At 45.2% G+C, this 72,089-nt stretch overlaps 1 protein-coding gene across 1 annotated transcript; it reads left to right on the top strand.

The window, feature by feature from the left end:
• Nucleotides 1-18,944: 18,944 nt before the first annotated feature.
• opn4a (opsin 4a (melanopsin)) lies at nucleotides 18,945-57,805 on the top strand. Its single transcript, XM_069888075.1, has 9 exons — nucleotides 18,945-19,084; nucleotides 21,129-21,262; nucleotides 29,258-29,461; nucleotides 38,970-39,141; nucleotides 42,749-42,910; nucleotides 44,920-45,027; nucleotides 46,722-46,899; nucleotides 55,158-55,310; nucleotides 57,704-57,805. The coding sequence occupies exons 1-9, from the start codon at nucleotides 19,047-19,049 to the stop codon at nucleotides 57,803-57,805; spliced, it is 1,251 nt and encodes a 416-aa protein (XP_069744176.1). The 5' UTR covers nucleotides 18,945-19,046.
• The last annotated feature ends 14,284 nt before the right edge of the window (nucleotides 57,806-72,089 follow it).

Below are 72,089 nucleotides of genomic sequence, written 5' to 3'. Positions count from 1 at the left end.
ATCCTGTATTATTTTCTTTGCTGCATTCAATACATCTTAGTCAACACATAATCAAATAACAACAATTACCGGTAGAAAGTTTTCGGATATGGTAGGCATACAAAATAAATGAAGTAAACATTTACTGTAATAAGTTTTTCAAACACTAAAGTTCATTCAAGATCTTCAGCATCAAGTATCATAATCATTTGAGCTGTTCATACATGGTCTGAGGTTGAACTTCACCGATTTCTTCTTCATCCCATAGATAACCGCTTCTGTATCATCCAATGCATTTGGAATTCCACATTTCTTGAATCACAATGTTGGTTTTAATTTCCTTCCACGAATCGACGATCCATCGGCAGATCTGATGCAGTGATGGAGCCCACGTACTGCCTCCTTTGGTGTATATTCTTTTTTCCCCCTTCACACGCCAAGTTACTCCACTTCATACCCATGTTCTTAAATGGCTTATTGAAACTAATATCCTTTCATTGTAAAACATTTGCAAGTCCACCGGGAATTACAGCTATGCAACTGTTTTGTAGTTGGTCTGTTACAAGCCCAGAGGACCCATAAACCCAGCAGCAATAGATATTCACCAAGACAAATGGTTACTTAAACATGAGTTGCTTTTAATGATCTTTAAACATGAAAACAGAATCGCAACTTAACTAACCTAACAACTCCCCTCTAATTCTAAGTGCATGTATGTTATGTATGTGTGTGTAAGTTCAGAAAAGTTCTTTGGTTCACAGTCCATTCTCACTTCTCATTCCTCCAAGTTCACTGGTTGCAGGCAATTCTTATGCTGTGCACAGACTTTAACATTTATAAAGTTAACCAGGCTTTGATGCTTGAAAAGTCGATGGTTACCACTCAGGAAGGTTCTTGTCGGTTTTCAGAGAGCGATTTGTTGTTCCAGGACATCCACAACTGACGTACTTCCATCACCCGCTTTAGTGTCTTGCTGATGAAACTTGCCCCATCAGGGTTTTCCAGATGATCATATCTTTCTTTCAGGTCATGTAAGGTAAAAACATCATGAGATGGGACCGGAGAAGGAGTCACCCAGTACTAAGGAGTAACAGAATGCAGATGTGACCTTGTACACTCAAGATAAGCTTTGCACTAACAAGAATGATGAGCAGCAGACTAACAGAGAAGGGTAGCAACAGTTTATTCATTGGACAATGTCATTGTATGATAATTTACTAAGTACGTATCCTGAGGTATAAAAAAACACCACTTGCTGATAACGGCAGAATGCGCCTTCTCCAACTAACACTGTTAGTTGCAAGTGTTACAATCCGGCAATAAAGAACAAAGAACCTTGATTTCGACTCAGTCTGGTGTTTGACTCACTCATTCATGAACAAAGCAGACCTAACAATTACCACAAAGTTCCTTTTTGTTTCACTTATTCCAAGTGAAACATTAGACAGCCAGTCCTCTCCTCTTGCTTGAACCACAAGGGCTTTGACCAGGCTGTCTTCCAAATGGGACTTTCCACAAGCTTGCCAACTTGTCCTGTTCTAGCCCCAACTGCTTCTGCTGGCTGCTACACTGTAGAAGACTCTGAGAGAAGGCCTGTTTGACTCTCCCTGCTTGCAAAACCACGTGACCCTCTTAGAATAGCAAGCTCTCTTCCAGACAATCTGCGGATCCAACAAGATCTTTCATCTGTTGCCTTTGGTAAACAACAATCCATTAGTGAAGTCTCTTAGGCACTCGCCAAAGCTCTTGCAAAAGCCGTAGGGCCAATATGTCTAGCATTAGCAGAGCTCCAGTATTTCAAATAAGATCTATTTTGTATGTAACTTACTCTAACAAACCTTTCCCAATTTGTATCCCAAAAACATATCTATTTTCTCTATCACAGACGTCTTCAACAACATTCTTCACTAGATGTGCCCTAAACTGATCCCAGACAAGCAATCTCGTTTCCTTGCATAAGCCACCTGGTTGCAAATTCCAAACCTCCTTTATCCTTTTTCTACATCTGCCTTCATCTATCCAACCTTGTCTATGGGCGTGGACGACAATTACTTTTGGCAATTTGTATGACCAAGTTTTTCCTCTTTGAAAACCAGCATAATTTTTAATTTAGTTCCAGCGGCCATACAAGCCCTGTTCCCGCTAAGCTGTGCATGTGTGCGCACGCACACGTTTTGAAACCAGCGCCTGAAGGAAATTAATGTGAGCACAAAAGTTTAGTTCCCTAAAATAATGTAGTAATGAATAATTATACTTATTGAAAATAATCTCTTTGCTAACTGTTTCTGTTAGTTGGTTTTTCAAATATCACATTTGCACATCATTAATTTACGTCACCTTACCTTTCCTGTTCCACTTTGTGCAGATGTGTGATGGACAGTGTTCACATCGTAATGTCTACAAAGATGTTTCAAATTCTGTAGATAGCTGAGTTTTTATTGAAAAAAAATTAATTCACAACATCAAATTCAAAAGAAGAGAAGGGTGTGAATCGCAAAAGAACTGCAAGTTCCATTAGTCTAGACCAGTGGTTCTCAACCCTTTTTCCACTTGCATCCCACTTTTCATAATCCCTATGCCATCAGTGCTCTGTGATTGGTCAGGGATTGCTTAAGGTGGGATGTGAGTGGGAAGAGAAAGGATGAGAACCACTGAGACTCTAGAGAGAATTTACAAAGAATGGGCAAGTATGAAAGACAAGAGAAAGAAAAATAACTGAGTGACTTAAATATGTATGTTATTCTGTTGCAGTTTTATGACAAATATTTTGTAAACTTGCATAAACTGTGAAATGTGCGAAAAATTTCACACGTAGCATCTGGATGGTTTATCAACGAGCTTTGTAATGGAATGAGTTTTGATCTAACCATTTCCAGCAACTTTAATAATAATAATCATTGAATTGATGGGTGTTGTTATTAATTTATTTTGACATTGGATCACATAAAACTGAGAAATATTGATATTTTATTTAATGGAACAACAAACTGAACAAAGTCGTTCAAAGTATACAATAAAATCTTGATTAGTAGAATACGATCATACTTGTATGACCTTAAAACATGCCAATACAGTTTTATTGGCCATGAGGGATTGACTGGGCCAAAATTATCTTGACAATTTCAACCAGTTTGCACAGACTTTTTTCACAGGGGAAAAAAAATTGCACAATGTAAGATTTTAGTTCAGTTTAGTTTACTTTATTTATATAGCAATTTAAAACTACTCGTGTTGTCCAAAATGCTGTACAGATCATAAATTGCATCTGAACTCAAACAGCTATTTAAAGCGCAGTATAAAATGTGTACCCGAGGTTCAGAATTGTACATACAATATGGTAACAATCGACAATCCCTTCACAACGCTTGCGACTAAAAATCCAACTTCAGCCTGGATTTAAAAGTTTTAAAGAACGAGGCTGATTTGATGGAAGGAGTAATGTTGTTCCATAGTTTAGGGACTGCAACAGCGAAGGCACGATCTCCTCTGAGTTGGCGATTTGAGCGCAGAACCACCAACCGCCCTGAACTGGCCAACCTGAGGGGCCTTGGAGATCGGATATGTGGGGGGGGGGAGCGTCCATTGAGGTCTTTGTAAACAAACTGGGGAACTTTAAAATCAATCCTGAGCCATACTGGCAACCAGTGAAGGGTTTTTTTTGTACACGCCAACTATTAAGAATTAGAGGGAACACTGCATACAAGAAAGAACTTTCCTCGCGACCACTAGTTTTCACCAGTACTGTTTTTTTTCTCCATTTTAGTTCACAGTTCGATTTTGTGCCACATCACGTTGCCAATGCACGATAACTTGAAGCCTTTCTTTTGTTGATTTGCAGTTATTTATCTTCTCTGCAATTTTAATAATTTTTTTAGCTTAAATGCTGCTGTGCACTTTGCTGCTTTCTTTTTTGGGAGGATATATTTGCACAAAATGGCAGCTGCAAGTGGTATATGTGAGCTGAGCGGCAAAGAGAGGTTGTTACCCTTCCTTGCGCTGATGCATTTTTACATTTACACTCCAAAATTTTGGGGTCCACTTTTACACATGGTATATGGAAAACTCCTGATTTTTTTTTGGCCAACAGGAGGAGGGTGGGGCTGACTTATAAGCAATATCAACTTTTACACTAGTATATAAAGTATTTCTATTGTCTCATCCTTCATCTCCCACCCATGACTGTGCAGCTGCACAATTCCATTTGTTCTGTCTCCAGCAACATTCTCCCTTTCTTTGATCTCTCTGTCTCCATCTCAGGAGACAAATTCTCGATGAACATCTTTTATAAACCTCGACTACACCTCTTCCCACCCTGTCCCCTGTAAGGATTCCATTCTCTTTTCTCAATTCTTCCATCTCTGATGCATCTGCGCCCAGGACAAAGACTTCCATGCCAGATCATCGGAGATGCCCTCCTTCTCCAAACAAAGTGGCTTTCCCTCTACCACCATCAACTCAGCACTCACCCGCATATTCTCCGTTACCTGCATATCTGCCCTGGCCCCCTCCGCCCCCCATGTGCAACAAAGACCAGATTCTTCTACCCACCGCCCCACCAGCCTCCGAATCCAACACATCCTCCTCTGTCATTTCTGCCATATGATCCCACCACTAGACACACATTCCCTTCTCCTCCCCTCCCTGCCTTTTGCTCCCTCTATAACTTCCCCATCCACTCTCCACCAATGATCCCCTTGGAACCTTCCCCTGTGACCACAGGAGATGCTCCACACCTCCTCCCTCAGCACTATTCAAAGCCCCAAACAGTCCTTCAAAGCAGGCAACATTTCACTTGCGAATCTGCAGGGGTCATCTTCTCTCTTCGGTGCTCCAGTTTTGGTCGTCTCTACATCGGAGAGACTGGATGCAGACTGGGAGATCACTTTGTTGAGCACCTCGGCTCTCTGCCACAACAGAGTGGATCTCCCAGTGGCCACCCATTTAATTTCTCCATCTCATTCCCTTGCTGACATGTTTGTCCATGGTCTCGTGTACTACCAGACTACCTGTAAGTTGGAGGAAGAACACAGCATCTTCCAACAGGGCACCCTCCAACCAGATGGCATTAATATCAACTTCTCTGGCTTTCATTAAAATTCCCTCTCCCACCACTTCTTTCCCCATTGTCTCTCCTTTTCCTGTCTCCCTTTGCTCAGACATGATAAATTCTCATGCAGTCCCTTATCAGATCCAATCAATACCTTTTGGTCTGGATTCCTCCCCATTGTTTGAATTCTGAGACCCTGCCTTTTCTGATTTTTCCTTGTTAGAAGGGCTCAGGCCCGAAACTTTGGCAGTATATCTTTAGCCCTTTTTACACTTGCGTCCCACTAAATCGGCCATTCAGTATCCCAGGATAGGAATGGCATTTTTGCTGTTCGCACTTGACCACACTTAACTGGGACACTGGACGTATTCACACTTGCAAGGAACCATCCCCGCGGTTAGGACTGTTCCACCTTCTACCGGTGACGTCATGATGCATCGAGTGATGGTGGACCTGCCCTAAATCCTGATCAATGTATTATGATCTTATATTTGAACAAAATTAATCATGCATAATTATAACATAAATAAGCTTCATGTACTGCACAGTATGAGCCCTTCAGCCCCTGTTGTTGTTGAGCCAACCTATATAAACCTTTAGAAGGGACGGTGGGGAAAATGCAAGCAATAAATAACAATAGTGGACATTTTTTTAAACTGTGGGAAATTGGTAGTGCTATAGCACACAATTTATGCAGTGTGGGAGAGTTGGTAGCACTATTGTGTACAATTTATAAAGAGCATGGGAAAAAGCGATGGTGGGCCTGCCCTCCCAGAATGTCGTGTGGCAGAGAAAGGGCTATATGAACAGCTGCATGAAGGAGTTTCTCTGCCGCATGGCATTCTGGGAAGTCAGGTACGCCATCGCTTTTTTCCACTGTCTTTATAAATTGTGCACTATCGTGCTACCAACTTTCCAAAGCTGTTTAAAAATGATCCGCTATTGCTATTTATTTCCTCTCTCTTTCTCTCTCCCACTGTGACTTTCTCATGGCAAAGTTTACACCTTCATTTTAATCTTCCTTCACGTTCCTGCACTCATGCAAAAACTTGGGTAATTTCTATCCCAGAATGCAATTGCCCATTCTACACTTGCCTGATTGTAATGCTGGCAGTGGTTCTCAACCTTCCCTTCCCATTCACATCTCACCTTAAGCAATCTCTTACTGATTGTGGAGCACCGATGGCATCAGGTGGCACGTGAGTGGAAAGAAAATGTTTTGAAAACCACTGGTCTGGATGGTTCTGCGTTGAAGAGGTTTCGGGGGAGATTGGACATGTGAGACAGGAACCCAAGCAGAACCTTTTCACAAATCTTAAAAGGTGATAATGCATTCTCAGGAGTTGGTTAGGAAAGTCCTGCAGTGACATCATTCTGTGGAATGCAGGATGCATTTTCTGTGAGCATGAAAGACTAGCTAAATCTTTTCAACAAAAATAAATGAAAACAAAAACCACAGTTGCTGGAAATTTGAAATGAAACAAAAATAACTCAATTTTTTTTAGGCAGCAATGTTAGAAAATATTTAACATAATTTAACATAATTACTCATCATGTGGTTGTTTAAATTGCCCACCTTAAGTTCCTCTGTGTGTTAGTCCCAGTGTTTTTGCGTGGCCTGTGCCATCAGCTGGACGTCAAATTCATGAGGTGAGTTTTGCAGTGCTATATTTAGACTGCAGGCTTCCCCCGAAATGCAGTCAGGTGTCCTGCAGGATAAATCGCGGTGCAGGAATTGACCTTCCTTTTTAAATTGCCCAAGTAATGACGAATTTCGTTGATTGTGCCTGCAGTCTAAAAACCATGAGTATGCCGGGCAGCACCTGTGGAGAGAAAAAAAAAGTTTAGCTTTTTATCAGTGCTCTTTCTTTCACACAATTCAGACAAACCAGCCGGGTTGTGGCTCTTTTTGTCGTGGTGAAGCAAGAGTTAAATCTAATCAAGGTCACTAAGAATCAGGATCAGAATTTGTCAGCATTATTTCAAAAATAAATAATTCGTGCAAGAAAATAGGAAAAAGTAAAGCAGTGTCTGCGGTTCGTTGTCCATTCAGTAATCTTCCAGTGGAGGGGAAGAAGCTGACCTTGTGCCACTGGGTGCTCGTCTTCAGGCTCCTGGACCTTTTCCCCAATGGTAGCAGTGTGAAGAGGGGTGGTGGGGGGGGGGGGGGGGGGCAGATAATAGAAGCTGTTTTCTTGAGACACCGCCTCCTTTTGATGTCCTCGATGGAGTGAAGACGTGCCTGTGATATCGCAGGCTGAGTTTACAACTAACTCTCTGAGGTATTTTTCCTGTCCTGTCCATACCAGACAGTGATGCAACCAGACAGGATGCTCTCCATGGTATATCTGTAGAAATTTTCAAGTCTTTGATGATGTCCCGAGCCTGCATCATGATTGCACTGACATGGAGGCCCCAGGTCAGATTCTCCAAGGTGTCCACACCCAGGAATTTGAATTTCTTGACCCCCTCCAGACTGAGCCCTTGACGAGGACTGGGCCGTGTTCCCCTGCCTTCCTCCTGAAGTTCACAATTATCACTTTGGTTTTGCTGACTTTGAGAGTAAGGTTGTTGTCATGACGCCATTCAAAGAGCTGAGCCATCTCCCTCCCATCCACTTTCTCATTGCTGTCTGTGATTCTGCCAATGAATGTAGTTGTCACCTGCACATTTGTAGATGGCAATAAATTGTGCCTGGCCACACAGTCATGGGTGTGGAGTGAGTAGAGCAGTGGGGTCAGCACTGGTCCTTGAGGTGAGCCCGTGTTGCTAATCAATGAGGAGGAGACATTGTTTCCAATTCGTACTGACTGAGGTCTGCCGGTGGAAGACAAGGATCCAGTTGCAGATAACCAGGGTTTGGAACTTGTTGATCAGCGCTGAGGACATAATGGTTGAAAGCTGAGCTGTAATTGATGAAGAGTAGCCCATGTATATATTGCTGTTGTCTTAGTGAACCAGAGCTGAGTTGAGAGTCAGTGATATTGCATCTGCTGTGGAGCGATTGTGACAGGAGGTGATTTTCAGTGGGTAAACTTCAGTTTACTGAAGCCAAGAGAATGTGAGCCAGCATCATCTGGAGGACGTCAGGCCTAGACAAGGGAGGGAATCCATGATGATAAAGTCTACAGCTGTGTGGAAAGAATGCAGAAACTCACTCTGGAAGGCAAGGAAATATTATTGCATGGTAACAGGCCCTTCTGGCCCATGAGCCCATGTTGCCCAATCACACCCATGTGACCAATTAACCTACTACAAGGCCATTAGATCTCCATGGATGCCTCTCGATCTGCTGAGAAGATTTGAAGTAATATGGTTCTGGTAGAATAAGAGAGGAGAAACTTCCCGCTGAGTGAATGGCGCTTGCAGGAATGTTTCGAGAGCTGTAATCGACTCAAGATTTTCAATGTCAGGAGGAGTCACGTGATGGAGTAGTGGCCGGACGGTGAACTCCAGCCCTCTCCAGAAAAGTCGGAAAACACAAAGGCACAAAAATAAAAATTAAAGAAAAGTGAATATAAAGGTGGAAAGAAGATGGCGACGAAAAAAGAAAAATCGAAATCAATGGTAAGAAGAGAGGAAGAGAAGACAACGGAGAAAGAAGGAGAAGGCCTTACCTGTTCGAAGAGGCCTGCGGTGGAAAGAGAAACCCGCTCCCTCAGGTCGGTAGAAAGTGGACTACAAAAATGGCTCGCTGAGCCGAGTAAAAGCGCGCAACCGCGCATGCAAAAAAACACACCGACGGGAGGGGTGACCAGCTGGGGAGTCGATCTCCACAGCCGGCAATGACAGCTGCAGAACACCTGCAGCAAGAGGAGAACATAGAAGACAACGAAAACAAGAAAGAAGAGAAGAAAAGGGCAACAAAGAAACAACAGATGGCTATCCCAGAGGAAGAAGAAGAGGAAGAGTACAGTGAAATAGAAGAAGGGAAAGGCAAGATAAAGGATATACTTTCTCTTATTAAAGTATACATGGAGTCATTTAAAGAATGGCAAGCGCAAGAATTTAATGATTTAAGAAGAAGAATAAACAATACAGAAGAGAAAATGAATAAAATAGATATGACCTTAACAGAAATGGGAAAGAGAATGGACAAGATGGAAGAGCGGGAAGCAGCAGTAGAAATGGAGGTAGAGGACTTAAAAAAGAAATTAGAGGAATCTAATAAAAAAGTTATAGAGACACAAGAACTGTTAGCTCAGAAAATAGATATAATGGAAAATTATAACAGAAGAAATAACATAAAGATAGTAGGCCTTAAGGAAGATGAAGAAGGCAAGAATATGAGAGAGTTTATAAAAGATTGGATCCCCAGGATCCTAGGATGTCCAGAACTACAGCAAGATATGGAAATAGAAAGGGCACATAGAGCATTGGCCTTTAAACCACAACCACAACAAAGGCCAAGATCTATTTTAGTAAAATTCCTAAGATATACTACAAGAGAAAAGGTACTGGAAAAGACAATGGAAAAAGTAAGAGAGGGCAACAAGCCACTGGAGTACAAAGGGCAAAAAATCTTCATTTATCCAGATATAAGTTTTGAACTCCTGAAGAAGAGAAAGGAGTTCAATACATCGAAAACGATCTTATGGAAAAAAAAAACTTCTCAGATCCAGAGGAAGCAAGGAAATTTGCAGAACAACTACAAAACAACCAGAGAGATGAAGATATGTAATAAGAGTAAAAATGACCACGATTTATATGTATGTGGGTAAAGAGGTATGTGGGTAAAGAGGTATATGTGTGTATATGTATAATGTGCATACATGAATGTATCTGTATTTAGAGGAAAATATAGTTAGTATAGACAAGAATTAATAACAGGAAGGAAATGGAATAGAGGGAATAAGGAGGGATCTAAAAGGGTGACCTTTGTTACATATGAAAAGTGAAATCTTTTCTGTGGGGGGCTGGGTGGGGAGGAGTTGCGGTCACTGCAAAATCAGCTGACGCTTGCGAGTGAATTCGCAAATCCAAATGGAGAGGGGAGATGTGGTTGTCCGACAAGGGATAAAGGACAACTCAGGAGGGGAAGGGGAGATTGGGGCTAAAGAAGTTTTAAATAGGAGAATAAGGAAAATGTTTGATGTTTTAGGAATGTCGTCTTATAAAGGGTTCAAAACAAGAAAACAGAAATGGATAAGAAGGAAAGGTAATGATGGAGAAACGGAAAGGGAAGATAAACAAAGTATAAAATGGCTACGTTGAACTATATGACTTTAAATATTAATGGAATGCATAACCAAATTAAAAGGAAGAAACTGCTAAATTAACTGAAAAGAGAAAAAATTGATATAGCATTTGTGCAAGAAACACATTTAACTGAATTGGAGCACAAGAAATTAAAGAGAGATTGGGTAGGACACGTAACAGCAGCATCGTATAATTCAAAAGCAAGAGGAGTAGCTATATTAATTAGTAAAAATGTGCCATTTAAAATAGAAGAGGAAATAATAGATCCAGCAGGGAGATATGTAATGATAAAATGTCCGATATATTTGGAGTTTTGGAATCTACTCAATGTATATTCACCTAACGAAGAAGATCAAAAGATTATGCAAGATATCTTTTTGAAGGTAGCAGATACGCAAGGGAACATATTAATAGGAGGGGACTTCAACCTGAATTTGGATTCAAATATGGACAAAACTAGGGAAAAAATTAACAGAAAGAACAAAGTAACCAAATTTATAATTAAATCGATGGAAGAAATGCAACTTTTGGATATATGGAGGAAACAACACCCAAAGGAAAAGGAATATTCATATTACTCGGCTAGACATAAAACATACTCAAGAATAGACCTATTTTTGTTATCAGCTCGTATGCAAGATAGAGTAAGAAAAACAGAATATAAAGCTAGAATACTATCGGACCATTCACCCTTAATATTGACAGTAAAGTTAGAAGACATCCCTCCAAGAATATATAGATGGGGATTAAACCCCATGTTACTTAAAAGGAAGGATTTTAGAGAATTTATTGAAAAACAAATTAAAATGTATTTTGAAATAAATACGGAATCAGTGGAAGATAAGTTTATACTATGGGATGCAATGAAAGCATTCATTAGAGGGCAAATAATAAGTTATGTAACCAAGATGAAGAAGGACTATAATCAGGAAACAGAGCAGTTGGAAAGGGAAATAGTAAATATAGAAAAAGAATTAGCAATGAAGGAAGATACAACTAAAAGAAAAGAATTGGCGGATAAAAAAATAAAATATGAAACACTACAAACATATAAGGTGGAGAAGAATATAATGAAGACAAAACAGAAATATTATGAACTAGGTGAAAAAACGCACAAAATCCTAAAATGGCAGCTTAAGACAGAACAAGCTAAGAAAATGGTATTGGCATCAAGGAAAAAAGACAAACAAATTACATATAATCCAAAAGAAATTAAGGAAAACTTTAGAGAATTCTATGAACAATTATACCGAACTGAAAACGAAGGGAAAGAAGGGAAAATAGATGAATTTCTGACTAAAATTGAACTACCAAAACTACAAATAGAGGAACAAAATAAATTAACAGAGCCATTTGGAATAGTAGAAATACAAGAGATAATAAAAAAAATTACCAAATAATAAGACACCAGGAGAGGATGGATTCCCAATAGAATTCTACAAAACATTTCTTTCTCTTTGGCTTGGCTTCGCGGACGAAGATTTATGGAGGGGGTAAAAAGTCCACGTCAGCTGCAGGCTCGTTTGTGGCTGACAAGTCCGATGCGGGACAGGCAGACACGATTGCAGCGGTTGCAAGGGAAAATTGGTTGGTTGGGGTTGGGTGTTGGGTTTTTCCTCCTTTGCCTTTTGTCAGTGAGGTGGGCTCTGCGGTCTTCTTCAAAGGAGGTTGCTGCCCGCCAAACTGTGAGGCGCCAAGATGCACGGTTTGAGGCGTTATCAGCCCACTGGCGGTGGTCAATGTGGCAGGCACCAAGAGATTTCTTTAGGCAGTCCTTGTACCTTTTCTTTGGTGCACCTCTGTCACGGTGGCCAGTGGAGAGCTCGCCATATAATACGATCTTGGGAAGGCGATGGTCCTCCATTCTGGAGACGTGACCCATCCAGCGCAGCTGGATCTTCAGCAGCGTGGACTCGATGCTGTCGACCTCTGCCATCTCGAGTATTTCGACGTTAGGGGTGTAAGCGCTCCAATGGATGTTGAGGATGGAGCGGAGACAACGCTGGTGGAAGCGCTCTAGGAGCCATAGGTGGTGCCGGTAGAGGACCCATGATTCGGAGCCGAACAGGAGTGTGGGTATGACAACGGCTCTGTATACGCTTATCTTTGTGAGGTTTTTCAGTTGGTTGTTTTTCCAGACTCTTTTGTGTAGTCTTCCAAAGGCGCTATTTGCCTTGGCGAGTCTGTTGTCTATCTCATTGTCGATCCTTGCATCTGATGAAATGGTGCAGCCGAGATAGGTAAACTGGTTGACCGTTTTGAGTTTTGTGTGCCCGATGGAGATGTGGGGGGGCTGGTAGTCATGGTGGGGAGCTGGCTGATGGAGGACCTCATTTTTCTTCAGGCTGACTTCCAGGCCAAGGCCAGGCCAGGCTACAAAACATTTAAAGACTTATTAATTCCGCCCCTCCAGATTGATAAAACACAAAGCTTACCAGATTCATGTAAAACAGCAATAATTACAGTAATACTAAAGCAAGGGAAAGATCCACTCTCACCAACTTCATATAGCCAATATCTTTACTTAACACAGATTATAAGATAATAGCTAAACTATTAGCAAACAGATTAGCAGAGTATGTACCGAAAATGGTAAATTTAGACCAAACTGGATTTATCAAAAAAAGACGCACAACAGACAATATTTGTAAATTTATTAACTTAATTCATGCAGTAGAAGGGAATAAAGCATCTACAGTAGCAGTTGCTTTAGATGCAGAGAAGGCCTTTGACAGAGTAGAATGGAATTTTGTTCAAAGTGTTGCAAAAATTCAGTTTACCGGAGAAGTATATTAATTGGATTAAAGCATTATATAAGGGACCATTAGCGAAAGTGACAGTAAATGGACATGTATCAAAGCAATTTAACTTAAGCAGGTCAACACGGCAGGGATGCCCACTATCACCTTTATTGTTTGCGTTAGCTATAGAACCACTAGCAGAATTGATAAGAACAGATAATAATATAAAAGGAATAAAAATAAAAGACAAGGAATATAAAATCAGTTTATTTGCGGATGATGTTATAGTGTACTTAACAGAACCAGAACTATCAATAAAAGAATTATATAAGAAATTGAAGGAATATGGAGAAGTGTCGCATTACAAGATAAACATAAATAAAAGTGAAGCAATGCCTATGAATAATGCGGATTTCTCAAAATTTAAGAAGGAATCACCTTTTAGATGGCAAATGCAAGCAATAAGATACCTAGGTGTACAAATAAACAAAAATCTTGGCCAACTATATAAACTCAATTATTATCCACTAATGAAAAAATTACAGGACGATTTAGAGCATTGGAAAGATTTACCACTAACACTAATAGGAAGGATAAACTGTATTAAAATGAACATTTTTCCAAGGATATTATACTTATTTCAGGCATTGCCAATACATCTGACAGAGAAATTCTTCAAGAAGTTAAAGAAAATAATAAGGAAATTTTTATGGAGAGGGGGGAAAACCGAGGATAGCACTAGATAAATTAACAGAATGGTATAAACAAGGAGGCTTACAACTGCCAAACTTCTGGCTGCCTTCGGAATGTTCATCCTTTTTGAAATGCCCAACATTCTAAACTGTCTTCCAGACCATGACTCATGCTCTGGGCCACCTTCCACTCCACAGCACCCCCAGTGGTGGTTTATTGTCCAAGTCCAGAAATTTTTAGATCATCTTCTGCACATGCTCAGACCGTCTCCCACTCTCACCTTCACCTTGGCTCTCTAAGGCAAACTGTCACTTTTTAAACATAAAACCACACAACACATAGGCCAATACACAACACAGAACTCTGTAACAAGAGGAAACCGGTTATTATAGCTGATTCTTAAATGGTTTCCAAATAATTAATGACAGAAGTGTAATTTAATGGGCATGGGAACACATCTTTCTGCAATTAATATGAATCAGAATCAGACTTCATTGTCATGAACAAGTCATGAAATTCGGTGTGTTCCAGCAGCTTCATAGGGCAAATGTTCATATTATGAAATGTTCATATAATAACAGTGCATGAAAAGTGAGGCAGTGTCTTTAGTTCATTGATCATTCAGGAATCTGGTGGCAGTGAGGAAGAAGCTGTCCTTGTGCTGCTGAGTGCTCGTCTTTAGGCTCCTGTACCTCCTTCCCGATGGGAGCAGTGTGAATTATGGCCTGGGTGGTGAGGGGGGGGGGCTTTGAGGATGGCCTCAATGGAGTGAAGTCTGGTGCCTGTGATGTCGCAGGCTGAGTGAACAACCCTCTGGGGTTTATTCTTGTCTTGAGAGTTGGTGCCTCCGTACCAGGCAGAATGCTCTCCTGTAGAAGCTTACAAGAGTCTTCAGTGATGGACCGAATCTCCTCAAGCACCTGACAGATCCTCGCCGATGTTGCCACCCAGAAATTTGAAATTCTTGACCCTCTCCACTACTGAGCTCTCGATGAGGACTGGGTCATATTCCCCTGACTTCCTCCTGAAGTCCACAATCATCTCCTTGGTTTTGCTAACATTGAGCACGAGGTTGTTGTTTGATGGAAACGATGCACACAAATTTCTATTCATTGAGCAACCCTTCCACCAGAATTCAATTCAATCTTGTTATTTCTTTGTGGCCTATTTTCTCTCACATGCCCATCAACTTCCCCACTCTGTAAGGAGTTTGTATATTCTCCTAGTGTCTGCATGGCTTTCCTTGGGGTGTTTCCGGTTTCCTCCTGCACTCCAGAAACCTACAAGGATAGCAGGTTAATTGGTCACATGGGTGTGTTGGGCGGTGCAAGCTCATGGACCAGAAGGGGACAGGGTTGGTGCAGTGGTTGGTGCAGTGGCAGCGATCAGGACTGGACCGGGGTCTGAATCCCCCGCTGTCTGTACGTTCTTCCCTTGACGGCGTGGGGGTTCTCCAGCGGCTCTGGTTTCCTCCAACCGTACCAGATACTGTAGGTTAATGGGGCATAAATTTGGCGGCATGGACATGTAGGCCAAAATGGCCTGTTACCATGCTGCGTGTTGAAATTAAAATTTAAAAATGTATATCCTTGAAGGTGATTGATCAGCAGGGAATAAGCTGGATTCAGGACCAAACTGGACAAGTCTATCTGAGAGGCAGCACTGAAGGTCAAAAGGCCTTCCATATTTAGCACAACAGGTTCAAGTTTATGTCCATCATCTGATGATTAAAATGGTCAAGCACAATACCCAGGACACAATAGTCACTTAAATAATCAAAGCAAACATTTTGGCCCTATCCAGAGTAGTGTCCTGGAGCCACGCTTCTGTAACTACCAGAGTGCAGCAGAGAATGTACGTCTGCAAGTAAAATCGTCGGGAGAGCGGGCCTGGATGGTTTTGCTTCGAGTCTCTCATGCCCTTCTGCTTTCTTGCACACCATTTCCGATGACCTCTTTCTCAGAGTTCGTGATGGGCGGCAGCTTGGAGTGGGGCACAGAATTGGGAAGGATTTAACGTCCCTTCCATTTAGCAGTGTTGTCCAAGGTGTGGAAACTCTGTATGTGACCAGTGATCACAGAGCAATCCAGGATGGAATCAGGCTCTTCAGCCCACATAGTTAATACTGGCCAGCATTTACATGAGCCCTACTCTTATCCCATTTAATTCTCCCCTCTGGTTCCACCACTTACCTACACACTGAGAGGAATCATTTAACTAACAGCCAGCACATCTTTGGGATGTCGGTGTGGGCGGGGGGAAGGCGGGGGAAGGGGGAAAAGGAGGGGAACTGGATCACCCTTCCTGGGCACTGCGTGCAAACTCTACGCAGGAGGTCAGGACTGAGCTGGGAGGCAGCAGCCTCTTGCATGCTCTACTGTGCGAGCTCCTTCTCAGACCTTGGACACTGAAATTGTGTTCATTGGATATCTTCTGGAATGATTACGATATCATCAGCCATGGACATTCTGAAAATGACCATCACCCGCTTACCCCCACCCCCCTAAACTGGGTCCCCACTGCTTTGTAGAATTCTAACATGACCTCTCTACCCCTGAACTCAATCCCCCTATTAATGAATCCCAGCATCCCATAGGCCTCCTTAACTATCCCATCAACCTGTGCGGTGACCTTGAGGGATGGACGAATTTGCACCCTCTGTCACCCTCACGGAGTGTCCGTGTTCTGAGACATCAGGAAATACCTAGCAAATGCTTCTCTTACTGTTTCTATGTCGATACCTCTGAAATCCCCCAAAGATTCTGAGCATCACGTGTTAGAAAGAATAAACTTAAAAAAAAAAATTATAAAGGTGGATTTTCCACAGGATATGGAATTGTACCTTCTGGGAAACATTATGGACGTGTGCTTTAAATTGTGCCAGTATAGGTTTGTGAAGGTCACCTTGTCGGTAGCCAGGAAGTGTTTAGCAGTCCCATGGAAGTCCAGCTCCCAACTAATCATTATACGATGGAATATGGAGATACAGAGTTGCATTCCCCTTGAGAAAATCATGTCCAGGTGCCTAATCTTTACCAGGAACTCCAAAAACTGACACTTTTTTTGGAAGATTATGTCTACTCATCAAAGATAGAGTTTGGCACCAAACATGACCCAATCCGACCCTCGCTCAACTCCTGTCGCATTCGCCGATACTGATGCCCATCCAGTGTTGCGGGACTTTCAGTTGGCCCAGCAGCGGTGGCTCAATGGCTGTCATTGCTACCCACAATCCTTCATGCAGCTGAAACTGCTGTACCAGTGCCAGCACAGGGGAACTGAGAAGGTGGCCATTCTCCTGGCTCTGGTACAGCTGTGGGGGGGGGGGGGGAAGAGATGGCAGCACAACTTGGGTGGGGGGGTTGGATGCAGTAGTGCGACTTGGGCAGGCTTAAAGGGATGGAAATCAAAATTATTCCAAATTCCGGAAGATTCCAAGCAATGGCAGGTGTCTGGTCCTGATGATCCCAGTTAGAAGATTGGGTACCTTTACAATTTAAGGAGAAAATACGACACATTAGTTGGGTGCACAAATATAGTTACACCCCTTTCTAAATATATGACAGGTTATATTATATTTTATATTTATATAAATGTTTTTTAAAAGAGAGAGATTGTAGGGGTTTAGTGTAGGTTACCACAGAATAACACTTCAACTTATTTACAATGCAAGAGCTTTGCTGAAAGCCAGACAGCAGTGGCTTTGCAAAGATGATGGGACTGTTTTGGAAGGAACTTTACAAGAGGAAATGGCTGGCTAGAGTGTTATACCTGAAACGAGAGGAACTCTGTGGTGACCTTGAAGAAGAGGTCATCCTTTGGAAAACCCTGATGGGGCAAGTTTCTTCGGCAAGACACTGAAGTGATTGATGGAAATAAATCAGTTTGTGTTTGTCCCACGAGTAACTAATCTCTCTCTGAAACCAACAAGAACCTTCCAGGGCGGTAACCTGTAAACACCAGATCCTGGGGAAAATTCATAAATGTTAAATTCTGTGCACAATATAAGAATTGCCTGATACCAGTGAACTTGGAGGAGTGAGAAGTGAGATTGTTCTGCGAATCAAAGAATTTTCCTGAATTTGCACACATATTGCGTGCGCTTAAAATTAGAAGGGGGTTAAGTTAGTTTGATCCTGTTTTAATGTTTAAAGAAAATTAAAAGTAAATTTTGTTTAAGAAATAATTTGTCTTGATTATTTTGTATTGCTGTTGAGTTTTGGGATCCTCTGGGCCCTTAACAATGAAAGAAAGGTAAAAAATCCACACTAATAGTGGGGCAACTGAAATAAATGAAGTGGGTCGGGGAGCAGATGACATGCTCTTGTTTCGTATCTTTTCCATTTGACTTTCCATTACTCTGGGTTTATATTTGGTTCTTTTCAGTGTCAGTGACTCGATAGATTTTTGTTTCTATACGTTTGTTTAATTCACATAATCTTTTCCTTGTGGTATTGGGGTATGGAAGGGAAGGGAGAGGGGTGGGCATGGGGAATGTTGAGAAAGATTACTTTGTTTTGGATTTGCGTGAGTCTTGGGCAATTCAAAAATAAAATATTCAAATAAAAGGAGGATAAACTGGAGGTTGAAACAATGGGAATGGTTCTGTTTCATCGGATGACAAGACTGAGGAAGAGCCCGGAACTAACTGTCACTAACAGGGCAGAAATGGTCCTAACATTAAAATAGATATGAACCCCTGGTTCCAATGCTGGAAAAAACTAGAACTTGGGGTCACAGTTTAAAGATGAGGGGGAAGTTTTTTTTAGGACTGAGATGAGGAAACATTTCTTCTCTGGTGGATCTGTGGAATTCTTTGCCCACAGGAAGTAGTTGAGGCCCGTTCCTTGTCAATATTTAAGAGTAGGTTAGATTTGGCCCTTGTGGCGAAGGGGATCATGGAATATGGGGAGAAGGCAGGAACCGGGTACTGATCAGCCATGATCACATTGAATGGCAGTGTAGGCTTGAAGGGCCAAATGGCCTACTCCTGTACCTATTTTTCTGAAGTAGGAGCATCAAGTATAAAAAAAAAGCCTTCTGCAACATGCGTTCATGTTGAAACTGCATCTTTGATAACTTTCACAGGAGAAAATGCAATTTTATTTTGAAAATGAAGAGCTGGAAAAAAAACCCAAGGAAGTTGAATTGAAAATCCATGCTCTGTACTTTTTACTATGTCCATGAGGGGCCTATGTTCATTCAGGCCCTTCTCTCATTGAAGTTTCAGCCTTTCTGGGAATTAATTCTGACGTCTTCTCTCTTTCTCCGTGCAGGAGGTGCCAGGGACCGATACCTACCATCATCGTGCTTTTCCGACTGTGAATATTCCCGATCATGTTCACTACACCATTGGGGCAGTCATTCTGGCTGTGGGCATCACTGGCATGGTGGGCAATTTCCTGGTCATCTATGCCTTTTGCAGGTATGAGTGTGCCCATTTCAGTCCCAGAGTCTCCAAAGTTCAAGTTCACAGTTCAGATTTCTTGGCCAAGTATACGCATATGATTCTTTTACGTCATGGGCCAGGCAGAATATCGGTGGTGGGGGAAAAAAAACGTACTCAAGGGAAGGTTCCTATGCACAGTTAGCACCACATTGTTACGGAGCCAGTGACCCAGTTTCAAATCCCGCACTGTCTGTAAGGAGTTTGTATGCTCTTCCCTGGTGTATGCCTGGGTTTCCGCCAGGGGCTCCGGTTTCCTCCCACCCTCCAAATTGTACTGGTGTCTGTGAGTTAATTGGGAGTATTTGGGCAGCATGGGCATGTGGGCCTGAAGGGCCTGTTACCAAATTGTACATCTAAATTTAAAATTTAAATTTAAAAGCGAGAAGTATAAACAAAGAAACAAGCGCAAGCAAACTGACTGAAATACAGAAAATAAATATTCAATAATAAATAGTGCAAAAGTAAGAGTCCTTAAATGAGTTCCTGATTGAGTTTGTCTGATGGTGGAAGGGTAACAGCTCTTCCTGAACCTGCTGGTACAAGTCTTGTGGCACCTAGACCTCTTTCCTGATGGCAGCAGCGAGAACAGAGCATGTCCTGGATGGTGCGGATCCTTGTCAAGTTTACTTCCATCTGACAAAACCGCCTTCTCCAGTCCTCTGCTTCAGACACCTATGAAACAGGTCATTCAGCCCAACTCACCCAGCCTGACCAAAATGTCCCACCCACACTACTTCCACCAGCCTGGATCAGATCACTCTAAAGCCCATCCTGCCAATGTATCTGTCCAATTTTATTCTTAAACATTGCAATAGTACCTGCCTTCCACTCAGGAATGATTTCCATTGATAACCCATATCATATTTGCATCAAGCCAGCATTAGGAATGAGTGAAATAGGCCACGGTGATCCTGGACAACTGGAGAAATCAAGAGAAAATGGGAATAGGGGTTGGAATTTGTGGGGGGTGGGGGGGGGGGGCGGAAATTGCATCTGTGAACAGACTTGGTGATGAATCCCTGAGTTGGAAATGAAGGGTTCAAGGCGGAGTTGTCCTTGATGTTAGCTAGCCTTGGCCGAGTAGAGGCAAGGGCGCCTGAACACAACAGCCCTAAGGGTTTGATAGTGAGGTTGGAGGGCAGGCAATTGGAGGGTGATCTTGGAAAAGATGAATGGAGTGGGGTTGTGTGGGAAGGGAAAGTTCGATGGGTTCAAAGAGCAATGAGTCTGAACACAGGCTGAACACAGGAAGGATCTTTATTCAAACACACGTAAGGGGATCGTAACAGGGATAACACACAAGTACTCTCAATCACACAACACAGTATGATCAGTTGCATTGGATTTAACACTACTGAGACAGACTTGTAAAAACCAAGGATTACAATATTCTACGGCTCCATTTGCTATCTATCAGCCCCGATCCCTATGCAGTGAACACCTTACCAACAACTCCTCTAGCATCGTCCACAGTTTGCGACCTGGAGTGGAGCAGGGTTCATCTCAGGACCGAAGAGCTACTGCACATGGTGCACTATGTAATACAGTAAGCTGGAGGGCCTGGCCCATTAATCACTAGGTGATTAAGGGGGCCAGTGGTCAGATGTGCACCAATGGGTGGACAGAGTCCAACCTTGATTGGCAGGTGATGCGACTTTCAACCAGGTTCCAGACGGGGCCCTCCGCAATCCACACTCCCTCCAAGTTTCAGACTGAGAAATCACATGACCCTCCACAATCTACACTCCCACCAGGTTCCAGATGGAGAGGTTAAATGACCTTCTACAATCCATGCCCACCAGGTTCCAGACAGAGGTCACATGACCATCCACAATCCGCACTGAAAGATGGTAAAAGTCTCAGCAGCTATGGGAAATGAAGTGATCCAGAGTGGGTAGAAGGCTGAAATGAGGTATCCAAGAAGAGTAAGAAGGCTTAAGGTGGGAGAATGGCTGGAGGAGTTGTCTCATGGTTCGAGAGATGATGTTGTGGCTTTCATCTTTCCGTCCCTCTGTTACAGAAGCAAGGACTTGCGCAGTCCTTCCAACACCTTCATTATTAACCTGGCCATAAGTGATTTCTTCATGTCGATCACACAGACCCCAATCTTCTTCACCACCAGTGTGCACAAGCGTTGGATTTTTGGCGAAAAAGGTGCATTTTATTTACCTCTGTCTTTTGCGGTTCATGTTCTCCGGTCGGTCACAGAGCCAAGGAGATCTCTGCTGAACTCAAAATCAACGTGTGCATGATATTCAATTATTAAGTTTAATTTCATTGAGATGACAGAATCCTTCAACAGGTAGGGTGGCATGGTTAGCGCTATGCTGTTACAGCGCCAGCGATCGGGACAAGGGTAAGAAATTTTTATAATTCTCCCTGTGTCTGCATGGGGGTTCCCCAGGGGCTCCAGTTTCCTCCCGCCCTCCAAAACAAGACATACCAGGGGCTGTAGGTCAATGGAGTCTAATTGGGTGGCATGTGCTCGTGGGCCAGAAGGGCCTGTTACCATTCTGTGTGTTGTTCTTCTTTGGCTTGGCTTCGCGGACGAAGATTTATGGAGGGGGTAAAAAGTCCACGTCAGCTGCAGGCTCGTTTGTGGCTGACCAGTCCGATGCGGGACAGGCAGACAGGATTGCAGCGGTTGCAAGGGAAAATTGGTTGGTTGGGGTTGGGTGTTGGGTTTTTCCTCCTTTGCCTTTTGTCAGTGAGGTGGGCTCTGCGGTCTTCTTCAAAGGAGGCTGCTGCCCGCCAAACTGTGAGGCGCCAAGATGCACGGTTTGAGGCGTTATCAGCCCACTGGCGGTGGTCAATGTGGCAGGCACCAAGAGATTTCTTTAGGCAGTCCTTGTACCTTTTCTTTGGTGCACCTCTGTCACGGTGGCCAGTGGAGAGCTCGCCATATAATACGATCTTGGGAAGGCGATGGTCCTCCATTCTGGAGACGTGACCCATCCAGCGCAGCTGGATCTTCAGCAGCGTCTACTCGATGCTGTCGACCTCTGCCTGTTGTAATTTTTAAATAAATAGGCAAATTTAAAGTTTGCCGTCACATGAAATTACAGAATAGATCGTTGCCACAAAAAGAAGCCATCCTCACCACACATGAAGCAACACATACAAAGAACATTATGGCCCTTTGGCCCATAATGTAATGCCGACCCATTTATACCTACCAAAACAAACTAAACCCTTCCCTGCCTCCTAACCTCTATTTTTCTTTTATTCATGTCCCTGTCTTTTAAATGCCTCAGTTGTTCCAGGCACCACCACCACCTCTAAAAATACATTCCAGTCACCTACAACTCTGTGTGGGGGGAAAACACTTAACCCTTATGTCTCCCTTAAACTTCCCTCCCTTCACTTTGTATAGACATCCTCTGGGGTTTGCTATTCCTGCCCTGGGAAAAAGGTGCTGACTGTCTACCTTATCCATGCCTCTTAGAATCTTGCAGACCAATATTGTCACTTCTCATCCTTCCTCGCTCCAAAGGGAGAAGCCCCAACTCTACTATCCTTGCCCCGTGAGTGATATTTTCCAATCCAAGCAACGTCCTGGTAAATTTGCTAATCTGCTGGTGTTGTCCAAATCCCCCATTGTGGCTTTCTCTGCATCGAGCATCTTCAATCTGTCCGCTGCCCTGGTGGTGACTGGGAAGTGGCCACCCATTTCAATTCCATGAACCATTCCGATGCTGACATGTCTGTCCACTGCTAAACTGAGGGCCACTGGTAAATTGGAGGAACAACAGCTTGAATTCAATCTGGGCACTCTCCACCCGGATAGCAATGACATCACTACTGTTTCCGTGGGACTCCTTCCCTGTCTTTCTCTCCCTTTTCCATATCTCGCTGCCAGTCCTTTCTTCCAGATTCCACACCATCCTCTCCCCCCTCCTCTCCCCCTCCTCCTCTCCCCCCTCCTCCTCTCCCCCTCCTCCTCTCTATCCTCATAAGTAAGAATTGAAAAATACTCTTTACTCATCCTCCTCCTCTCCCCCCTCCTCTCCTCCTCTCCCCCCTCCTCCTCTCTCCCCATCCTCCTCTCCCCCTCCTCCTCTCCCCCCTCCTCCTCTCCCCCCTCCTCCTCTCCCCCCTCTCCTCCCCCCCTCCTCCTCTCCTCCCCTCCTCCTCTCCCCCCTCCTCCTCTCCCCCCTCCTCCTCTCCCCCCTCCTCCTCGCCCCCCTCCTCCTCTCCCCCTCCTCCTCTCCCCCTCCTCCTCTCCCCCCCTCCTCTCCCCCCTCCTTCCTCTCCCCCCTCCTCCTCTCCCCCCTCCTCCTCTCCCCCCTCCTCCTCTCCCCCCTCCTCCTCTCCCCCCTCCTCCTCTCCCCCCTCCTCCTCTCCCCCCTCCTCCTCTCCCCCCCTCCTCCTCTCCCCCCTCCTCCTCTCCCCCCTCCTCCTCTCCCCCCTCCTCCTCTCCCCCTCCTCCTCTCCCCCCCTCCTCCTCTCCCCCTCCTCCTCTCCCCCCTCCTCCTCTCCCCCCTCCTCCTCTCCCCCCCTCCTCCTCTCCCCCCCTCCTCCTCTCCCCCCCCTCCTCCTCTGCCCCCCCTCCTCCTCTCCCCCCCTCCTCCTCTCCCCCCCCTCCTCCTCTCCCCCCCTCCTCCTCTCCCCCTCCTCCTCTCCCCCCTCCTCCTCTCCCCCTCCTCCTCCTCCCCCTCCTCCTCTCCTCCACCTCCTCCTCTCCCCCCTCCTCCTCTCCCCCCTCCTCCCTCTCCCCCCTCCTCCTCTCCCCCCTCCTCCTCTCCCCCCTCCTCCTCTCCCCCCTCCTCCTCTCCCCCCTCCTCCTCTCCCCCCTCCTCCTCTCCCCCCTCCTCCTCTCCCCCCTCCTCCTCTCCCCCCTCCTCCTCTCCCCCCCTCCTCCTCTCCCCCTCCTCCTCTCCCCCCTCCTCCTCTCCCCCCTCCTCCTCTCCCCCCCTCCTCCTCTCCCCCCTCCTCCTCTCCCCCCTCCTCCTCTCCCCCCTCCTCCTCTCCCCCTCCTCCTCTCCCCCCTCCTCCTCTCCCCCCTCCTCCTCTCCCCCCTCCTCCTCTCCCCCCTCCTCCTCTCCCCCCTCCTCCTCTCCCCCCTCCTCCTCTCCCCCCTCCTCCTCTCCCCCCTCCTCCTCTCCCCCCCTCCTCCTCTCCCCCCTCCTCCTCTCCCCCTCCTCCTCTCCCCCTCCTCCTGCTCCCCCCTCCTCCTCTCCCCCCTCCTCCTCTCCCCCCTCCTCCTCTCCCCTCCTCCTCTCCCCCCTCCTCCTCTCCCCCCTCCTCCTCTCCCCCTCCTCCTCTCCCCCCTCCTCCTCTCCCCCCTCCTCCTCTCCCCCTCCTCCTCTCCCCCCTCCTCCTCTCCCCCTCTCCTCTCCCCCCTCCTCCTCTCCCCCCCTCCTCCTCTCCCCCCTCCTCCTCTCCCCCTCCTCCTCTCCCCCCTCCTCCTCTCCCCCCTCCTCCTCTCCCCTCCTCCTCTCCCCCTCCTCCTCTCCCCCCTCCTCCTCTCCCCCTCCTCCTCTCCCCCCGCCTCCTCTCCCCCCTCCTCCTCTCCCCCCTCCTCCTCTCCCCCCTCCTCCTCTCCCCCCTCCTCCTCTCCCCCCTCCTCCTCTCCCCCCCCTCCTCCTCTCCCCCCCTCCTCCTCTCCCCCCCCTCCTCCTCTCCCCCCTCCCTCCTCCTCTCCCCCCTCCTCCTCTCCCCCCCTCCTCCTCTCCCCCCCTCCTCCTCTCCCCCCCTCCTCCTCTCCCCCCCCTCCTCCTCTCCCCCCTCCTCCTCTCCCCCCCCTCCTCCTCTCCCCCCCCCTCCTCCTCTCCCCCCCTCCTCCTCTCCCCCCTCCTCCTCTCCCCCCCCTCCTCCTCTCCCCCCTCCTCCTCTCCCCCCCTCCTCCTCTCCCCCCCCTCCTCTCCCCCCCCCTCCTCTCCCCCCCCCCTCCTCTCCCCCCCCCCTCCTCTCCCCCCCCCTCCTCTCCCCCCCCCGTCCTCTCCCCCCCCCTCCTCTCCCCCCCTCCTCTCTCCCCCCCTCCTCCTCTCCCCCCCCTCCTCCTCTCCCCCCCCTCCTCCTCTCCCCCCCCTCCCTCCATCCTCTCCCCCCCCTCCTCTCCCCCCCCCTCCTCTCCCCCCCCTCCTCTCCCCCCCCCTCCTCTCCCCCCTCCTCCTCTCCCCCCTCCTCCTCTCCCCCCTCCTCCTCTCCCCCCTCCTCCTCTCCCCCCTCCTCCTCTCCCCCCTCCTCCTCTCCCCCCTCCTCCTCTCCCCCCTTCCTCCTCTCCCCCCTCCTCCTCTCCCCCCTCCTCCTCTCCCCCCTCCTCTCTCCCCCCTCCTCCTCTCCCCCTCCTCCTCTCCCCCCTCCTCCTCTCCCCCCTCCTCCTCTCCCCCCTCCTCCTCTCCCCCCTCCTCCTCTCCCCCCTCCTCCTCTCCCCCCTCCTCATCCCCCCTCCTCCTCTCCCCCCTCCTCCTCTCCCCCCTCCTCTCCCCCCTCCTCTCCCCCCTCCTCTCCCCCTCCTCTCCCCCCTCCTCCTCTCTCCCCCCTCCTCCTCTCCCCCCCTCCTCCTCTCCCCCCCCTCCTCCTCTCCCCCCTCCTCCTCTCCCCCCCCCTCCTCCTCTCCCCCCCCTCCTCCTCTCCCCCCCTCCTCCTCTCCCCCCCTCCTCCTCTCCCCCCCTCCTCCTCTCCCCCCCTCCTCCTCTTCCCCCCCCTCCTCCTCTCCCTCCCCCTCCCCCCCTCCTCCTCTCCCCCCCTCCCCCCCCTCCTCCTCTCCCACCCCCCTCCTCCTCTCCCCCCCTCCTCCTCTCCCCCCCCTCCTCCTCTCCCCCCTCCTCCTCTCCCCCCCCTCCTCTCCCCCCCCCTCCTCTCCCCCCCCCTCCTCCTCCCCCCCCCCTCCTCTCCCCCCTCCTCCTCTCCCCCCCCCTCCTCTCCCCCCCTCCTCCTCTCCCCCCCTCCTCCTCTCCCCCCCTCCTCCTCTCCCCCCCCTCCTCCTCTCCCCCCCCCTCCTCCTCTCCCCCCCCTCCTCCTCTCCCCCCCCTCCTCCTCTCCCCCCCCTCCTCCTCTCACCCCCCCTCCTCCTCTCCCCCCCTCCTCCTCTCACCCCCCTCCTCCTCTCCCCCCCCCTCCTCTCCCCCCCCTCCTCCTCTCCCCCCCCTCCTCCTCTCCCCCCCTCCTCCTCTCCCCCCCTCCTCCTCTCCCCCCCTCCTCCTCTCCCCCCCTCCTCCTCTCCCCCCCACCTCCTCTCCCCCCCCTCCTCCTCTCCCCCCCTCCTCCTCTCCCCCCCTCCTCCTCTCCCCCCCTCCTCCTCTCCCCCCCTCCTCCTCTCCCCCCCTCCTCCTCTCCCCCCCTCCTCCTCTCCCCCCCTCCTCCTCTCCCCCCCTCCTCCTCTCCCCCCCTCCTCCTCTCCCCCCCTCCTCCTCTCCCCCCCTCCTCCTCTCCCCCCCTCCTCCTCTCCCCCCCCTCCTCCTCTCCCCCCCTCCTCCTCTCCCCCCCCTCCTCCTCTCCCCCCCCTCCTCCTCTCCCCCCCCTCCTCCTCTCCCCCCCCTCCTCCTCTCCCCCCCCTCCTCCTCTCCCCCCCCTCCTCCTCTCCCCCCCCTCCTCCTCTCCCCCCCCTCCTCCTCTCCCCCCCCTCCTCCTCTCCCCCCCCTCCTCCTCTCCCCCCCCTCCTCCTCTCCCCCCCCTCCTCCTCTCCCCCCCCTCCTCCTCTCCCCCCCCTCCTCCTCTCCCCCCCCTCCTCCTCTCCCCCCCCTCCTCCTCTCCCCCCCCTCCTCCTCTCCCCCCCCTCCTCCTCTCCCCCCCCTCCTCCTCTCCCCCCCCTCCTCCTCTCCCCCCCCTCCTCCTCTCCCCCCCCTCCTCCTCTCCCCCCCCTCCTCCTCTCCCCCCCTCCTCCTCTCCCCCCCCTCCTCCTCTCCCCCCCCTCCTCCTCTCCCCCCCCTCCTCCTCTCCCCCCCCTCCTCCTCTCCCCCCCCTCCTCCTCTCCCCCCCCTCCTCCTCTCCCCCCCCTCCTCCTCTCCCCCCCCTCCTCCTCTCCCCCCCCTCCTCCTCTCCCCCCCCTCCTCCTCTCCCCCCCCTCCTCCTCTCCCCCCCCTCCTCCTCTCCCCCCCCTCCTCCTCTCCCCCCCCTCCTCCTCTCCCCCCCCTCCTCCTCTCCCCCTTAAAGGAAGTTGATTAGTGGTGGTATTGATCACAAGATGTCGGCCCAGCAATTCTGCTCCCCCATTTCTAATCATGAGCTGATCCATCAGCCTCACTCCTTGCCATTCTACCCGTAACCCTTGATGTCCCGTCTAATCAAATAACCATCAGTCTCTGCCTTAAATACACCCAACAATCTCCCTTCCACAGCCACCTGTGGAAACAGGTTCCACAGACTCACAAACCTCTGGCCAAAGATATTTTTCTACATCTCTGTTTTGTGAAGTTGTCCCCTCTTGTTCTAGACTCCTCAGCAGTGGGAAACATCCTCACCACATCTATTCCACCCAGGCCTTTAAGCATTCAAAATGTCTCTCTGAGGTTCCCCCCCCCCCCCACCCCCATCATCCTTCTGTACTCCAACAAGTGCAAGAACCAACAATGGTTCCTCATTTGCTAACCCTTTCATTCCTGATACCATTTTAGTAAATCTTCTCTGAATCCTCTCCAATGCCAGCACATCTTTTCTCCAATAAAGCACCCAAAACTGTACCCCATCTCCAACTGAGGTCTCATAGATTCTATGGGCTTGTATTCTATCCCTCTAGAAATGAATGTCCACATTGCATTCACCTCCTTCACCACTGACTCAACCTGGAAGTTGACCTTTAGGGTACCCTGCCCAAGGACTCCCAAGTCCCTTTGCTCCTTGGAATTTTGAATTTCACCCCATCTCATCTATTTCTTCTTCCAAAGGGTATCATCATACACTTTCCAACATTGTATTTCATCTGCCACCCCTTTGCCGTCTCCTAATCTATCCAAGTCTCGACGTAGTCTTGCTATATCCTCAGCATCACCTCTCCTACCACCTATTTTGTATCATGTGCAAATTTAGACACACAGCCACCTATTCCATAATCCAAATCATTCATGTACAATGAGAAAAGAAGCAGCCCCAACATTGGCCCCCTGTGGAACACCATGAGTAACAGGTAGCCAACCAGAATAGGATCCCTTTATTCCTACTGTCCAGCCAATGCTCTATCCTTCCTGTAATTCCATGGGCTCTCATCTTGTTTGGCAGCCTTATATGTGGTACCTTGTCAAAGGCTCTTTGAAAGTCTAAATAAACTTCCACTGCATCTCCCCTGTCTATCCTACATGTGATAGGTTTGTCAGGCATGATTTTCCTTTAAGGAAACCACACTGACTTGGGCCTATCTTTTCATCCACCTCCAAGTATTCTGACACCTCACCTTGACAATTGACTCCAACAGCTTCCCAACCACTGATGCCAGGCTCCTAGATGTACAATTTCCATCCTGCTGCCTCACTCCCTTCTTAACCAGCGGAGTGATGGTCGCGATCCTCCAGTCCACCAGAACCATGCCAGACTCCACTGATTCCTGGAAGATCATTACCAATGCCTCCACAATCTCTACAACTACTTCCTTCAGAACCTGAGGGTGCATTCCATCCAGTCCAGGAGACTTATCTACCCTTAGATCGTTCACCTTCTCTCTCATGATCTTGACTGCACTCACTTCTCTTCCCAGAGACCCATGAGTTTCCGATATGCTACTAATGTGTTTCACAGTGAAGGCAGATCCAGAATATTCATTTAGTTCCTCTGCCATCTCCTTGTCTCCCATTACAATTTCTCCAGCATCATTTTCTATTGGCCCAATACCTACTTTGGTTATTCTTATACTCTTTATAGATCTAAAAAAGCTTTCAGTATCTCTTTGATATTATTTGTTAATTTCCTTTCACTATTCATCTTTTCCTCCTGATCAACTTCTTAGTTGCCTTCTCCAAATTTTTAAGTTTCCCAGTCCTCTATCTTCCCACTGATTTTTTTTCTTCCTTGTTTGCCCTCTGTTGCTTTAATGTCTATTGTAGAAGGCTGACATGATGGTGGCCGGTAGCCTTGCCCGCCTCAGTCTTAGGAAGAGCTGCCGATGTTGCGCCTTCCTGACAAGTGAAGAGATGTTGAGTGTCCCTGATGGGTCTCTAGTTAAGTGGGCTCCAAGCAACCTTTTAACCAATTTTGTCTTTTCCTCACTCCCTGCAGGCTGCGAGCTGTATGCCTTCTGTGGTGCCCTCTTTGGGATCACCTCAATGATCACACTGGTTGTAATTGCGGTGGACAGGTACTTTGTCATCACCCGACCACTGGCCTCCATTGGAATTCTCTCCAAGAAGCGAGCCATTCTGATTCTGCTGGGCGTCTGGCTGTACTCGTTGGCCTGGAGTCTGCCTCCGTTCTTCGGGTGGAGTAAGTCTCAACAAAGCGGGCAAGGAACTACACATTTTATACAGAATAGCAAGCTCCATAAGGCAAACCCATTGGGAGGTCATTTCCACCTCACCTGCTGAAAATTAGTGATCAAGATTCCCATTACAGAAAGGTTGCCAACTTTCTGCAATGGAAACGCCAAAGTTTATTTGGCATTGGATTTTACCAGTACATTCCTCCATCCACAGTGCAGAACAATTTAAAATGCGCACACACACAGTCAGGCAATACATTTACACAGTACTTGTGTACATGCAGTGAAACCCCTGGTGTCTGCACCTATTGGTTGATGCCAGATAAGGGTATTTACCGGTTGCGTGATGGGTGAAATTGGCATGCCAAATTTAAACATCTCTTTTTTTTTTTTAATCTATTTATATTCTGCAATTTTTTTTGCCAATTGCTTGAATTCTAGATAAGAGGTTGTACTGTGTATTAATATAAATATTCTTCATAAATCGTAGTCTTTCAGCAGTCTTGCTGCCCAAGGGTATTATAAGGCAGTCTCTATGTCACGTTGGAGTATAGAAGTGTGAAAGGGGACTTGATTGACGCAGGCAAGAACTGGATCAGTGTGAGGAGGATTCCTCTTTGCGGACAATGTAGAACGAGGGGTTAAAGGAATAAAACACGAAAGTCCGCAGACACAGTGATTGAAGTGAAAACTCAATGCTGGAGAAACTCAGTATGTCATCATGAGTGAAACTTGGTTTCAGGAGGGGCAGGACTGGCAGCTCAATGTTCCGCGTTTCCGTTGCTTCAGATGTGATAGAATGGGGTGGATGAAAGGGGGAGGAGTGGCATTGGTCATCAGGAAAAATATCACAGCTGTGCTCAGGCAGGACAGACCAGAGCGCTTGTGTACTGAGGCTATATGGGTGGAGCTGAGGAATGGGAAAGGTATGACCACACTCATCGGGTTGTATTCTAGTCCATCTAATAGTCAGCAAGAATTGGAGGAGCAAGTCTGTAGAGAAGTAGCGGACAGTCGTAGGGAACATCAGCTTGTGATAGTAGGAGATATTAACTTTCCACTTATTGGCTGGGGACTCCCACACTGTAAAAAGGCTGAATGGCATGTGCTCAGGAAACTTTTCTAAATCAATAGTTTTTTTTTTATTTAGACTGACAGCATGGTATCGGGCCATTTCAGCCCACATGTCCATGCCGCCAATTTCCACCCAATTGCACCCCTGGTATGTTTTGAACGGTGCGAAGAAACTGGAGCCCACCCCCACCCCGGAAAAAAACCCACACTGACACAGGGAGAACATACAAACAGGTAGTGCAGGATTCGAACCCCAGACCCAATTACTGACTCTGTAAAGGTGTTTCCCTAACCGCTGCCACCATAGAAGTACCAACAAGAGAGAGTGCAATACTGGATCTCGTATTCGGGGATAGGACAGGTGGCAGAGGTATGGGTAAAGGAACATTTTGTACCCAGCAATCAAAATACCATTAGTCAAGTTAATTGTGGAGATGGATAGGTCTGGGCCTTGGGATGAGATTCTAAATTGGAGAAAAGCCAATTTTGAGGAAATGAGAAAGGATCTAGAATGTGTGGATTGGGATAGGTTGTTTTCCGCCAAGGATGTGCCAGGTAAGTGGAGGACCTTAAAAGGTGAAATTTTGAGAGCACAGAGTTTGTATGTTCCTGTCAGGATCAATGGCAGAGTTAGAAGGTAGAGGGAACCTTGGTTTTTGAGGGATATTGGGGATCTGGTTCGGAAGAAGCAAGAGGTGTATAACATGGAGCATATGAGGTACTTGAGGCACTTGTATAAAAAAAAACTGCAAGGAAAACCTCAAGAAAGAAATCGGGAAGGCTAAAAGAAGACATAAGGTTGCTTTGGCAGACAATGTGAAGGAAAACCCTAAGGGTTTCTACAAGTACATTAAGAGCAAAAAGATAGTAAGGCTTTGTTGGAGCCAAAAGTAATGGGGGAAATCTTAAATGGTTTTTTTCTCATCCGTATTCACTCAGGAAATGGGCACAAAGTCGGGGAAAGTAAGGAGCACCTATGGCACAGGGAATACTTAAAGTGGTATGTGAGTGGAAAGATAAAGGTTGAGAATTATTGGTTTAGGTGGAACATGAGGGGCAACTTCTTCACACAGAGTGGTGGGGGTGTGAAACGAGGTGTTGAATGCGGGCTAAATTTTAACATTTAAGAAGAATTTGGACAGGTACCTGGATAGAAGAGGTATAGAGGGTAATGGACTGGGAGCAGGTCAATGGGTCTAGGCAACAAAATAAAATGGTTTGGGTCCAATTAGTATAGCCAAAGGGCCCTGTTTCTGTTCTGTAATGCTATATGGTTCTAGGTCAAACAGGGTACTTTATATAGCAAAGATAAAAAAATCATAACCAACATTTTGGGCTTGGGTATGAAAAAATGTAGGCAGGTGTCTGAACAAAATGGTGGGGGAGGAGCACAGTCTCAAAGGCAGAAGTAATAGATGGATAAGGGAGGAGGGGCACACAGCAGCAAAGAGGGGGAGGAGGGAAGTTTCTGTGGAGAGGGAAGGGGATGGAGAGGGATTCCCCATTTAAGACAGAGACAAGGTGAAGGACAGATGCCGGAATCTCAAGCAAGTGACAAGAAGCTGGAGGAGCTCAACAGTTCGGGCAGTGTCCATGGGGAGAAATGTTCACTCAACATTTCGGGTCGAGAGTAAAGGTAAAGGAGGTGAAATTATGGATTGAAGGGGGAGGAGAAACAGTTTACAGGGTATAGGGCTGGTGGGAAAATAAGTGGGGGGAAGTTAGGGTGAACAAGAGATGGAAACAGTTGATCCAGCGGAGAAACTCAGCAGGTCACGCGGCATCCAATGGAAGAAAAGGGGAACCAACGATTTGGTCCTGGGTTTTTTGCCAGGAATCTGGAAAAACAAGTCAACACCTGATTGAAGATGGGCTCAGGCCAGAAACATGATGAATTTCAGTGCATCTGAACACTGTACTAATGTATATGACAATAAACACTCATGTCATATCATACTAGGGCAACATGGTTGGCGTAGCGGTGAGTGCTACACCTCTACAGTGCCAAAGATCGGGGCAGGGTTCGAATCCTGCGCTGTTTGTAAGGAGTTTGTACATTCTCCCTGTGTCTGCGTGGGGTTTTCCCCAGGGGTTTCGGTTTCCTCCCACCATTTGAAACATTCCGGGGGTTGTAGGTTAATGGGGAGTAAATTGGACAGCACGGACCCGTGGGCTGAAGTGGCCTGTAACTGTGCTGTATGTCTAAAATTTAAAACTTGCTGTAAAATCAAACCTCTCAGAGATGGATGGCAGCAGTTGGGTGGCTAGACCATACTGACTGCGTCGAGATTGCTCATCAACATAACATTGCCCGGGAGTCACGTGATGGAGTAGTGGCCGGACGGTGAACTCCAGCCCTCTCCAGAAAAGTCGGGAAAAACAAGAGAAAATACAAAGGCACAGAAATACAAGTTAAAGAAAAGTGAATATAAAGGTGGAAAGAAGATGGAGACAAAAGGAGAAAAATCAAAATCAACGGAAAGAAGAGAGGAAGAGAAGACAACGGAGGAAAAAGGTGAAGGCCTTACCTGTCCGAAGAGGCCCGCTGTGGAGAGAAGACCCCACTACCTCAGGTCGGTAGAAAGAGAACTACAACAATGGCTCACAGAGCCGAGTAAAAGTGCGCAACCGCGCATGAAAAAAAACACACCGACGGGAGGGGGGACCAGCTGGGGAGTCGATCTCCACAGCCGGCAACGACAGCTGCAGAACACCTGCAGCAAGAAGAGACCACAGAAGACAATGGAAACAAGAAAGAAGAGGAGGAAAGGGCAGCAAAGAAACAACAGATGGTCAACCTAGAGGAAGAAGAAGAGGAAGAGGAAGAGTACAGGGAAATAGAAGAAGAAAAGAAAGGCAAGGTAAAGGAGGTACTTGCTCTTGTTAGAGGATACATGGAGTCATTTAAAGAATGGCAAACACAGGAATTCAATGATTTAAGAAGAAGAATAAACAACACAGAAAAGAAAATAAATAAAATGGATATGACCTTAACAGAAATGGGGAAAAAAATGGACAAGATGGAAGAACGGGCAATAGCAGCAGAAATGGAGGTAGAAGACTTAAAAAAGAAATTGGAGGAATCTAATAAAAAAACTAAAGAGACACAAGAATTACTAGCCCAAAAAATAGATATAATGGAAAATTATAACAGAAGAAATAACATAAAGATAGTGGGCCTTAAGGAAGATGTAGAAGGCAAGAATATGAGGGAGTTTATAAAAGAATGGATCCCTAAGGCCCTAGGATGTCCAGAACTACAGCAAGAAATGGAAATAGAAAGGGCACATAGAGCATTGGCCCCTAAACCACAACCACAACAAAAACCAAGATCTATTGTAGTAAAATTCCTAAGATATACTACAAGAGAAAAGGTACTGGAGAAGACAATGGAAAAAGTAAGAGAGGACAACAAACCACTGGAGTATAAAGGGCAAAAAATCTTCATTTATCCAGATATAAGCTTTGAACTCCTAAAGAAGAGAAAAGAGTTCAATGCAGCAAAAGCGATTTTATGGAAGAAAGGATATAAATTTACACTGAAGCATCCTGCGGTATTGAAAATATTTATTCCAGGACAACAAAACAGACTATTCTCGGATCCAGAAGAAGCACGAAAATTTGCAGAACAATTACAAAAATAGACTGAGGGATGAAGACGGGTAATGAGAGCAAAAATTATCACGATTGATATGTATGTGGGTAAAGACAAAAATAGACTGAGGGATGAAGACGGGTAAGGAGGGTAAAAATGACCACGATTGATATGTATGCGGGTAAAGAGGTATAAGAGTGAATAGAGACAATGGGCATATGTGAAAGTATCTGTAATTAGAGGAAAACATAGAGAGTATAGACAAGAATTAATAAGGGAAGGTAATGGAATAGAGAGAATAAGGAGGGAACTAAAAGAGTGACCTTTGTGACATATAAAAAACGAAATCTTTTCTGGGGGGGGCTGGGTGGGGGGAAAAGAGCGGTCACTGCAAAATCAGTTGACGCTTGCGAGTGGATTCGCAAATCCAAATGGAGAGGGGAGATGTGGTTGTCCGACAAGGGATAAAGGGCAACTCAGGAGGGGAAGGGGAGATTGGGGATAAAGAAGATAGAAATAGGAGAATAAGGAAAATGTTGGATGTTGTAGGAATGTTGTCTGGTAAAGAGTTGAAAATAAGAAAACAGAAATGGAAAAGGAGGAAAGGTAATGATGGAAAAACGGAAAGAGAAGATAAACAAAATATAAAATGGCTACGCTGAACTATATGACTCTAAATATTAATGGAATACATAACCAAATTAAAAGGAAGAAACTACTAAATTTACTGAAAAAGGAAAAAATAGATATAGCATTTGTCCAAGAAACACATTTAACTGAATTGGAGCACAAGAAATTAAAGAGAGATTGGGTAGGACATGTAACAGCAGCATCGTATAATTCAAAAGCAAGAGGAGTGGCTATATTAATTAGCAAAAATGTGCCATTTAAAATAGAAGAGGAAATAATAGATCCAGCAGGGAGATATGTTATGATAAAATGTCAGATATATTCAGAGCTTTGGAATCTACTTAATATATATTCACCTAACGAAGAAGATCAAAAGTTTATGCAAGATATCTTTTTGAAGGTAGCTAATACGCAAGGGAACATACTAATAGGAGGGGATTTCAATCTGAATTTGGATCCAAATATGGATAAAACGGGGAAAAAAATTAACAGGAAGAACAAAGTAACCAAATTTATAATTAAATCAATGCAAGAAATGAAACTTGTGGACATATGGAGGAAACAAAACCCAAAAGAAAAGGAATACTCATACTACTCGACTAGACATAAAACATACTCAAGGATAGACCTATTCCTGTTATCAGCCCACATACAAGGGAGAGTTAGGAAAACGGAATATAAAGCTAGACTATTATCGGACCACTCACCCCTGTTATTGGCAATAGAGCTAGAAGACATCCCTCCAAGAATGTATAGATGGAGATTAAACCCCATGCTACTTAAAAGACAGGATTTTAGAGAATTTATTGAAAAACAATTAAAAATGTACTTTGAAGTAAATACGGAATCAGTGGAAGATAAGTTTATACTATGGGACGCAATGAAAGCATTCATTAGAGGGCAAATAATAAGTTATGCAACCAAGATGAAGAAGGACTATAACCAGGAAACAGAGCAGTTGGAAAGGGAAATAATAAACATAGAAAAAAAATTAGCAATAAAGGAAGATACAACCAAAAGAAGAGAATTGGCGGATAAAAAAATAAAATATGAAACATTACAAACATATAAGGTGGAGAAGAATATAATGAAGACAAAACAGAAATATTATGAACTAGGGGAAAAAACACACAAAATCCTAGCATGGCAGCTTAAGACAGAGCAAACTAAGAAAATGGTATTGGCAACAAGGAAAAAAGACAAACAAATTACATATAATCCAAAAGAAATTAAGGAAAACTTCAGAGAATTCTATGAACAATTATACCGAACCGAAAACAAAGGGAAAGAAGGGAAAATAGATGAATTTTTGACTAAAATTGAACTACCAAAACTACAAATAGAGGAACAAAATAAATTAACAGAACCATTTGGAACAGTAGAAATACAAGAGATAATAAAAAATTTACCAAATAATAAGACACCAGGAGAGGATGGACTCCCAATAGAATTCTACAAAACATTTAAAGACCTAATAATACCGCCCCTCCTGGGTGTAATCAACCAGATTGATGAGACACAAAACTTACCAGATTCATGTAAAACAGCAATAATTACAGTGATACTAAAACAAGGGAAAGATCCACTCTCACCAGCGTCATATAGACCAATATCTCTGCTAAACACAGATTATAAGATAATAGCTAAACTATTAGCGAACAGATTAGCAGAACAGGTACCGAAAATGGTAAATTTAGACCAAACTGGATTTATCAAAAAAAGACGCACAACAGAGAATATTTGTAAATTTATTAACTTAATTCATGCAGTAGAAGGAAATAAAGCACCGGCAGTAGCAGTTGCTTTAGACGCAGAGAAGGCCTTCGACAGAGTAGAATGGAATTACTTGTTCAAAGTATTGCAAAAATTCAGTTTACCGGAGAAGTATATTAATTGGATTAAAGCATTATATAAGGGACCGTTAGCGAAAGTAACAGTAAATGGACATGTATCAAAGCAATTTAACTTAAGCAGGTCAACGCGGCAGGGATGCCCACTATCACCATTATTGTTTGCGCTAGCTATAGAACCACTAGCAGAATCGATAAGAAGAGATAATAATATAAAAGGAATAAAAATAAAAGACAGGGAATATAAAATCAGTCTGTTTGCGGATGATGTGATAGTGTACTTAACAGAACCAGAACTATCAATAAAAGAACTATATAAGAAATTGAAGGAATATGGAGAAGTGTCGGGATACAAGATAAACGTAAATAAAAGTGAAGCAATGCCTATGAATAACGCGGATTTCTCAAAATTTAAGGAGGAATCCCCATTCAGATGGCAAACGCAGGCAATAAGATACCTAGGTGTGCAAATAAACAAAAATCTAGGCCAATTATATAAACTCAATTACAATCCACTAATGAAAAAATTACAGGACGATTTAGAGCATTGGAAAGAGCTACCACTAACACTGATAGGAAGGATAAACTGTATTAAAATGAACATTTTTCCAAGGATACTATACTTATTTCAGGCATTGCCAATACAACTGACAGAAAAATTCTTCAAAGAGTTAAAGAAAATAATAAGGAGATTTTTATGGAGAGGGGGGAAACCGAGGATAGCACTAGACAAATTAACAGAATGGTATAAACAAGGAGGCTTACAATTGCCAAACTTCAAAAATTATTATAGAGCCGCACAATTAAGGTACCTATCAGATTTTTATCAAACAAGGGAAAAACCAGACTGGACGAGACTAGAATTAGATAAAATAGGGGAAAAGATACCTGAACACATATTATATAAATGGGACGAAAAATTGGTACAACATAGAACTTCTCCAGTATTACACCATCTCCTCAATATATGGAAGAAGATTCATGTAGAAAGAAATAAAATAAATTACCAAATACCAAAACTAATATTGACGCAAAATAAGCTACTCCCTTTTACAATAGACAACCTTGCCTTTAGAAAATGGGAAAAAAAAGGGATTAAAAGAATAGAAAATTGTTTTTCAGGAAGTAGATTCTTATCCTTTGAACAAATGAGAGATAAGTACAATATAACGGGAGATACAGCGCTGGCATATTACCAACTGAGATCCTACTTGAAAGATAAATTAGGAAGCAACTTGAGTTTACCAGAGGGAAGTAACCTTGAATATGTGATTACAGATACAATGTTAATCAAAAGATTTATAAAAAATATGTATATTAAACTGCAAGAAAAGGAAAATGAGGAAACAAATGGTAAAACTAAACAAAAATGGGAACAAGATTTAAATATAAAGATAAAAAAGGAAACATGGGAGAAGTTATGCTCTGGAACGATGAGAAATACAATAAATACGAGGCTGCGTATGATACAATATAATTGGTTACACAGACTATACATTACACCTCAAAAGTTAAATAAATGGGACCCAACAGTATCTGATAGATGTTTTCGATGTAAAAAAGAAAGGGGAACAACAATTCATGCAATCTGGACATGTGAGAGAGTAGAAAAATTTTGGGATGATCTCAATCAGATATTAAATAAAATAACAGAAAACAATATACCAAAGAATCCAGAGATCTTTCTCCTAAGTAACATAAAAAATAAAGAATTTGGAATTGACTTGGAGGATGCACAAAAAAGATTTGTTAAGATAGCCCTAGCTGTAGCAAAAAAATGTATTATGTCAACCTGGAAATTGGAAGATAATTTGAAAATACAACAATGGTATATAGAAATGAATAAATGTATTCCATTAGAAAAAATAACATATAGTTTAAGAAATAATATTGAAATATTCGAACAAGTATGGGAGCCTTACATTAAATACAATAGCGAAAACCTACCGGGAACAAACATTACCTAAGTTGATGGAAGGAGAAGAAAAGAAAAGAATGGACTCAGTAGAATTTCTGGTGTATTTTTGTTGAATGACAACATTGTCTAACTGAATTAATGCAACCTTGATTGTATAACTAAAATGGATGAGAGGGGGGGGGATGGGGGGGTGGCTTGGGAGGAGGGAGGGGGGAGGGAGAAAAAGTCACTGTAAATGTGTGGAAAAGAAAAAGTGTATATCATGGCTATTGTGATTTATGGTGTGAAAAATAAAAAATTTAAAAAAAAAACATAACATTGCCCTAGAGTGACAATCATTGGACAAACACCACCCTACCTCTTCTTCTCTCCCCCACCCGCGCCCCAGTTTCCTTCAATGTTTTCCTGGAAGAAAGATTGTTAATGTATCTTTGTGTTGCGCCAAGGTGCCTACGTGCCTGAAGGATTGATGACTTCCTGCACTTGGGACTATATGACATTCACACCATCTGTTCGGGCTTACACCATGCTTCTGTTCTGCTTTGTTTTCTTCATTCCTTTGGGAATCATCATCTACTGCTACGTCTTCATCTTCCGCGCCATCCTATCCACCAACAGGTGAGCTTGTGGGGCCTCTCGAGATTTATTTATCATCATGTAATAGTACAGAACATGTAATATTACACAAAGTTGCCTTCTGCCTTCCATTAGTGTTGCCCGGCACCCCTTACAATATGAGAGAACGTGAAGCAAAAGAGTCCCTTCGGAGTCGCTGAGTGTCCATGGGTTCACTTCCAGTGCCCCCTCACAGTGTCTGCAGACTTCAGTTCAATTCATCAGCCATGCAAGCTCCAGATCCAATCCACCAATACGATCAGGAAGCCTGAGGCCCTTCAGGAGCCCCTTTTATCCCCCATCAGCGCCCTCTCAAATCCAAGCTCTGATCCCTGGTGAGCCAGTGTCCTGCAGGTCCCTCAACTGCAAGTCGCCCGCAGCCATGCGGGTCCCTCAGCCGCCGGGCCCTTCGCTGGTCCGTGCTCATCGTCTTGTAGGGTCATATCCTCTGCTTCACCTTCTTAGCCAGGGGGAGGGAGGGGGCGTTCTCCTTGTTTCTGGTGCCCTGTGCTGCTCCCCAGTGTCTGCAACCACTCAAGGCCACTGCCACGTACAGTTTCCGCCATTTTGGGCACAGACCTGTGGTTGCAGGATTTTGGTTTGAAAACCACTGTCAGCTTCTCTGACAGGTCTTTTAATGCCTGGACTGAGCTGCAAGCATTAGGACCGGGTGGTTGGACCCTACGAATTCCCAAGAAATTAAATATGCTCACCCTCTCCACCTCTGATTTCCCCCAATGATCACTGGATCATACACCTCTGGCTTTCCCTTCCTGAAGTCAACAGTTAACTCCTTGGTTTTGGCGACATTGAGTGCAAGGTTGTTGGTGCACCGTTCAGCTATGTTTTCAATCTTCCACTTGTTGGCTGGCTCATCACCTTTCTTCATACAGCCCACGACAGTGGTATCATTGGTAAGTTTGTAGCTGGTGTTGTAGCTTCCAAATATTTTAAAATTTTAAAACCATAATAAGATCGATTGCAATAAATTCATATAGAGAAAATGTATAGGTAAAACCCCACACCCCACCTCCCTCTTCCTCCCCACTCTCCTCCCCTATATCTACCAACTAAAGAAAGATGAAAGGAGACCATCATATACAAATATTTAACTATTCAGCTGTGAAAACCAAGACGCCACACCAGAATGTATTGAGAGATTAAATCTTCAAACCAAGAATTTTTAAGTATGGGCATACAAAAAAAATGCTATTTATCCCTCAAATTATACGTTATCTTTTCAAGAGGGATATAAGATTTCATTTCAGTATGCCATCTTTGGATTCCTAAAATGAAATCAGACTTCTAAAAGATGACCAAACATTTCTTGGATACAGCCAAAGGAAAACGTAAAAATTAAATTTGATTCATAGTCAATCTTAATTTTAAATCAATCGTCTTAATGTCTCCTAATAAAAACAACATTGGATCAAATGGAAGTTCAACTTTTAATACTTTTTTCCAAAAATAATTTAACGAGGCCAGAGGACCACAAAACCCAACAGCAATAGATATTCACCAAGACAAATGGTTACTTAAACAAAAGTTGCTTTTAATTATCTTTAAACGTGAAAACAAAATCACACTTTAACTTAACTAACCTAACCTAACCCCCTTCTAATTCTAAGCACACATGTGTGTAATGTGTGTGCAAGTTCAGAAAAGTTCTTTGGTTCACTGTCCAATCTCACTTCTCATTCCTCCAAGTTCACTGGTTGCAGGCAATACTTATACTGTGAACAGAATTTAACATGTATAAAATTCACCAAGTTTTGGTGCTCGAAAGGTAAATGGTTACCACTCAGAAAGGTTCTTGCCAGTTTTCAGAGAGAGAATTGTTGTTCCTGGACACAAGATGATCCCTTTTTAATCAGCCACATCAGTGTCCTGCCGAAGAAACTTGCCCCATCAGGATTTTCCAGATGATAACCCCTTTCTTTCAGGTCACCACAGAGTTCCTTTTTGTTTCACTTATTTCAAGTGAAACATTAGGTAGCCAGTCCTCTCTTGTATGATCCACAAGGGCTTTGACCAGGCTGAACTAAGCAATCACAGAATGGGATTTTCCCCACAAGCTTGCCAGCTTGTCCTGTTCCAGTCCCTGCTGCTGCTGACTGTGGAAGTCGCGCTGTCTCGCTCTCTCTCAGAAAAGCTTGTTTGACTCCCTTTCGGCTTGCAAAAACCACATGACCCTTTCAGAACAGCAAACAGCACTCCCAGACAGCCTGTGGCTCCAAACCTACTCCTCAGAGTTCTTTCATCTGTTGTTTTTCAAAACAACAATCCGTTAGTGAAATCTCTTGGACACTCTCCAAAGCTTTTGCAAAGACTCTTAAATCTGTTTTAAAGTGTTTGTATGTGACCTACACTTAAAAAAAACTGCCCCAATTTATCTCCCAAAAACATATCTATAATTTGTCACAATATCCAAAAGGTCTTAACCTCAGAACAAGTCCAAGTACCTATCTCTTCACCACTTCTAAAACACAAATATGAAGAAATTAAATTGAACCTCTTTAACTTTTGAGGGGTTAAATATAATTGATGTAAAAAATTATATTGTACGAATCCATATCACACATTTTTAACCTGAGTCATATAATCACGACATAAATTTCTCCAAACAATTTTATCTAGCTTTCTATTCAAATCAGATTCCCATTTTAGTCTTGATTTATGAATATTTGGTTTAGACATTTTATTTTGTAATATCTTGTACATTTCTGAAATAAATTTGTTTCTCCTTTAGTAAGTAACAACTCCAAAGCAGATTGTCTAGGTAATTGTAAACTATGGCCTAACTTTTCCATTAAAAAAGCTTTTACCTGATGATAACAAAAAAAAGTATTGCTAGGAACCTCAAACTTTTCCCTCATTCAATTAAAAGATACAAATTTCCCCACTTCAAAACAATCTTCAACTTTTTAAATCTCCAGTTGATTCCATATCTTCAAAAACTGATTATTAACAGTAAAAGCAAAATGCTTTTTTTGATATAAAGGCATTTTCACTGGTGTTATTGTACCAAGTGACAGAGTCGTAGGTACAAAATGAGTCGAGCAGCCCTCTGATGCTCCGGTACTGATGGAGATTGTGGAGGAGAAGTTCTTACTAATCCTCACTGATTGTGGTCTGGAGGTGAGGAAATCCATGATCCAATTACATAGTGGGGTGTTGAGTCCCGGGTCTTGGAGTATGCAGATCAGTTTTTAAATTTAAATTTTGATATACAGCACAGTTACAGGCTATTTTGGCCCACCAGTCCGTGATGCCCAATTTACACCCAATTGATCTACACCCTCGGTATGTGGGAGACCCCTGTGTCTGCATGGGCTTCCTCCAGGTGCTCTGGTTTCCTCCCATCGTTTAAAACTCACGGGGATTGAGGGCAATCGGGTGTAATTGGCCGGCATGGGCTCATGGGCCTAAAGGGCCTGCGTGTTTAAATTTAAATAAAATTATGTATTTTGTGGACAGGGGAGAAAAGCAAGGCGAAAGAGTGGAACGTGAAAAACATTGGTTGGGAATTCTACATTCCGCACATAAACTGTGTAGAATTTGAAAAAAATATTCTTCTGTTTCAAACAAAACAAATTCTTGATTTCAACAGAGATGTGGAGAAAATTGGAGGAAACACACACAAGGAATCCCGGAAACAATTTCATCGGATAAAGAATGAGTGGAAAATGGCCAAAATTGCGTTGATCGTCATTCTACTTTATATCATCTCCTGGTCTCCATATTCTATCGTAGCCCTCACTGCTTTTGCTGGGTGTGTACGCTGATTGACACAATTCCTTTATTCATTGCCAGAATTCTTGAGATGTGTTAATAATATAGTTTTGGAATCAGTCGGAAATGGATTCCCATTCTCTGCTGATGTTTAATTGCCCCTGTAAATTTTAGCTCGAGGGTGGAGATCTGGGAGGCAGGATTTTGGGGGAGGGGGCAGAGTTCTTGTGATTGGCGGGCATGGCTTGGAGGGAGTTCCCGCGAGGGGAGGCAGCCAGGGCGGCTTGGAGGTTGCGGGGGTGGTGGCAGGTCGAGCGAGCGGAACCCGGGACTGCGACGGTGGAGCGGCCCCGTGAGTAGTGTGCCCGGGCCCGCCAGCCGATTAGGAAAGGGGGAGTGTGAGGGTTGATGACCGCAGGCCTCCATTGTCCTATTGCCGGAGGGAAGGGACTAATTCCCTGGGGTGGATGGTTACTCAGCGCTCTGGCTGTAAGCCTAAATAAAAATTTATTAAAAACAAAAAAATATTAATTTTTTAAAATGAAGAATGGAGATCTGGGATCGATCAGCTATGGATGTTGGGGTAGGCTTGTCAATGTTTACACATAAGAACAATGTACAGGTGCCCAAAATTCATATTTACTGCAGACACACAGGGACACATAATATCAACTACAAATAGTACAAATTAAAATTCCACAATACATCAAGAAAGAAAATGGAATAATGAGTGTAAAAGCACAGATCGATTAAATACAGTAAATGTCCAGACTGTCTGGATTTTCAGGATTCTCAGGGAGTACATCTGTGGCCCTTACGCACACAATACATGCAATCAATGCACGCACGCACACAAAAGCCAAGAGTTTTCGAGAAGTCAGGATTCTCGGGTGATCTGAATTTCTGGCATCCAGATTTTCGGACTGTTACGAAGACCCCAAAAACCAGCAGCAATAGATATGCATCACAACATGGGGGTACTTAAACAAAAGTAGTTTTTAATTATATTTGAACAAGAAAACAGAATTAAACTTAACTTATTACTTAACCTACTTAATCCCCCCTCTAATACTAAGCACAGGTGTGTGTAATGTATATTTGAGATTAGAAAAGTTCTTTGGATCACAGTCCAATCTCACTGGTTGCAGGCAATTCTCACAGAAGTTGGCATGAATAAACTTCACCAAGCTTTCGTGCTTAACAGGCAAATGGTTCTCTGGTTTTCAGAGAGAGATTCCTTTTCCAAGACATCTGCAACTGATTCCTTCTCAATCAGTCTTACTGACGAAACTTGCCCCCTTCAGAGTTCTCCAGATGATCCTCTTTCTTTCAGGTCACCTTTCAGATAGCCAGTCTTCTCCTTTGATCAGGCAGTCTTCCAAAAATTTGCATGCTTTGTCCTTCTGGAACTGATTTCTGTCTCCTCTCTCTCCCTCTTTCACACCCTTCTTCTTTGAGAGCAAAACTGTTCTCTCCCTGCCTGCAAAAATCACATGTTCCCAGGCACACTGTATGCTGCAACTTTGTTGCTCTTTAGCAAAAAGCACTCTTAAAAAGTCCTGCAAATATTCTGTGTTTGAAGCTGTTTGTGTGCAACCTGCTTGAACAATTCCTCCCAAGCCATCTCTAAATACTCCGTCACAGGACTTCTACTGTATTCACATTTGACGGGTGAAATCCTGCTCCATGGTTCATTATCATCTGATTGCACGAGGAAAACTCAACAAAACTGTCCTTGGTGCAAAACACGCACAGCCAGACATAACACACGTACGGGCCAACAATACACATGCAGAGCAAATATACATGGATAAAAAATAAATATCGTCTGAGGGTCAGAACGATCGATTCACTCAATCGTTCGGCATTCTCACTGCCTGTGGGAAGGCCTTAGCCTGGGGGTTGTGGCTCTGGTACTCCTGTATCTCTTCCCAGATGGGAGTAGCTGGAAGATGCTGTGTGCTCTCCTTGTGAGAACAGTGCCAAACATCAGAATCCTTCACTCCTGCAAGCAATGTTACTGCCGGTTTATTTACACTGTCTTTACAGGTACGCCAGCTTCCTTACACCATACATGAACTCCGTCCCTGCTGTGATCGCCAAGGCCTCTGCCATACACAACCCAATCATCTATGCTATCACTCATCCGAAGTACAGGTAAACTTTTTATTCCCCCTTTGTAATTCGGTGAAAGTGATATGAGTGGATCCGATGAATATAAATATATGCCCATCATAGCATTGAGATGGTTGAACTTCTAATGGAGAAGACTTACATTCAGGTGTACCTAGGTTGAAATGTCAAATACGTGAAAAAAAAATTTGAAAGCTGGAATTAGTAAAATCCCAAGCAGTCCCCTCGGCCCTGATCTCGTTTGGTTTATGTCCCACAATCACGTTGCAGATGAACTCGTGGTTTGGGGAAATATCTCAGAATCAGCGTCACAGCACAAACATTGATATAAACCATCTGACAGCAATAAAAATAAACTGGGCAAGAATAAGCAAAAGTCAAAGCGAGGCAGTGTCTGTGGTTCACTGATCATTCAGGAACTGATGGTGGTGTCCTTGGGTCATTGAGGGCTCGTCTTCAGGCTCCTGTGCCTCCTTCACAATGGTAGCAGAGTGAAGAGGACGGCCTGGGTGGGAGGGGTCTTTGAGGATAGAGGCAGCTTTTTTAAGACACCACCTCATATAGATGTACTCGATGGAGTGAAGTCTGGTGCCTGCGATGACACAAGCCTAGTTAATAACCCTCTGGAATTTTTTCTTGTCCTGAGCATTGGCACCTCCATATCAGGCAGTGATGCAACAGGCCAGAATCCTCTCCACCTGTCGAAGTTTTCAAGAGTCTTCGGCGATGTACCAAATCTCCTCAAACACTTCACAAAGTATAGCCACTGATGAGCCTTCTTCTTGATGGCATTAGCATGGGGGCTCCAGGACAGATCCTCAAAGATGTTGACACCCAGGAATTTGAGCCTCTCTCAAAGAAATATGCTTCAATACAAAGTTTCTAGGAGATGGCATTCCAGACAAAGAAGGGTCAACACTATTCTGTTCAACAAAACCTTCGCCCCTTTGAGAAAGTTTTGGTAATATCCCACTTGGAACAATGGCTCAGAAGAGGTGATGCTAATGAACACTGTTGGTGATTTTCCGTTCCAGTGTAATTCAAGATTCCTTTATTGTCATGTAATAAAACAGATGTAATATTACACAAAATTTCCTTTAGTGTGCTGCAAGGCAAAAATTCACCATCAGCAGAAGTGACCCTTACAGTCGGAGAAAGAGAAGCAAAAGAGATTCCACCCATAGTCACTGAGTGTCTGTGGATTCATCTCCAGCACTTCCACAGCCTGACAGCTTTCAGTTCAAGCTGTTGGCAGCCCGAGCTCCAGATCTGAACCTCTGACACGATCAGGATGTCCTCAAAAGTCCTTGTACCCTCTGGTACCCCTTCCGCCTGGATCTCAAGTCAGTCTCCGCAACCTGGTGCAAGTTCCCTAATCGCAGTCCCCAGGCGCCCACAGCCTACGTGGGGTCCTCGCTTAGAGTCACCAACAGCCCTGCCGCCCATGTCCTTCAGCAGCAGAGCCCCTCACTAGTCACCGGCCCCATGGGGTCATCTCCTCTGCTTCTCCTTCTCAACCGAGAGATGGTGTCCCTCTTTGCTTCCCCAGAGTCTGTAACCCCTCAAGGTCGCTGCTGAGCACAGGCGCCGCCATCTTGTGCCCAGGCCCCACAATCACAGGGATTTTAAAATTAACCACTTTTGGCTCCTTTAAGAGTCTGTTTGGAACCAGCAGCAATTGGACAATCAGCCTCACTAACAGTGTTCTTTACTTTCAGACTGGCAATCGGGAAATACATTCCTTTCCTTCGATGTTTACTGCGACTATCTCACAAAGACTACCAGTTGGCAAGCAGCTACTCTTCTACTCGACGTTCTACCATGACCAGCCAAATGTCAAATTCAAATGCCAACACACGGTCCAAGAGTCGCCTCTCGGTATCAGACAGCGAGTCGGTAAGGAAGGTCTTTGCAATTGAAATCCTTCGAGATGAAGGGCGATATTTCAAACCTTCCCTCGCTTCCGTATTACAGTTTGATCAGAGTTGATCTCTCCCTCATTATTAGTTTTACTCCTTTCATCTCAACCAGAGTAGTTACAACCCTTTGGACTCCGGCCATTTTTAACCTCCCATTGCATGGTTGGGGTAGAAGTTCACGCCATGCCGTTACAGCGCCAGCTATCCCATCTAAAGTTCAAATCCCGCGCTGTCCGTAAGGAATTTGTACGTTCTCCCCATGTCTGCTCAGCTTTTCCCTAGGGTGGGGAGGGGCTCCGATTTTCTCCCACCATTCAAAATGCACAGGGGGGGTTGTAGGTTAATGGGGTGTTAGTTGAGTGGCACAGACTTGTGGGCTGAAATGGCCTGTTACCATGCTGTATGTCTACATTTAAATTAAGTATACAAAATATCACTATACTCCAAATGGGTAAACTACGGTACAAACCAGCTGGCGGGGGTTGAGGGGGGGGCAGTACTGTCAGAGCTCACTGGGAGTGCCGTTCTGGAAACTCGGAGGGGGCAGCTCTGCGGACCTCGGGGGGTGGGGGGGGTGGGCAGCTCCTGTGTCTCCTTGTCACTGTCTTTGGTGAGCTCCAGCATCTAAAAGGTTAGCCCTGCCAGCTGGTGGTTGGGTAGAAAACCAGTCCCTGAAAACAGGGACACCAAATGGTTAATTCCCAATATTATAGGGTTTCTTACAACTGGTTTACTACATAGCACAAAGTCAGTCATTCTTTTTTCTAAACCAAAAATAAACTTTATTTTAAGTAAATTATTTACATAAAAGAAAACTATTCAAAGTCAGCGTCATATCCATACATTTTCATCCCTATACAATTTTACGTTTACTTTCTATCCAGCTGTGCACCTTGTTGTTACCCTCCGCCCCCCCCCCCCCCCCCGTTGATTGAGGAACTTGCCCTCAGCCTCAACCCCTCAAGGCTGAATCATGGGACTGTGGCCCTTCCCCACTTCACCCACTAATTGGCTGCAGCAAAACCTCCGTGTGTCCCTCAGCACATCCTCCTGCAGCCTGGAATGTGCTAGTCGGCAGCGTTCCTTCCCTGACATCTCCGTGAGCTGAGAGACCAGGAGGTGTCGGGCAGACCAAAGGGTGTCTTTCATTAGATGTGTGTCTCTGTGTCCTCGGGAACATCCTGTCAGTCGGGCTAGGGATGAACCGTGAAAAGGACCCCTGCATCCTCCAACGTACATTCTCATCCTAGGTATCGACTTTGGCTCATATTCTCAGGGGCAGGGGGTTGCGGGTTTAAATCCTGCACCAGAGCTTTGCATGTCACTGTCAGTGTACAAGACAAAGTCCACAGCAAATGGAACACAATCCACGTCACCAAATTCTGAGAGGGAAGGGATTTTTTTTTTTACCCCCGGCCCCCCCCCCCCCCCATGCCCAGCATTTCTGATACTAATTGTCATTTGTGGGGCCTTGCTCTGCCATAATTCGACATCGCACGCTTTGCATCACAGTATCACCATGGTGACCAAACAAAGCAGGCTGCATTGTACTTAGTGAGACATCAAAGTCTGCTGAATGCAGTGAACACACAAAAATGCTGGGGGTCAGGCAGCATCTATAGGAGATAAAGCTAAATGCAGGCCTGAACCTAAAAGGTTCCTTGAAGAAAGGCCCAGGCCTGAATTCCTCCAGCATTTTTCCGCATTGTATTTAGAACACGATGAGGTTGTGCAAGGTGTGAAGTAAAGATGAGCCACTGATTTGCTCCAGGGCTCCCATTTTTTCACTTTTAATGCAAAGTTAAAATCACGTTCTGGTCAGTGAGTGGTTGTGATCATCTGGAATCAGAATTCATTGCCCTGAACAAGCCACGAAGTTCATCGCTTTATTGGCAGCGTCACAGGGCAAACATTCATATAAATCGACTTGCAAAAATAACTAAAAATATTGTGCGAAAAGTCAAAGTAAGGCAGTGTCTGTGGCTCATTATTCATTCAGGAATCTGATGGCAGAGGGGAGGAAGCTGTCCTTGTGCCGCTGAGGGCTCGTCTTCGGGCTTCTGGACCTTTTTCCCGATGGCTGGGGTGGTGGGGGGTTCTTGAGGAGAGAGGCTGCTTTCTTTAAGACACCGCCTCTTGTAGATTTCCTTGATGGAGTGAAGTCTGATCCGTGTGATATCACATGCCGTGTTAACAACCCTCTGGAAATGTTTCTTGTCCTGAGCGTTGGCATCTCTGTACCAGAAAGTGATGCAACCAAGGCACCCCATGATACACTCGGGAAAGTTTTTGAGAGTCTTTGGTGACGGACTGAATCCCCTCAAACTCCTCACAAATTATAGCTGCTGGTGAGCCTTCTTCCTGACTGCATCAACGTCATTTACTTGGAAATGACAAAGTGATTTTCTCTATTGATCAGAATTCACTCTGCAGGAGCCCACAGTCACCCGATGGGAGTCACGCAGATCCTGAGAAGTGGAAAAAAAAATTTCCATTTTAATTAACTCAATTTTCTGAGTCAATACACATAGTAACGATATTCAAATGAAACAGAGCTTGAAGAGGATTGGGAAACAGCCAGAATTTTACATAACAGTTTCAGAAGCTGTTGAAGCTTCCAACAACGTGACAGCTTCAACACAGCATCCACAGTAATCTGGAAGTCACAGGACAGGGAGTTTGGAAAAGATCAGTGAGTTGTATCGTGTGGAGTTCATCAAAGCAGTGAGAAGAAGAAAGCAAGTATCCTCTCAAGTAAAAGAAAAGTGAAGTGTGTGCAAATTGTACAAGCAAGTTTGGGTTGGCAGAAAGGGATGGTTACAATCCAGGAATAAAACACGACAGACGCTGTGACTGAAATAAAAACACAACGCTGGAGGAACTCAACAGGTCAAATATTGTCCTTCATATAGCAGAGCCCACCTCACTGACAAAAGACAAAGGAGGAAAAACCCAACACCCAACCCCAACCAACAAATTTTCCCCTGCAACTGCTGCAACCGTGTCTGCCTGTCCCGCATCGGACGTCAGCCACAAACGAGCCTGCAGCTGTGGACATTTACCCCTGCATAAATCTTCGTCCGCGAAGCCAAGCCAAAGAAGAAATAGCAGAAATAAAGATACATCACCAACGTTTCGAGCTTGAGCCCTTCATCAAGGTGTGAGCAGGAGGTGGAGATGGGAGGGATGGCACACCAGCAAACAAGGGGAAGGGGGGCAGGATGGCTCTGTGAATGGAGGGGGAAGGGTGGAGAACTGGAAGAAAGAGGATAGAGGGATAGGGGAGAACGAGGAGTGGGCTAGCAGAAATCGGAGAAGTCTGCGTTAGTGCCATCCAGCTGGAGAGTGCCCACCTGCAAAATCAGGTGTTGATCCTCTGATTTATGGGTGGTCTTGGCTTGACCGGACGTGAGGCCATGGACAGATATGCCAGCGGGGGAGTGGCGGCGCAGAAATGAATTGTTTGCCACTGGGAGATCCCCGTCAGAGGACAGAGCAAAGGTGCTCAGTGAAGCGATCGCCCAGTCCCTCCAATCAGATAGCATTGACATTGGCTTCTCTGGCTTCTGCCCGTCTTTTCCCCTTTCTTCCTCTCTTCCTAGCCCTCTTGTCTTCTTTTCTCCAGCTCTCCCTTCCCTGTCAATTTGCAGACTTCCTCCACCAACCCCCCCCCCCCCGCCTCTCCTGCCCCCACTCTACCATTTTGTTCAGGTGTCTGCCGACATTTTTCTCATACCTTGAGAAGTCCAAAACATTGGTGATGTATCGTTATCTTTGTTCTATAAAGTACGCTGTTTGACCTGCTGAGTTTCTCCAGCGTTGTGTTTTTACTTGATTACAATCCAGACTGTCTCTCAACTCTGGTGGCAAGAACATTGTTGTTTCCATAAACTTTTGACTCCAACTCTTGACTCCATTGTTAAACCTCGCTTACCGCTCTGCTGCCTCGCTGCGTGGCTCATTTCAATCAATTCACTGTTTCTCTGCAGTCGGTCATGCAAAGTCAAAGCGGTCTTCTTCCCTAAACAGACAGAGGAGCCTCTGTTGACAATGCAGCCAGCAGCAGTTGCCTTGTTCACGTGGGTGTATGTTAATGAGAACACTTTTGTTTTTAAGCACTCAAAGTCTCGATGACTTTTGGATTCTCACTCCCATGACCATTAAAGGTGAACACGTTACTGAATTCCCATCGCGATTCTCAGCAGATGAAAACCTTTCTCAGAAGCAAAAGCTCCGACGTTATGCAAGAGCGATGCATGTTACTATTGCATCAATTACATTGATTCCTTGTGAGTCTGATGCTTTGCCACTCATGCCTATCAATGTATCGGACAGTCCACCGTGGCTTTCTGCATTATTCTGTTTGATCTTTTCAGATGAAAGTTTCCAGCAATCCCTTCTCTTTCCAGGGAATCTATTACGCTGGATAACATTTTTATTTCCAAAAGGCTTGGCTTCCTGAAATAAAATATGGGATTATGATGGATAACTTCAAGCTGAATGCAGAGATCATTTCAGATTTGCTGCATCACATAGGATATTGGAGAAACATTTGATGAACTTTTATTGAATTTTGCATGTTTAATCGCATAATGTGCCTCTCAGCCAAGCTCTCCGGTTGACTGCACACACTGCACAGAAATTTTTGAGGAGCCCTGGGTTTGCCTTGCTCACCAATTTTACAACCGAAGTAGAGCTTGCAGGCTTTGTTAATACATGCGGCCATGCGGCGAACTTTGGGCCTTAACCGTATCCTTGCCACAAATGTAACAGTATGTTGCGCAGCTGTGGCCACATTCATTTTCCTGAAGATACTATTGTTAGTATATTCACTCTGCTATTGGCTGAAGAACATGGGCATCAACATGTGTTCAATCTATAATCAATGTAATGCACAGCATCTGTATATGTGAGCTGCTTTTAAAGCCTGTCTGCATCTATCCTGACTAAGGATGCCCAGGCCTAAGACCACATTTGCATAGCACCTGCATTTAGTGCAGGCCCAGGCCTGCTTGGACTGACCAAAACAGCTAGCTTTGTGGGCAATATGCTAGTGATTTCCAGTCATAAAAACAGGTTATAATCTCAAAAGAGGTACATGGTAGGAAAAGTTTAGGGTGCTTTTTTGTGATCGTCAGCCTAAAATCCATAAAATACACCCAAAAATGTTCAGGAAGCAAAATCTTCATGTCTAGTGTTGTTGATCTCGTCCTCTCCTTAATCTGCAGCTACCCCCCTGGGTCACGTCCACGACCAGGGGGTTAGTTTTCACATCAGCAAAGATGCTACCCAGTTCAGCCACTTCACCCCTCACCAATTCAACCTGCCCACCGACTTGTTTGATCTGGGGCCATCGTGCTTTCTTCCAGCTCAGCCATGGACTGTGGCGCTCTGCATGAGCTCGTGCTCTGGTCCCATTCCATGGCATCCAGCCCCCTGCGAGAAACTGAGCCAGACCGCTCACACTCCAGTGTCTCACTTCACTCAGAGGGGCTCCATTGCAGTGGCATGTTATTGTTTGGCCCTTGCATCCCAAAATCCTCATTCATTGTCCAGAGTTCCCTTTCTGCCCTCGTGCACTGAACGCCCTTCTATGTCCCTCTCCCTCACTGATTAATTTCCTCAATGTTTAAAGTCCACATTGTTGACTCCTCCTGGAGATGCTCTCCTTAAGTGGTCCCTCCGAATGATGATCTACCTTCCCTGGCCACGCCACCCCTTCCCAAATGGCCTGAACGGTTCACTGCCTTTTTTTGATAGAGGTAAACTTGAATGTAATCTTGGCTCCTTGTGCTGTTTCCACCTCTCAATTAAATGGAAGGTCTCCAGCCATCTCGGTCCCACTTTCTGGTTTGATCTCCTAATCTTCACTGCTTCCTATAAGGAAAATATATTCTGCCTGAGCATTACGCACGGAAATGCAAAGCTGTGTTCCCCTGGAGAAATTCACTTACAACCTAAGGAAAAAAAAATATGATACTTTCAAAAAGATTGGGCAGCCATACTGAAATTTCATGGGAGCACGACTATAGGTGGACCATCAATGTCTCGCTGCCCTGCCTACTCCTCAACCATTGGTGGGGTGGGGGGGAATGGGACAAGTGTACTCACAAGACTTACATTCCCATTAGAGACGAACTTTGTTGCATCGGACAGTGTGTATTGAGAGGTTGCAGATTGGTGATACCGCAAAGATTGAGACCGAAGATCGTATCCTTAGCGCATGAAGGACACCTAGGTTTTGTTGGTACCAAGCAAAACCTCAGGACCAAGGTATGGTGGCCAGGTTGTGATAAAGACGCAGAGAGATTTGTTAAAACTTGTCACGGATGTCAAATCACAAGTAGGAGTAATCCGCCAGAACCGATCCGGAGTACGCAACTCCCTACAGGACCATGGATCAACGTAGCTGTTGATTTTCTTGGACCTTTACCGACGGGTGAATCAATTATGGTAGTGATAGATTACTACAGCAGATACTATGAGTACGTGGTGTTGAAGTCCACAACCACTGAAAAAACAATACAAGCGTTAGCAGAGATATTCGCAAGATATGGATTACCTGTTACATTATACTCTGACAATGGTCCACAATTCATTTCAGAGACATTTGTGGAATACATGAGGACCACAGGTATCCACCATCATAAAGTAACTCCGAAATGGCCGCAAGCCAACGGGGAACTAGAGAGACAGAATCAGTCCATTGAAAAACGATTGAGGATTGCACACGCAGAAGGACAAAATTGGCGAGAAGCATTGCTATCTTATGTGGCTGTCTATCGAGCAACGCCTCATGCAACCACTGGAAAAAGTCCTGCAGAAGCATTTTTTGGGAGAAAAATCCGCACCAAAATGCCAGAAATAAAGGAAATCCGAGACGACCAGGAGATGAGGGACCACGATGCTGAAAAGAAAGGTGCAGCAAAGCTGTACACAGATTCGAAACGTGGAGCCAAGTACTCAGACATCATGCCAGGAAATAATGTTCTAGTGAGGCATGAAACTGGTGGTAAGCTAGACACACCTTATTACCATCAACCCTATACTGTCGTATCCAGAAGTGGCAGTATGGTGACAGTCAAATCTCCAACTGGAGTCCTGTATAAGAGAAATGTATCAGGTGCAAAAAGGTACCAGTCCAGAGATACATCGAGCGAAGGGGTTGAAAGGCCAATACGAGATGCTGAAACTGAGAGACCTGATGATGTTCCAGAGGCAGTTACCAGCACTCCTGATGAAGTGACTAGAGCGCCAGAAACACCTGAAGCTGTGGTGAGCAGTATTTTCGATGCTGAGAGTGAACAACCGAGAAGCGACGACAATATCGCAGGCAGGCCGAAACGAAACCGGAAAGCGCCCAAACGATACGAAGACTTTGTGCCATAGTTTTAATAAGAACTTTGGGACAGTATTTTAATCTTATATGATAAAGTGCATGTATGAGTGCTGTAGGAAGTAAATTTTATGTAGTTGAGTTATAGTATTACCATTAGTTACGATGATTGTAGGTTTCCGATGGATATTGGTAATTGAAAGTAAAGTTTATTTCTGATTAAAGGAGGGATGTCATGATAATGAATATGTATGAGATGTACCGGATGTCACGTGGTATGAGAGAGAGAGATAAGAGCACAAGCAGGAGAACAAAGGAAACTGGGGAATAAAGACACTGAGAAGTTTACCTGATAAAACTTGTGTTCGATGTTTTATTAACTTCACATTTCGGGCCACAAATATGACACCAACATCGAGGGAGATTCCAGTGATCCTCTCTGCCACTCTTATGGGTTGACCTCCCATCCATTTCTCTGCAGCAACCGTACCCACACTGTGATGCAGCCGGCCAGGACGCTCTCGATTGAGCTCCTGTGGAAGGTTGATGTAATGGTGGCCAGTAGCCTCACCCGCCTCAGTCTTCTCAGGAAGTTCAGTCGCTGTGGCACCTTCCTGACAGTGAATGACAAGTGTTTCTGTTTTAATTTCCGATTTCTAGCAATGTAGTTGCTTGATCTTTATTTAATAGTTTCATTTGGAATAGATAAATAGATGTATGTGGACAATTTCCCATGAAGGTCTTGTGTGGCTTGGCTTGATACAGGGATCGCTTCTCGGCCTTTTGGCTAAGATCAAATGTAGGCTTGACCCAGGCAACATTCTGAGGATTGTACATGGAAAATAATTCCTTGTAAATTCAATGTTTGGATCTTAATATTTTCTACTGTTTGACCTCAGGGCTGGACTGACAATGAGGCTGATATTTCCACCATTAATTCAAAACCTGTCAGCAGAGAAGTTTCCTGTGAATTCAGCAAAGATTCAGCTCTACAAAGTGACACGGAAGACCAATCAAAATTGAAAAGCAATGATTCGGGCATCTTCGAGAAGGTAATGAGTTCAATCATGTCTCAACAGTCAAGCTCATTCAGTAAAGATCAAGTTACAAATGGATTGAAGATCCATTGCGGGGAGACATCAAAGGGAACATGTTTCTCACTGAGTAATGAAGTTTTGTGCCCATAATGTTTCCAGCGGTGAGTCAGGAAGAATGTGCAGAAAGTGACTGATTCAAATTAGCCCAATTTATCTCATCACCCGGCAATTCTGCAGCTCAGATCATAGGGAAAGAAATTTAAACTTTAATCGAACAGATAATAACTCACAATATTGAAAGTACATGTGGTCTTTGGACTGATTAATTTTTTTAAAAATTAAATTTAGACGTATAGCACGGCAACATGCTATTTTGGCCCACGAGCCCGTGCCTCCAATTAACCGACATTTCAAACAGTGGGAGGAAACCAAGATTCCCGGGGGAAAAACCCACAGGGAGAACATACCAACTCCTTACAGACGGTGCAGGATTTGAACCCTCATCCTGGTCCTGGTTGCCGCACCAACCACTATGCCAACCGGGCCGCCCAAAGCTCGGTAGGGCATGTCCTCTATAGGGATTCCAAACGACTGGTGGAGCACAAGACTTCTTTGTCCTTGATTTTGAGGAATTGCCTCTGGTGGACTAATGCCGATCAAGATGATTCAGAGGGGAACCGTAGACCAGGCGATGAGCTCCGTGGATGGAGCTGACTCCAAAATCCACCCTGATGAGCAAGCTGGGAATAATTTATTGACCTCTAAATATCGGGCAGAACTATGAAATGCCATTGCAAAGGATGTCATTGGTCTTACGTAATTTAAAATTGATTTTGTCCAGAGGGAAATATGATAATGATTATCTCCATGAATTCTATTGGCTTCTCGCACTTTTGAAATGATTAGCATGCCAAGAGTTAACGTGACAATACCTTTCCCTCTGAAGAATTGCAGATGGATATATTGTCCTGGGAGCACATCTCAGTGGCAAATCTGGGACTACTTGGTGTACCCAGTGGAACATGGGGTTGGGAAACTTGCTAGATGTGTCCTTTTACATATGACAAATCCTTCTGGCTCTCTTTTTCCCTCCACTCCACACACATTTATTGCCACGGGTCATCCGTATGCTGCCAGGTCCGATCAATGTCTGATTCTCCCAGCCCCTCAGACCCCATGGCAGTGATTTCAATCCCTCTCCCATCCAATCCCTTGTCACTAATCCCCACCACCACCCTTGACTTGTGGATTGCCCTGTTGCTTCTACCCTTCTTCCTTCCCAGATGCTTGTTATAAAATTTTGGAAAACAATAAACAGTTGTGAAAGTGAAATCCAAATGCCTTCAAGGCAAAATCTCAGTTTCATTTCCTTGCTATTTAAATTTTTTAAATATTTTTACATTTTAAAACAAAATTTAGACATACAGCACGGTAACAGGCCCTTCTGGCCCATGAGCTCGTACCGCCCAATTACATCAATTGAACTACAACCCCCGGTACATTTTGAAGGGCTGGAGGAGACCAGAACACCCAGAGGAAACTCATGCAGACACGGGGAGAACGTACACAGACAGCACTGGATTCGAACCCGGTTCGTTGCCAGTGTAATATTTATGCACTGACCCAGTCGTTCTCAACCTTTTCCTTTCCACTCACATCCCACTTTAAGTAATCCCTATCCCATTGGTTCTCTGTGATGAGGAAGGGATCGCTTAAGGTGGGATGTGGGTGGAAAGAAAAAGCTTGAAAACCACTGTTTTAATCGTCCCTCATTGACTTGTTATGTGCATAGTTTCATAACGCCAAAGGAAATGGGCCAATGACAATTTTTCTCAAGCAAAATATTTCAGTAACAATTGGGTCTAGAGCAGTGGTTCTCAACCTTCCCTTCCCACTCACATCCCACCTTAAGCAATCCCTTACTGATCACAGAGCACCGATGGCATAAGGATTACTTAAAGTAGTACGTGAGAACCACTGTACTAACCAGATAAAATTCTTGCAACTGGGGCTCTTGCCGTTACAACTTGTTCCAAAACCCAGCTTTAAATGGATGGGCATAGAGATTCTGAACCTCAGCCTTTTGGGTCCACTAGAATTTTAAAGCATTGTTCTTTCAACAAAGCCAGGCTAACGGTGACAACATGCGATTTTATGGAAACCCTGGTGAATTGTCAGGCCAGATAATGCAGCCTGCATTGCAAGGAGCTTGCAACAGAGAAGTCAAATGTTGCAATATGTTGCTACTTTTAAATTAGATTAAAGCTGTGGGGGATCTCATGAAGCTTCATAGAAAACTGTAAGCTTTAAGGTTTAATTTGGCGTGTTGATTAATTTGCCCCGATCTGAAGAATATCACCCTCTGGAGATCGACAACCTCAGTAAAGGGTCTATCTGCTCTCTTCCAGACATCACTTGACATGGACAACATTACGCTGGTTGAAATGTGTCCCCAAGCTGATGGGAAACTCCCTGCCAAGGTATGTGGTGATCCGCTCTGTGACATTTGACGACGATCTTGGATGTCCTGTGTGGTAAATCCGTGGAATTTGTTGCCATGGGCGGTTGTGGAGGGAAGATCATGGGGGGTATTTAAGGTAGAAATTGATAGGTCCTTGATTTGCCAGGGCATCAAAGGTTCTGGGGAGAAGGCCAGGCAATGGGGCTGAGGGGGGGAATGGATCAGCTCATGGCCGGGCAGACTCGATGGGCTGAATAGTCTATTTGGGCTGCTATGCCTTGTGATCCTATGCCCCAAAACATAACTACAAGGAACCCTCCTGCCATAAGTATTATGGTCAACATCAACATTCAACAAACTTTCTTTCATTTGCTAATCACAGTCATTATCTCCGAGTTTTTTGCACAAAGAGCTGCTACTCTTGCTGCCTGTAACCCGTCATATTCCGCACACCTGCCATCAATCCAGATGCATACACTTATGCACATCAGCACCTGTGCACCAATATAGACGTTCATCTCGGACCTCAATTGGACTCCGACAATAGTGAACCTATACCCGACACGCAAGTACACACCCTATAAATAGGGACTCTTTACACACACCCAGTTCCCTGTCCTCACGGGTGTGGCTCTCTGCAATCAATCGCAATACCATGGCTCAGCTTCAGTGTAGTGCACACCTTACCTGCGACACTTCCAGAAATGTCCACGGTAGCAACCTGGCGTAGAGAGATGTCTGGGGTTTGGGCCACGAGGTGGAGAGAGAATTTCCTGTGCGTTAATGTTATATACATTGCTCATCTGTGCTTCGAGCCAATAATGACCCACAGTGATTTAAATTAGCCAATGGCAAGGTGTGCACTAATGGGTGGCCGGAGTCCAACCTTGATTGACAGATGGTGTGACTTCCGAATAAGTTTCAGACAGGGAGGACACCTGACCAATGCACACATTCCAGACAGGCAGGGAGGCCATGTTGCCTCCACACACAACAGCGTTCTCCGATCCACAGTGCAGATCAGTGCAAGCGCACACAAACATAATACACTTACAGGCAAACTGTACATACCATATATACTTGTGTAAAAGTCAACCCCCCCTATTTTTGGCCCTGGCCACCTGCCCATCCAAGCTCCTGACCCCCCCCCCGGACCTCCTGCCCATCCGGGCTCCCGACACCCCACTGCGGACCCTTGCCTCGGCCCCAAGCGCCTGCCCACCCATCCAAGCTCTTGACACCCAGGCCCCCTTGCCCATCTGAACTCCTGATGCCTCACCCGCGGGCTCTCGCTTAAGGCCCCGGCCGCCCAGCCCACACTCTGAATGCGGATTTACTACCCAGTCCCAGCTGCCCGCCCACCTGAGCTCCTGACACCCCGAACGACGTAGGTACTTACCGCAATCAAAAATAGTAGGCATGTAATAGTTGACCCATAAATTTTACCCTAAAAATTGATCCACAAAATTTGTTTATACAGGAGACACAGTACACATGTTAAAATAAATATTATTTATAAATAGTTGAGTCACAGATTGTTGCTTTAAACTTCAGCGCTTGACGTGGATTGTTGATGAGTTATAACCTAAGACTGACCATGTTCTCTCCAATGAATTGTCGACTGTTCAGGTGGCTGGGAAGTGTGAAGGTACTGGACAGAGGAAAGCAGGTGTGGCATTGACGAAGGCAGCCGGGATCACCAACATTGTTATTACTCAGACTGACAGCCATCAGTCAGAAGGCCACATGCATGAGGCAAGTTTGAAGGCAAGCCAGCAGCCCTGGCTCACTGGGAACACCACAGTTCTGCTGTTGCCCCACTCAAGCCAGCAGCACTGAGAAACCAGAATCATAATAAAATAGTCTCAATCGGGGAGGGGGGGGAGTGTGGGGGTCAGGTGGGAGGGCCAGGTGGGAGGGGAGAAGGGTGGGTAGGCTGGAGGGAGGGGCAATTTCTCTGTAGAGCTTTCTTCTAGAACATCGGACGCGGCTCTGTAGCCCTCAACAAATCGGTTTCTGATCGACTGGGCAACGTCAGCGAGGGTGTAAGCACTGAGGCGTTTGGGGTTTGCTGTAAAAGCACCCAGCCCTGTTCAGACGGTCTCGCATAGGAGGTATATTACTGACATTACGGGCCTGCGCCCTTCCTCAAGTTGCGTGGAGTGAAACACTAAAGTCTTCAGTGGTTGAGATTGTAGTCAAAACACTCAGAAATGCTGGAGGTTGGTGGGGTTTGTTGTTTCGTGCATGGGGCAGAAGTCAGACAATGCCCAACTATCACTTCCCTCTTTCTCTTCTGAAAATACCCCTGCATCAGGCATCTACTTACTTTACAGGGCTCTGAGAACGAGATGGTGCAAAATACTGAATCACCAGTTGATTGCTATTGCTCCTTCACCATGTCCACATTAAACTATTTCAGCAACTGGGGTTCGAATCCCACGCTGTCTGTAAGGAGTTCTCCCCATGCCTTTCGTCCGGGGCTGCTCCGGGTTGGTTTGTAGGTTAATTGGTGTATTTGGAGGAACGGGCTTGTGGGTTGGACCAGCTGAGTTCCTCCAGCATTTTGGTGTGTTTACTGCAGCCTGTCGCATTTCACTCATTTGTGGGTTGGAAGGGCCTGTTACTGTGTCTAAATTCACTTGGGGGGGGGGGGGTGTGTTCCCACTGAATATACAAAGAGTGCACTACATTTCAAGGAGCACAAATAAGATAGATATTTGTTATCCCAGCACAGAGCTGTCTAAAAATAGAGGCCACGGGTCTAAGGCGAGAAGTTGAAAGGAGATTTTTAAATTAATATTTTAAACTTTTAATTTAGACATAACAGCACGGTAACAGGCCATTTTGGCCCACGAGCCCGTGCCTCCCAATTTACACCCAATTAATCTTCAGTGCATTTTGAACGGTGGGAGGAGACTGGAGCCCCCGGGGAAAACCCACACAGACACAGGGAGAACGTACAAACTTCTTACAGACAGCGTGGGATTTGAACCCCAGTCCCGATCGCTGGCACTGTAAAGGCATTGCGCTAACTGCTATGCCAATTGGGCTGCTCTAATCTGAGATTTGAGGGGTAGGTTTTTCACAGTGATGACGGTGAATGACTGGAACAAGTGGCCAGAGAAGGTGGTGATGGCAGATCCAATGTTTAAAAGGATGGGAACCATGTGGAATGATATGGGCAATGGAATTAGTGTGAATAGGCATCACAGCTGGCATGGATGAGGTGGCAGCGCTGCCGCTGTACGATGCTATGATTCTGCGAATGGATACTTGAAACCTGGAAGGTTCTGAAGGGGACTGATGAACCCAGAGACCGTTTCCCACTGTGGGAATTTTGAGGAATAGGGATCACTGCCTTAGAACAAAAGATCACTCTTGAAGCCCGAGACACAGGGTGATCCTGACGTAGGTGGGAAGGGAAGAAGCCTGCGAATCTTGGCAGTGCTTCCCACAGAGGGATGGAAGAGAGGGAGAATGGGGAGTGGGCTTGCAGGAACCAGAGGAGTTGAAGGTTTGATGTACAAAGAGTCTTAGATCTGAACTGTACTCTGTTTGGAACATTGCAGCAGAAACATTTTCTGCTGTCAAATACATGTATATGTTTAATTATTGGCAATAATAGTAATTCCTGCGTGCTTAATAAATGTATGGACAATTGCCGTTCAATGTTGTATCTATAATTATGAACCATACATTGTCCAACAAATCAATGCTGAATATCTAATTCTGCACCTTGATATATGTGGAAGCAATTGTCAATGTTCACATGCAGGCATTCTGATATATATTGGTACTGTACACAGCAAAATAACTCACTAGGACCGTACACAGCTAAATATGTCACTGGGGCCATACACAGCAAACTATGTCACTGGGGCCATACACAGCAAACTATGTCACTGGGGCCATACACAGCAAACTATGTCACTGGGGCCATACACAGCAAACTATGTCACTGGGGCCATACACAGCAAACTATGTCACTGGGGCCATACACAGCAAACTATGTCACTGGGGCCATACACAGCAAACTATGTCACTGGGGCCATACACAGCAAACTATGTCACTGGGGCCATACACAGCAAACTATGTCACTGGGGCCATACACAGCAAACTATGTCACTGGGGCCATACACAGCAAACTATGTCACTGGGGCCATACACAGCAAACTATGTCACTGGGGCCATACACAGCAAACTATGTCACTGGGGCCATACACAGCAAACTATGTCACTGGGGCCATACACAGCAAAAGGATTCACTGGGGCCATACACAGCAAAAGGACTCACTGGGGCTGTAGTTCTCTCCTGTGGTCACCTTCTCTTATATTGTACTCAGCACAAAAATAAAATTTCAGTGTTGCCAGAGCAGAGAAACTGCTGCTCCGCACGGTCTAAGCACCTGGCCCTAAAGCTGACAGCACAGTGCAGACTTTAAATGACCTGTTAAAGGAGCTGTTGGTGCTTTTTTTTTAAAGTCCTCTGTCCATGGGGTTCGTGCCCAAGATGGCAGTGCCTGAGCTCGGCAGAGTACCACAAGGGGTTGTAGACTCCAGGGGAGGGCGGCGGACCGGCGCAGGGCACCAGAAATGGGGAGAGCAGTGAAACAACCGCAAGGGAAGCTGACCGGGGCAGTGAACCAGCGAGGGGCTCGGCGGCTGAGGGACCACACAGGCAGCAGTCTGATGATGGCCTGCAATTGAGGGCCTACGCAGGCTGTTGGAGACTGGCTCGTGGGAACCAGGTATTGGAACTAGGAGAGTGCTGATTGCAAGAAGGGCTCCAGAAGACTCTATGGTGCTGAAGGCTTCGTCGTCATTTGTAGCTGGAGCTAAGGTTCGCTGGTGATTTGCACTGAGGTCTCTGCTGGAGGCAAATCCACAGACACTAAGGGAGACCCTTCAGAGTTATGACAATTAACCTTGATATAGAGATTCCTTCAACATTATTCGGTCAAAATCCTGACTCTAGAAATATCTCTGCACTACTAACCTCTTTCAAACTGCTGTGTAAAATGGGGTTATCAGGCAATTTTTCCGGTTAGCGCCCCAGTTACGTGGCAGTTTGAAAAGGTCCAACCGAGTCAACCTCGTCATAACCCAACTGGGTCACTGACCGATCTCAGAGGTGGTCAGGGAACCCAGTTAAACTTACCTAGGTCTCATCCACGGCTGAATTGAACAGGAAAGTGGCCGACCCGCTGATTCCGGTGATGTCAGCGCGTGTGTGCATGCATCACCGGGCAGCCAGCATCTGAACATCTGGCGGGACCTCCGGTGAGCACGTGACATGTCACCGCAGGGGAGTGGGAACCCCCTTAAATCATCGGGTTGGCGATTCAATGGGCCAATTCCCCCTGCAATTTGGAAGGTGCTTCCAGCATCTTTGCCCCAGTAATTGCTCCCACCCCTGGGGTCCTCGGAGGGAGACCCAGGTGCTACAGTTTGAAAGGGGCTCAAGATTGCAATGGTGTAAGAAAACGGCCTCTTCCCCTCGCACAAAGTCGTCCAGGGGTGAGCAAGACATCCAATGACACAGGCGTGCCAGATGGCAGAAGGCTTTGAACTTGACGGCTGACAAATCCCATAAATATTATTTTTATTTTAATTTGGATATCCAACACTGTAACAGGCCATTTTGGCCCAGAAGTCCATGCCACCCAATTTACACCCCATTAACCTACACTTCCGCAACATTTTGAATGGTGGGAGGAAACCAGAGCCCCCGGGAAAAACCCATGTGGACATAGGGAGAATGTACAAACTCCTTACAGAGAGTCAGGATTCGAAGCCCGGTCCTGATTGCTGGCACTGTAAAGGCATTGCATTAACCACTACACCAACTCTGCTACCCAATGAGCCAAAGACACTGCCTTACTTTTTTGTGCACTATTTTTAAAAATCTTTTTAGAGTAATGTTTTAAGACGGTTATAATATGAATGTTTGCTCTATGACACTGCCGCAAAACCCCGAATTTCATGACTTGTTCATGACAATAAATTCTGATTCTATTATGAAGTAATAAACATAATATTCATAGCGCTGATGTACATCATTCTTTTAATTTTGAATTGATTTATCACAAATTTGCTAATAGCCAGAAATGTTTTGTTTTCTGCTGAGAAAAGGTTCACCGACAATGCAAGCACAATGCAAAGACGATTCGGTTTTGCTGTCCATCGGAGTATTGTGGGTGAAGACCACGACAGGCCTGCACTAAGATTTTAGAGCTCAAAAGTGGAGACTGCATTTAGAGCATAAAACAGGCCTCAGGTGTATGTACTGAGGTTTGGTGCAGTCACCACGAGGGCACTGGGGAGAAGGACCGCACTCTAGAGCCCTTCTGTAACCGGGCATGGAGGGGAAGTCCCTCGTACAGTAGAGAGGGGAGTAACACAAGTGACCGCGGTGCAAATTGAGAGCAGAGGAGATGGCCCATGGGACGGTGATCACGGTGGCGGATCAGCGAGGGCTCTGAAGCTGAAGAACATGCAGGCTGTTGGAGACTCGAGGTGAGGAATCCCCGCGGGCCGCTGGCGACTGCAGGCCGCAGACTGCTGGAGACGAGCTTGAGACTGGCTGAAGGGTAGGAGGGTGCGAGGGGGTACTGGAGACATCCTAATCGTGGTACAGGTGTGCATCGGGAGCTCCTGGTGATGATGCAGGCTGTGTGGGTGCGGGGACTGTTGGCACGCTGGAGGTGACCCTGGGGTGGGTGGGGGTGATGGTCGCTTTTGGTACGGTTTCTCTGGCTGTAATTTCTGTCAATTCCTCTTTATTTAGGGATACAGCACGAGTCCATTTCACCCAATTTACCCCCAATTAACCTCTGGTGCGTTCTTAAACAGTGGGAGGAAACTGGAACCCCCCCCCCCCCCCCGAGAAAACCCACACAGACCCGAGAGAACGTACAAACTCCTTACAGACGATGCAGGATTGGAACCCTGGTCTCGATCTCTGGTGCTGTGAAGGCGTTGAGCTAACCCTTGCGTTGCGAATCTTTGTTTTCCTTACAGTTGACTAAAGGAAATTTTGAATAATTTTCTGTTTTATTACATGACAATAAAATAATTTTGAATCTAACGATGTGTAATGATGCGACATTGAAGGTGCGAAGAGACAGAACAGTTTTCTTTTTTGTCAATAATTTGTCGTGAAGAAAGTCAAATTTTGGAGTAAAAAGGTAAATCGTCCCAGGAAGCAGGGGTACCAGTCTTGCCTCAGGACAGTTCTTTGACAATTTGAGGTTTTTGGGGATTTTTACAGACCGTCCTGGAGGTGACGCCTCGAGTGGGATTGTACATTGGGCTTGACTGAGCTGACAGATGACATTCTGTGACATTGCTGTGCTGAGGTATCGATCTGCAGTCGTCAGCTTCCATCAGCGCCCCTGGTTTCCTGCTGGGTTAAAAGCTTTTAACACCCAAGTGACCCTGACCTACATTTGCAGACACAACACTGACAAAGCTGAACTCCCGTTGGTCCATCAGCTGCCAAAAAAAAATCTTGGAATTTTAAATAACTGCACAATGTTTAAATGTTAATGTAAATGTGCATCGTGTTCAGAAAAGGGTTTAAAAATAAAAGTTCAAATGAAGGTAGAAAATCCTGAGGCCAAGAAATTACATGTTCGTCCAGATAGATTCAACCTATTGAGATCCAATTGGAAGTAATTTTGTGAAGATTATACAACTTGACCACATATAGTAAATTTGTTTGTGTGGAGACTCAATTTCTCTGGGAGCCATGACTGCTCGTAAACTAGTGAGGATCTGCGAAACTAGTGAGGGTCTGTGGTCCATTGTTCATCTTCAAGAAAACCATTCACTTCCCTTCACGTTTGTGACGTCAGGAACAAGTTTGGCAGCTCCGCGAAGTAATGACCCTAAACACAGCTAATGTACAAAGAAAGAGTTGATACTGACATACGTGGGAAAGTCATAACAAGGGTTGCACATGCGCATACAAACTCATTCACACCCACAGCACTCACCCACACACACACTCACACTCATTCACATTCACACACACACTCATACACACTTTCACTCACACATATTCACACGCATACACATACATATATACACATCCTCACACAGTCACTCATTTACACACTCACACACATTCATTCACATTATACACTCATACTCACACACACACACCCCTGAAACAACCGAGAGAAGCTACAGACTGCAATGCCCACAGATAGTGGAAAATGACAGTATAAAATGATACCCACCAGTAGGCACAGCAACATAATCAAATATGTTCCAAGGTTACAATAAAGGATAAATTACAACATTCCTACAAGCACACACCAACTATACCCCATCCCCCAATCCTTCCACCCCCCCTGCACTGGTACACACCTTACCATTGACTCTCCAGCGTTGCTCACGCTTCACATCCTGGAGCGGAACTGGAGTTTGTTTTGAGGGGAAAAAGAGAGCCAGCTGTTCCTCATGTTGGACCTTGTGCAGCAGCCAGCTTGAGGGGCCAGCCCAGGTAGGACCAAATTAGGGAAGGTGATTAAGGGAGTCTGTGGCGAGGTGTGTGTACATTCAAATGAGCCAATAGCGAGGTGTGCGCTTACCTGTGGGTGGGCTAACTTTGATTGCCATCGGGAAGCGACCTTTTACCTACCTGGTCAGATGATCCTCCAGGAGCAAGCACGTGGATTATCCTATGTTCGGAGCAGTTTCCTGTCCAACCTGTTGGATAATCCTCTGGGTATCCACGATTTTATGCGGCAGCTCCATGATAGGGTTAGTGGAGCTGCTGCTACTGGACTCCAGTGACCCAGGTTCGATCCTGACCTCAGGCACTGTCTGTGTGGAATTTGCACGCTCTCCTTGTGGCCGTGGGGAATGTTGCCCGGGAGCTGAGGTTTCGTCCCATATCCTGAAAAAGCGTGGGTTAATGGGTTACGTGTCCACTGTAAATTACCTGGAGTGTGAAAGTGAGTGGCAGAATCTCGGGGGAGTTGGGAAGAATGTTTAAGATTCCTTTTATTGTCATATTCAAAATGCAACTCACAGTAAAAGTTCTAAAATCCAGACCGCTCCTGGATTGGGTCAGTTCAGATTCTCAAATTTAAGGTGAATAAAGACTAAATAAGATCCAAATTTAGGATGTATTAAGGGAGTACAGTTGGCCATCGGGACCGGAGTTTAAATCCCGCGCTGTCTGTAAGGAATTTGTACATTCTCCCTGTGTCTCTGTGGGCATTCCCTGGGGGCTCCAGTTTCCTCCCACCATTTTAAACGTACCAGGGGGTGTAGATTAATGAGGTTTAAATTGGAAGGCATGGACTCAAGGAGCAAAATGGCCTTGTCTAATAAAATAAAAGAGATGAACAGATATTTTATGAACAAAACATTTTTTCATACAAAATACAAAAATATCCCAAATAAATACCGTTACTTATTCATACATTTCCGCATCTTACACGTGTCATTTTTTGCTGCTGAGCATCTATGGAGCTTACGCACGCACACAAAAGCCCGGTAAATGTAAAACGTTTGAGAGTTTTCGAGAAGTCCGGATTCCCGTGTGGTCCGGATTTCTGGCATCCAGATTTTTGGATTTTTACTGGATATAATTAACATTTTCCTGTGGGGAAAATAAAATGGAATTAACAGTATGGTTAGCATCGAGGGTGGCATGATTAGGGTACTGGTCAGCACGACACTATTACAACACTAGCGCCCCGGGTTCAACTCCACCGCTGTCTGGAAGGAGTTTGTATGTTCTCACCGTGACCACATGGTTTTTTTCCGGATGCTCCGGTTTTCTCCCATGTTCCAAAGACATACGGGGTTCATAGGTTAATTAGTCACATGGGTGTAATTGGACAGTGCGGGCCCATGGGCCAGAAGGGCCTGTTACTATTCTAACTCCAGGTTAATCATTTAACACAGTACCAGTGCAGATTGGTGCTTAATGGTCAGTGTACACTCAGTGGCTGAAGAACCTGTTTCTGTGCTGTCTGATTCAATAATTAGAAGCCACATTAGGCCATTCAGCCCTTGTCTGCTTCACCATTCACGTGATTCTCCATCTCCACTCTCTCCACAATATCTCTTGATGACCACTGTGCCTTGTAATCTATCTACATCTTTTGGAAATACTGTACATTTAGTGACTTGCTCTTCATGCTGGTGAACTCCTCAGGTTCACTGCTCTCCAATAGGTGCAGAGTGAAGAGGGCACAATCTGGGTGGTGGGGGAGGGGGGGTCCCTTGAGGATAGAGGCTGCTTTTTCAAGACACTGTCTCTTGTTGATGTCCTCGATGGAGTGATGCCCATGATGTCTCAGGCCGCGTTAACAACCCTCTGGAGTTTTTTCTTGTCCTGAGTGTTGGCGCCTCCATACCAGCCAGAACGCTGTCCATGGTACCGCGGTTACAGTTTACCTAATAACCTTGTATGCCTTTGGAATCGGGGAGGGATTCGGATCCCACACCGACATGAGGAGAACATAGAAACTTCTGACAGACAGCGCCAGATTCGAGCCTGGGTAACAGTGTTGTGCCAACTACAACACTAGCCATTTTGTTCCTTCAATTCTACATATGGTTAAATCCTGGCCATACGGTAGGCTGTGGACAGACATGTTGGTATGGAAAGTGGAATTCGAGTGGCTGGCCATCTTCTCTTAAGGTCATTGGGACAAGTTCAGATGTGAAATGCAGTCTACTTGTTTGCTTAATTGGCTTCTGGGATGGGAGGGATATCGCGTGCGGAGAGACTGATTAGACCTTTCATTAGTGCGTTGAAGAATGAAAAATTATCTCATTGAAATGTCCACCTTCTTGACTCTGGAATCCGGAACGATGCTTTCTCTGGGTCACATGTACAGACTTTAGAGTCCAATGAATGTGATATAACCTGTTTAGTCAGTGCAATAAATTCTGAATTTGCTCAGAGTTGTAAATTGGTCCAAAGTGCTCACTGTAGCTAAAGGAATGCAATGATTTAACATTGATTTAATTTGATGCTAAACCCCAACAAAATCCTACAATTGAAATAATTAGCTGGTAGCTTTTGAAATTTGCCTGCCGGTAAACAAAACAGTCAATCAATTCCAATTAGCTTGATGAGGTCAACGACATATCAACAAGTCAAATAAACATGACCCTTATTTTGATTTGCACTCCTCTGCAATTGTGCTTTGGAAACGCATTTTTAGGACCATGCTGGGAATATTTTTCCACAGTATTGAAGAAACGTAATCATCATGTTTTCGACTCATATCATTTCAGTGCTGGTTATAAGCATTACTTAGATGGTTTTGTTATGAGTCCAAAATCCAGCAGCAATAGAAATTCACGAAAACAAATGGTTCCTGAATTAAAAGTTACTCTTAATTTTCTTTAATCATAAAAACTTTAACTTATTACTATTAACTTAACCCCCTTCTAATTCTAAGCACACATGTATGTAATGTATATATGTTCAGGAAAGTTCTTTGTTTCACAGTCCAATCTCCCTTTTCACCCCTCCAAATTCACTGGTATCAGGCAATTCTTATACTGTGCACAGAATTTAACATTTATGAATCTTCACCAAGCTCTGGAGCTTAAAGGTAATTGGTTACCACCCAGGAAGGTTCCTGTTGGTTTCAGAGTGAGATATTTGTTGGACACACACAAACTGATTCCCTCTGATCAGCTGCTTCAGTGTCTTGCAGAAGAAACTTGCCCCGTCATGGGTTTTCCAAATGATCACCTCTTCTTCCACGTCACCACAGAGTTCCTCTTGTTTCCCCTTATTTCAGGAGAAATACTCTTGCCAGCCATTTCCTCTTGCAAGCGCTACAAGGGTTTTTCAACAGACTGAACTCAGAACTCGCAACCCGTCTTCAAAATGGGGTCTTTCAACTAGCTGCCAGCTTGTTGCAGCCTCCCAAAAGCCACTTCAGAAATCAGTTCTCTCTCTCTCTCTCTCTCTGCTTGTGAAAAACCAGAACACTTCTCTTAAACAACAAACAGACAGATTGTTGGCACCAGAATCAGTCCAATTAACACCTACTTGTGAAGTCTCCATAGGCATTCTTCAAAGTTTCTGTAAAGCCACTGTGGACATGACGTCTCTGCTTATGCAAAGCTCCTGCATTTTAATTAAGATCTCTTTTGTGAAGTGTTACTCTGTTTGTGAAGTGACCTACACTAAACCCCCACAATCTATCTCTTTTAAAGACATATTGATATATAATATAACCCGTAACAGTTCATTTAACATTCCAGCCTCCATCACACTGCTCAATGCTTTATGCCAATTTTACTTGTGTACAAATCAACGTTCATTAATGGCCTTTTTCACATTCCTAGAAAATGAAAAAAATAAATTAAAACAATGTTCTTTGTACAGCAAAGATAAAGATGTATCTATTAAGTGTGGTGGAAAGTGTGCATCATGGTCTGGTATGGGGAAACCAATACCCCTGAGCAGAAAGCCCTGCAAAAGCTAGTGGTCTCAGCCCAGGACATCACAGGTAAAACCTTCCTCACCATCGACAACATCTAAAGGGGACACTGCCATCGGAGAGCAGCTGCAATCATCAAGGATCCACACCATCTAGCACACGCTCTGTCATCACCACTACTAGGTCTCAGTGCAACAAGACTTGCACCATCAGGTTCAGGAACAGCTGCTACCCCTCCACCATCAGACTCCTCAACAACAAATGTGATCAGAGACTCATTTAAGGACTCTTGTGCACTTTATTGATTTTTAAAATTCTCTCTGTATTGCACAGTCAGTTTGTTTACATTTCATTGTTTGTTTGCATGTGTACATTGTGTACAGTTTTTTTACACTAACAATAAGTGGTAATTCTGCCTCGCCCGCTGTAAAAAGGAATCTCAGGGTTGTATGTGATGTCATGTATGTACAACAAATATGAAATGTAAGTACACTGTTTGACCTGCTGAGTTTCTCCAGAATTGTGTTTTTACTTCAAGCACAGTGTCTGCAGACTTCTCTCAGGCACTGAGCTCAGGCCGATGGAAATGAATGGGGAAAACTGTTGACCACAGCCCAATCCATGGTTGGCTCAGCAGTGCTGCAGTCAGCTCTGCTGTCACCCGATGTCACGACCCAACTTCAGACCTGACCTCCGGTGCTGTCTGCGTGGAGTTTGCGGCTCACCCGGAACCTCGAGGCTTTCCTGCGGGTGCTCTGGTTTCCCTCCCACGTCCCAAAGGAGTGCACACTGGAAGGGTCCATTGGCCTCTGCGGGTTGCCTGGGAGAATCAGAGGATGGCGCTTGGGACCAAAATGGGAGAATGGAAAATAAGTGGGGGAAAAGAGGGCGGATGGATGGGTCTGCGGGCTGGTACAGACAAATGTGTATGAAAACATGAAGAAAAAGTCACGACAGGGACCCAGCTAATCCATGCCTTCATGAGCTAGTCCCATTTGTCCCCTTTTTTATTGGTTTTTATAATAAATACAGTACAATGAAGAAAAGTAAATGAAACTAAAAATAAAATATTGCCTATGTATATGTATGTATATCAAGTTAAAAATTCAAACAGTAAAAACTCAGTCCTCCGTCCACTGCACTGGGTGAAGACAGAAAAGTTTTAGATATATATAAACCCACCTAACCTACTCTATTAAAAAAAACTAACCAAAACAAAACCCATCAGAGCAGCTTATCCTGAGGGTTACATACATTACTGACGTTTTGGGCTTGAACCCTTCTTTTTCTTTCTTCTTTTCTTTCTTTGGCTTGGCTTCGCGGATGAAGATTTATGGAGGGGGTAAATGTCCACGTCAGCTGCAGGCTCGTTTGTGGCTGACAAGTCCGATGCGGGACAGGCAGACACGGTTGCAGCGGTTGCAGGGGAAAATTTGTTGGTTGGGGTTGGGTGTTGCCATATAACACAATCTTGGGTTCTTCAAGGTGTCGACAAAGAACAGGAAGGCGTCAGAAAGACCTGGGGGTGAAGGAGTCCAGACCAACAAGAGATGTTAATTAGATATGATACTGTGAATCAAAAAATCAAAGGTAAGATTTGGAAGAGTGAGTCGATCTAATCACATTAAAAACAATTATTTCAAATGAAAATATGACATGAAAGGTCGCCATGTATCTTTACCCATGAATCAAATGCATGATCTCTTTTTTTCTCCTTACCCCTTCTTTTAAAAAAGGATCACGTTGGCAAGACACAATCTTATTTGTTTTAATTATGATAAAAAGGGATGTTTGACGGTCTGATCTGAACTCGTTGAAATTTAGGAGAATGAGGGGGGATCTCACTGAAATATTTCGAATGTTGACAGGCATGGACAGAGTAGATGTGGAAAGGACAT

The sequence above is a fragment of the Narcine bancroftii genome, chromosome 6, assembly GCF_036971445.1.
Source record: "Narcine bancroftii isolate sNarBan1 chromosome 6, sNarBan1.hap1, whole genome shotgun sequence".
NCBI classification, from domain to species: domain Eukaryota; kingdom Metazoa; phylum Chordata; class Chondrichthyes; order Torpediniformes; family Narcinidae; genus Narcine; species Narcine bancroftii.
The sequence above is the reverse complement of the archived record's forward strand: the minus strand, read 5'-3'. Positions and strand labels throughout refer to the sequence as shown.

Coding starts and splice junctions, on each gene's coding strand:
- opn4a (XM_069888075.1), top strand. CDS start 19,047: ATGGTGGGCAATTTCCTGGTCATCTATGCCTTTTGCAG. Junction 21,263..29,257: donor TTGGATTTTTGGCGAAAAAG/GTGCATTTTATT, acceptor CACTCCCTGCAG/GCTGCGAGCTGTATGCCTTC. Junction 55,311..57,703: donor ATTCGGGCATCTTCGAGAAG/GTAATGAGTTCA, acceptor GCTCTCTTCCAG/ACATCACTTGACATGGACAA.